This window comes from Musca autumnalis, unplaced genomic scaffold (assembly GCF_047663935.1).
Source record: "Musca autumnalis isolate F117 unplaced genomic scaffold, ASM4766393v1 scaffold_4, whole genome shotgun sequence".
In the NCBI taxonomy this organism is placed as follows: Eukaryota; Metazoa; Arthropoda; class Insecta; order Diptera; family Muscidae; genus Musca; species Musca autumnalis.
The window spans coordinates 235970912-236043000 of record NW_027411977.1 but is presented as its reverse complement, the minus strand read 5'-3'; positions in this window follow the sequence as shown (position 1 = coordinate 236043000).

Genomic DNA, 72089 nt, shown 5'->3' with positions numbered 1-72089 from the left:
GTTTTGAGCACCGCTTATTACAAAAAGGTTGACTAGAAAAATCTTGTCTTATGGAGCGGTGATAAGACCCTTTTTACAGGAAGGTTGCAGAGAAGGAGCATACTTTATTAAGAATATACTTTCTTAAAAAAGTTTTATTTGGAGGACTCGTTTGGAAATATATAGTACTGTCGAGGATCCTTTTTATAGAAAGGTTACTTAGAGAACTCGTTATTTAGGAGGAGAGCTTTGGTCGTGTCTCTCTGTCTTGTAGAAACGGGCAAAGGATATTTTGGAGCTTTCTGACAGAAATAATAAGTTCTTCTATGCTTTTGAGGACATTGACTATAGATGAGGGCCTTAAAGTTCCTCCGCGACACCATTTCTTAAAAAAAACTTCTCTGGAGGAAACTTTCTTACAATAAGGGAACTTTGGACGACACGTTTTACATAGAAAAAATTCTCCGTTGAATCCACTGTAGTATAAAAGTGTTTTCTATAGGAAAGTGTTGTAAAGGCAGGTGCTGCTCAAAACGCTTGCGGTGATCGTGGACAAATTGTTGTAGCTGTTTTTTTATAGGGTCGGCATTTAATTCAATACCTAAAACTGTGTATTTACTTGTTTATATAGGTGGACGGGGTATTCGGTATATAAGTGCGTTAAGGAGTCGGTCCAGAGCTCCAGTGCGAGTCTCTGCTGACATCATAGAGTCTCTGCTGACATCATTTATAACAAGTGAGAGAATGGTGCACAGTATTGAGAGCGTTGGTATACTCTCACAATAATAAAAAAAAAAACAAATAATATTCTTGATATTAACCTAAAATTTCTATTCCAAGGCATATTTCGAATAATCTGATCAAATGATATTGATGTAGCATTTTTAAAATAATTTTTTTCTAACACATTCCATAGCGAGCCAGTTGTTTCCATCTTTCCCTTGGAAATACTTTCAAATTACGTGCAACGAAAAGGATTAATTCTTACCCAAACCCCTAACAACGACTTCATATGCCGCTGGACCAGACATGAAATTAGAAAAAACAACACATCTAAAAATATCCGTTAATGAAGTCATCAAACAGGATGGTAGTTATGTGCCATTAAATATATAAAAAACGCATTAAACCAAAACCAAATAATATCCTTAGTTAATACAATGACAATGTTTGTATAGCATCCGTGACAAATATGAAAGCAGGAAATTGACATTTATCACCTAACGTGTTTCTTTAAACCGGCCAGAAAAAAAAAAACGGTTGTGTGGTAGGTAGCCTTTCAGAATGAAATCAAATGGACTTATGGAAGGAAGTTAAATACTACTACCCTTCACACACAAAGAGCGATACATTTGCCCTGAACTCATTTCTATTGCCTTTGTATTTCGAATTGTGCTACGTGGAGGAATTCGTTCTACCTTTTATGTAAAGCAACATTATCATAATTAATGACACTCTTAATCAAGAAAAATGATAGTCGGGATTTTTTCTTACAACTACTTAAATCAAATCAAGTTATCATAGCTAGGAAATTCCTACGGAGGGTTTTTATTTAACACCTTTGGCTTGGGGTCTTGTTCCAGAATGGGATGAAAGGGTTGTTTTGCAATTTCAGATGTTTTATGTCTCATGTCTGTGGCCATAATAAAGTGGTCAACCACAAACAAAGAAATCTTTGTTACTTGTCTATTTTTAGAAGGATAATAAAATCGTATAAAAAGTCATAAAAGTCATTTGCAGAGAAAAAGGGTTAAAGTTCATGAGAATATCCTTGAAGATGTTTATTTGTTTTGTTTGTGGTTACGGGCAATGTCCAAACGTAAAGGGATGCTCTAGAAAAGATATAAATGTCTTAATTTGAATATGTAATTTAGAGAGAAGAATTTGAGTAATGTTTGGTTGTGTCACATAATTTTTCAAAATATTTGGAACACAAAATAAAGGGGTATAAATGTCTGCAGAGCATAAAGCATTTTAAACTACTTAATTAATATCGAGGGAATAACTATGAGAAAGGATATTAATTGGAGTTCATTTGACCAGCATCTTGGACAAGGATTTTTATTTAGTTATATGATATAAGAATAGATCTTTTTCATCTTCTCTGCATCTCGGATAGCCACAGTTTAACGCCACTTTAAAGTATTTAGAAGGGAGAGAATGTGGGAGAAAATGTCTGAATGTCTGTGATCTCTGCATTGATGAGCAAGTTTTTGGCCGCCCTAAAACATAAAATCTTTGTACATCGCCATTATTCTAAGAAACATAGATCAAGTTCGGTTATGGACTATATCGATCCACTTCTTCAGGTACCTACCTACCCTAAAAAAGTTCAAGATTATTTTGGAATTGTTTTGGATTTTTACCAAAAGTAATGCCTGTGTTTTTGATTATGGCAAGTTCATATACTGAGATAATGGCATAGAAGTACTATAATTCCCAGCCGACCCCAACAAAAATGATTGAAGAACACAATAACTTAACCAAAACTTTGTAAATCGTGATAATAATTGCTTGTATGCTTAATGTTCCATTCTAGTGTCTACATAAAGGACGCTTTTTGTCAGGTTCCATTAGATGAGTCCAGTAAAGGAAAAACTCTTTTCACAGTAACGATAATACCGCTTCAATTCATATCTTTTAGTTTGTGCAACGCTGGCCAAATGCTAGACCGCGTTTTCATTTATTTGGAGTATCTTTTGGTGGTCTCGCCTGATCTTGGTTATTGTTGTTGTTGTAACAGTGTTTTATTATTATGTTTGTATGTTCGTTCTCCTGTTTAATCTGGCTCTGGGTCTTTCTCCAGTTCCAGGAAAGTGGCTACTTCGATGGGATGTAACCACAGATCCACTGGAGTTAGATGAGTAGGTTTGGCGGGGAAGTTGAATAGGTGCTTTGTATCGTGTGGGCCCATGCCACATACTGGGCAGATGTCTTGCACGGTACGATCGATTCCCGCCCAATAGGAATTTAGGCGATTGCAATATCCCAAGCGTAATTGAGCCAAAACTACTCTGGTTTGTCGTGGCAGCTGACGCTCTTCAGCTGCGATAGATGGGGGATGTACTCCGATGACTGCATTCACACAATAATTGCTTATGACCTTAGCAACTGTGTTCGTGTGAATGCTGTTCAAACCTGCCTGATTTGCCTGTTGATCTAGAGGTACTCTCGTATATTATTGGACCGCCGTCTCTAGAGCATGAGTATCCTTCTTGATATGCCTGGGAGTATCGGTGGCCAGCATATGGTGATTGGGATGGCTCTCACGGCAACACCCGAGCAAGTACTGCAACGATAGCATCTCATTATGTTGTCGTACTGGAAGAATCTTTGGCTCCTCATGTAGATGGTCCACTGTAGATTTGAGGAGGCACCCTGTTGCTGTTCTCTGTGCAGCGTTCTGACAAATTTGAATCTTATCCCACTGCGTGTCACATAAATTCGGGGACCAAACTGGCGCCGCATAGCTTACCGCAGACCGACCTATCGCGTTATATGTGGTCAACATGGTTTCTTTATCTGCACCCCAAGTGCTGCCGGCTAGGGACTTGAGGACCTTGTTCCTACATTTCAGTTAAACGCAGATAGCTGTGGCATGCGAGGACGACGTAAAAGTGGTGTCGAATGTGACTCCTAGAATTTTGGGGCAGTTTGTGGTCGGAATTCTGCTACCATCGACCCTGATATTCAACTCTCTTCTATACTGCGCCGTCCATGTGGTGGCCGTCGATTTAGTGGCGGATATCTGTATATTCCTCGAGTGGAAAAAGGTGGTAAGATCGGTTAAATAGGAGTTCAGTCTCTCACAGATGTCATCAGGGTAGGTACCTGACGCCAGGATCGTACAATCATCTGCATACGCTACGATCTTAATGCCGTCTGGAGGGGGCGGAATACAGGAAAGGTTGAGGTTAAACAGTTTCGGAGATATCACCCCTCCTTGGAGAACTCCCTGTTTCACTCTACGGGGCTTGGATTTTTTGTTCCTGAATTCCACATACGACTGGCGTCCACACATATAGTTGATTATCCAACGTTTCAGACTTGGCCGGAGGGTTGTCTGCTCGATCGGTCCTCGAACAGCGTGGAGTGCTTGACAGTATTAAAGGCTTTTGATAAGTCAAGTGCCACAATCACTGTTCTATCACACGGCCGATCCTGGTTGAGTCCTCGACAAATATGTGTGGAGATGGCGTGCAGCGCTGTTGTCGTGATGTGCTGCTTAGGGAATAAATGTGATGATCGGCAACTTGATAGCTATTTCTAATACTGGGGAGGACTAAGGCCTCAAGGGTCTTCGCTACAGGTGACAAAAGCGAAATCGGCCTGTACGATTCACCTTAGCTGGCATCCTTGCCTCGCTTCAGTAGCGGAACCACTCTGCCCATTTTCCAGACTTCGGGAACAATAAGGGTGGCTAGGGACAGGTTGAGAACTTTAGTGAGATACTCCACTACCGGCTCATCCAGCTGTTTCAACATTACCATGGAGATTCCATCAGGGCCCAACACTTCGGATGATTTAGCGTTCCTGATGGCATTCGTAACATCATCCATTGTAAACTGCGGTGGTTCATCCTCGTCAGGAAGAGATCTAATGCGACTTAATACTCTTCCCTTCGCCCTGTCACTCTCGGGGTGCTCGACAAACTGTCGATTAAAGTAACTTGCACACCTCTTCGGGTCAGTCAACGTAACGTCGCCAAACGTGACTGAGGTCCTGTCAGCCCTCCTTCCGGGGTTCGAGAGTGACTTAACCATTGTCCACAAATTACTTATACCGGCTCCAATGTTGCAACTCTTCAGATGATTTAACCACTTGTTCCGCTTATGCTCGCCGACCAGCCTGTTAACTTCCAGTGGCATCACGCTCATTTGCCAATCCCGTCGCCTCTGCTGGGAAATTTGGTCTTACTTCGGGTATTCGACCAACAGGTATATGGCGAGCGGCTGCAGCATTGATGATGTCTCGGAACGTCCTTTCCGCTACCCGACCATCAGAAGGATTGGGCAATTCTCTGAAGCGGTGATTGGTGAACTCTCTAAAACTCGGCCAATCAGCTTTTCCATGATTGACGAATGTGCGGCGTTCAGAGGTGATGAAATCGGTTGGTCTGCTGATGGAGACAATTATGGAGAGATGGTCTGATCCAGGGGAAATTACGGGTTGCCAAGTGACGTCATTTGTCAGACCAGGTAACACGATGGTTATGTCTGGTGAACTGTGACACGCTCCTCTAGTTCTGGTAGGGGCATCCTCATTGACCGAGCAAAACGTAGAGCTATCAATCTGCTCAGCCATCGCTATACCCCTCTGGTCGTTTCCGAGGGCCGAATGCCACATCTCATGATGCGCATTAAAGTCCCCCAGGACCAGACGATTATGACCTTCCAAAAACGTGCTAATGTCAGGCTGAGATACAGCAAATTCTCGGCGGAGACACAGCTATCAATATAGGACAACTACTTCGAGTATCTTCCCTGAAAAAGTTAAAAAATTCCGTTTACGTGCAGTTTAAGGGCTGTTCGTGTATTGTTTTTAAATTATTATCGAAGTTAGTCGTCGCTGTCTTGACTAGCGTAGGTTGTCAGATACACAAAGAAGAAATTCTATCTAATCGGCAACAAATAGTAGTTCATTAGAAAAGGATACCAGCATAGTAGGGGCTCGATCGTTTCAGTCGCATCCTCGTCTTTGCAGAGCCTGAAGTAATCAATGTTGTTGTTATTCCACTTGATTGTCATCTAATGTATACGGGAGTGACCAGTTATAACCCCTACATCAATTCTGATCTCGAGCTGGCTAAGTGAGTCTAGTGATTTATGTTATCCTCAGATTACCGGTCAGATTGACTTATACCATGCATAGAGTTGCGTCATTCCAGAACCTTCCGGTTTTCTCAAAATATAACTTGATAAATTTGTTAAGGGAGAAGCTGTGTGGTGGTTTTGTATAATCCTCCAACCGTAGGTCAGAAGACTGAGTATAGTTTTCCTAGTTCAAAGCCAGTGCAGTGCCCCGGTACCCAACAAAATTTAACAACCCTACTGATGTTCAGATCTTCAGAGAACTTACCAGCTCCCGTTTCTTCTGCCATTTTCGACCTTTCGGTGAATATGGCAAGGCTATACGGGATTAGTCTGCCCAGCACCCACATTTTTCGGTACGGTATGTTGTAACAAAGTTAAGAATATGCGAAATGTAATCGGTATCACCGCCTCTGTCACTTATTCCATACTGGCTAGCTACCCGTTGCAGAACGTCTGCATGTCCAAGCCGTGGGCATTGCCACATATGCTGCTCGCTAAGACTCTGAACACCTCTGGCTGCCTGATGGTACTGATTGCTTACTTAGCTGGCCCATTGCAGAACATTTGTTCCATAGACCGAACTAAGAAAAGATCTCCAATTCTCTCTGTTTAGTGCTTCGCTTTCTGGAATACCATGCCTTGCTGTCTCTTCATCCACTTGTTTGCTCCATCTATTCTTTGGCCGGCCAATTCTGCGTGCACCGCCATGTGGCTCGAATTTATACACCTTTTTATCGGGTTCATCATCGCTCATTGTTATTATATAGCCTAGCCAAAGCAATCGCTGAATCTTGATACGTTTAACTATATTAATGTCGTTGTATAGCAGATACAGCTCGTGGTTCATACGACGTCGATATTCACCGTCAACGCAGATTGGTCCGCAGATATGAGAGAGATATAATAAGTATGTATTTACGGAAAGACAAGGAGAGAAAGTGGAAAGTAGGAACTCAAAGGGAGGTTTACAAGAGTCGGGGATAATTGTGGTATAATGATATATGTGGATAACTATATATATCGCAAGAGTTAGCATAAAGTCCGAATTAATTTGGACAGGCCCTTATAATTTTGTTTTATTTATACAGTTACTGAAAACATTCTTGATGTCTTGATAATGCCACAAACTTCTAATTTACTCCATGTCTCCCTTGGCTTACAAATTAACACTTTTACAATTAGTTTTCTGTTTTTCTCACAGACAATACATAATAACAATAATAACAATTTGTTTATGGTTAAGACAAAAACGTAAACAAAAAGCACACCTTCACACTTTCCCATTGAAACTGGAAAAAGATCACACTAAAAACGGTTATGGGATTATGAAAATCAATATCGGAAGTTTTTTTCCATTCATCTTTATCGGAATTAGGGTGTGTTGTGTATTGCAAGTCAAGCATTACCTATGCTGTTCCTCAATGAATTTGTTTCCCCATAAATACCACACAATATAACACAAAAACCTAAATGTGTTAATTAAACTAACAATCAATTTCCAAGTATTAATTTGAATTTATCAATGAATTTTTGTGATTTTTTTTTTTGGGAATTTTTCGTTTAAAGTTAAGGGTTAAAGACTTTTGGTGGGATTTGTCTCATTTAAAGATCGATTTGACTTCTAGAAATCAGATTATGATGTTTTTGTTATCAGGAGTGCTAAAACTTAAAGGCATTACAAAACAAGTTTCGAATTACATTTTTAACATTTACAAATTTTATACATATGTGGTAAATTTGCAAATAGGTCAAATGTATAATTCCTATGTGTTTCCAATTAGAATTCCCATTAATGTGAGAAAATCGAAGCCAGATTTTTTTATGGTATGTGCACAAGAAATATTCCAATCATAAAATCAGTATTTGTTTGAAATATTTGTACACGTACATAACACATGTAAAATGTTACTCGGAATGTACGTAGAATTGATCAATTATTGAATTTAAGTCAACATTATTCAAAATAAAAGCCTATTTAGCAGTTATAAAACTACATAAAAATTTTTTGTGGATCAAAACTCCACGGCGAATGAAACGAGACTAAAGTCATACAGTTTGGATGTTACAGCCAAAATAAAAACAAGTTTTCATCAAAAAATATTTTTTTTTTTTTTTTTTTTTTTTTTGAAAAATATTTTTTCACCGGAATTATGTAGTTCAAAATATTGGAAAAATCTATAGGATTACTTCTTTCATTTTGCTTAAATCTCCCAATAAAATAGATGGATTTTGTTTTATAGATAATAATTTGTTTGTGCCCAAACAAATATATGTTTGCAACATTTTGTAACATATCTCAATTTTACTTGTTTGGGTACCAACATATTTTTTATGTTAGAACATATTTTTTTATGGGTGGAGAAAGGAGTTTTGTCAAAGAGAGTAACAACAGGGCTCTCGCGACTGCGGAATGCTGTTTTATAATAAAGGGCTGTGTGTTTGTATGGTGTCATAGGAGACGCAGAAGCGTTGGTGGTGTGGTGCGGTGAAGGTCGTGTGTTTCGTGCTTTGTTGTTGTTAACCAACGTAGCAAGCGAATAGGAAAAGAAAAAAAATGGTATTAATTATGTAGTTCTTTTTATACCCTCGCATTTATGCTAACGAAGGGCAAAATGTGCCTCACCGAAATAATGGTTTTAGACCCCAAGTATGTTTGGACGAAATGTGTTTCAGACAATTTGGAGTCGATTGAGCAATGTCCGTCCGTCTGTCTGTCTGTCTGGCTGGAGCGCTCGATAACTCTCGAACGGACGAACCGATTTGGTCCAAAATTTGCACATCGTGAAATTTCTACCAAACTTAGATGAGGTTCCAATATGGACTCAATCGGTCCACGCCTTCGGGTACCCCTCACACAAAATTTCGGAAAAGTTCAGTTTAGGACCTGCTCTCGAATCGTTTTGATTTTTATTGTAACAACTTGAATTCACGGCCCCCATGCGGTGGGACAAGTTTCATCAGGGGCAAAAACATACTTCCTGAGAAAATAGCCTGAAAGATTAAAAAAACTCCTATGACATCGTGTGTAGTGGTTGGAGCGCAAGATAACTCTCGAACGGATCTGCCATTCGATGCAAAATTTGGCCTTCATAATATTTTGTCCAAACTTAGTTTAAGTTCGAAGATAAGCCATATCGGTCCACACCTTCCGGTACCTTCCCCACAAAAGTTCGAAAATGTTCGCAAAATTTGTGCGCACGATAACTCTTGAAGGCAGTAACCCATTTGGTCCATACTTTGCACATCGTCAAATTTCTACCAAACTTAGATGAGGTTCCAATATGGACTCAATCGGTCCACGCCTTCGGGTACCTCTCACACAAAATTTCGGAAAAGTTCAGTTTAGGACCTGCTCTCGAATCGTTTTGATTTTTGTTGTAGCAACTTGTATTCACGGCCTCCCATGCGGTGGGACAAGTTTCATCAGGGGCAAAAACATACTTCCTGAGAAAATAGCCTGAAAGATTAAAAAAAAAAAAAAAACTCCTATGACATTGTGTGTAGTAGTTGGAGCGCAAGATAACTCTCGAACGGATCTGCCATTCGATGCAAAATTTGGCCTTCATAATATTTTGTCCAAACTTAGTTTAAGTTCGAAGATAAGCCATATCGGTCCACACCTTCCGGTACCTTCCCCACAAAAGTTCAGAAATGTTCGGAAAAATTGTGTGCACGATAACTCTTGAAGGGAGTGACCAATTTGGTCCATATTTTACACATCCTAATATATCTACCAGTTATAGATCAGGTTCGAATGTGGACTATATTTGTCCACTCCTTCGGGTACCTCCCATACAAACTTTCGAATAAGTTCACTTTAAGACCTGCTCTCGAATCACTTTGATTTTTGTTGAAGTAACTTGCATTCGCTGCCCCAATTACGACGGTAAATTTTTTTCAGTGGCAAGTCGATACTTCTTGAGAAAATAGCCCGAAAGCTGTAAAAACCCTTATGGCATCATATGTAGTGGCTGAGCACGATAACTCTCGAACTGATCAACCGATTTGGCTCCAAATTTGGCATGCATCATATTTTGTCCAAACTTAATTTCAGTTCTAAGTTGGGCAATACTGGTCCAGAACTTCCGGTACCCACCCAATATTTCAAAAATGTCACTAAAATGGTATGCACGATATCTCTCTAACGGGTCCAAACATTGGATCTTCTAATATTTTGCCCAAATTTAGTTTAACTTCTATAATGGTCCATATTGGTCCTCTCCACAAAAGTTCAACATTTTTTCTAAGTGCAGTTTAGGGTCTGATCAAAGATCCGTTGGAAATGTATTCCGATGCTGTTGGTTGTGGTGATATTATGCTATTCGTGGACAAGTCCATGCTTCCTGACATACTGGTCCAAAAGTTATACGATGACCCACTGAAATGACCAATGGGCGCGATATCTATCGAGAAGGTATGACTTCCAAGATAAGATCCACTTCCATAATGGACTATGTCGATTCATTCCTTTAATTACCTCCTCCGCAACATTTTTGAACTTTAATCTTAATCCACATTTTTGTCGGCAAGTTCAGATGTCCAAAAAGAGCCAAAAATTCTAAAAAAGACCTTCGATCTGTCCGTAGGTGAAAGTTTCAATTTACATAGGCTTTTTTACTTGTATTTTTTTAAAACTTTCCAACCATAAGTTATGCCGAAACGTTTAAACTTGTGTGGGGGAGTTTATGTACCCTCGTTACGGTAGTGACTGAGGGTATTTCATGGACTTCCTTGTAGAAGATCATGAAGCCTTCAGATAATAGACAACAAGGGGGTCTTTTGAAAGACCGCAAGATATTTATTTCAGTAGATCACCAGGTATTCCTATACATAGAGAAGGCAGCACAGTCTTCCCATAGAGGTACACACTGTTTTCTTATAGAAGACCACAAGGTCTTTCCAAAAGAAAGATCTTCAGATCCTTTAGAAAACCACAAGGTCTTCTAACAGAGGAGCACAAGGTCTTCCAACAGAGAATCACAAGGTCTTCCCAATAAAAATGAAAAGGTCTTACTTACTTAACTGGCCCATTACAGAACAGTTGTTCCATAGACCGAACTAAGAAAAGATCTCCAATTCTCTCTGTTTTGTGCTTCGCTTTTTGGAATAACGCGCCTTGTCATCTCATCATCCACTTGTTTACGCCATCTATTCTTTGGCCTGCCAATTCTGAGTGCACAGCCATGTGGCTCGAATTTATACGCATTTTAGCGGGTTCATCATCGCTCGTTCTTATTATATGGCCTAGCCAACGCAATCGCTGCATCTCGTTACGTTTAACTATATTGCTGTCGTTGTATGGCAGATACAGCTCGTGGTTGATACGACGTCGATATTCACCGTCAACGCAGATCGGTCCGTAGATCTTTCGAAGAATTTTTCTCTCAAACACACCTGCCTTGCCAGTTTGCGCAAGTACCCAGGCTTCGGAACCATACACCTATACGGGTAATATCAGTGTTTTGTAAAGTGTTATTTTTGTTTGACGAGTTGTGGCTTTGTTTTTAAAGTGCTTACTTAAGCCAAAGTAGCATCTGTTGGTCAATACAATTCTTCTTGTCGTTTGTTGTGTTTACGGCGGTGACGAGGTAGACGAATTATTTTACCACCTCAAAATTATAGGAACCAACTTCAACATTTGGTCCGAGCTCTATGGACGCTTTGCGCGTCGACACCATAAATTTGGTCTTCTCGCCGTTTACCGCCAGACCCACTTTAGCAGATTCTCCTTTGACCTTCATAAAGGTATCAGTTACTTCTTTTACTGATCGACACATGATGTCTATATAATCAGCATAAGCAAGTAACACGTGGCTATTGGTGTAGATTGTGCCATTTCTTTTAAAGTTGGTCTCTGGTATAACCTTTTCCAGCAGGATGTTGAATAAATCACACGAAAGGCTATCTCCTTGCCTGAAACCTCTTTTGGTACAAAACTCTTCGGAGAGGTTCTTTCCTATTTTAATTGAAGATCTTTTGTCAGTTAAAGTCATTTTACAAAGCCGAATGAGCTTTGCTGCGATACCAAATTCAGACATGGCTTGTAATACCTTTGAACGAAGAGGGCTATCGAAGGCTGCTTTATTATCGATAAAAAGGTGATAGGTGTCAATCTGCATCTCTTGGGTCTTCTCCAGGATTTGCCGTAGGCTAAATATCTTGTCAATGGGGACTTGCGAGGTCTAAAGCCGCATTGGTATGGTCCAATTATTTCGTTGATCATGGGTTTTAGTCGTTCGCACAATATCCCTGACACTATCTTGTAGGCAATAGGGAGAAGACTTATGCCCCTGTAGTTGGAGCATACAGTCTTATCTCCTTTCTTGTGAACGGTACACAAAATGCTCAGATTCCAATCGTCGGGTACGCGTTTTTCCTGCCAGATGGAGCTAACTAGGGTGGTATACATCCAATACCATCTTCTGGGTTTGGAGCTGTGGTATCTTCGTCGACTTCGCTACTGTTGGATACCAACAGTTTGGAACAAATGTTCTTTCCATATCCTTAGCACACTATCTGTATCAATTACCAAACTACCTTGCAGGTCTTTACAGTATAAATAAAGTATATCGTCTGCTCCGTCGGAAAAGGTCGTAAGTCCCTCTTAATGAATTTTTCAGGAGGAGGAAAAAACATTTCAGCGCTTTCTGTATTAAAGATTTTATTATGGTGGTAAAGGCAATATTTTTCGTTTATTTATTCCGCTTCAATACCTGCACTTTGTTTGATAAAATTCCGTCGCGTTTGGGAGATAATTGGATGTCTTTGGACTTACGACCTTTTCCTTGTACAGTTTTGTATTTTTGTAGGGACTTACGACCTTTTCCTACAATTTACGGAAGTTTTTAAAATAAAATATTTATACTTTACAAAACAATGTGGAAAGGGTATTATACGTTTGTTTTGTTCAATATTCATGTAACATCGCGAAGTATTCGTCGTAGACCCCCACCCCTTGCCATTTTTTCATATCTTGACGAGATAAAGCGATCTAGCTATGTGTGTCCGTCCATCCATTAACAATTGTAATCAAACTCCAGGCCTCAATTTTGGACCGATCATCACGAAATTTTGTGGAGAGGTCAGGTTCCGACCAGAAGTGACCCCATTAGATGTTAGTTATGATCGAAAGGTGTGAAATGGACCAAACCCACAATTTTTACCCGACTTTGTAGCTGTCCTGTAGAACGCAGTAATATTCCGATCGGCGCGAATTTTTAAGAATGAATTGAGTTTAAGACAAAGAATAAGCTTGGGCAGGCCCTATTTTTTAAAAAACGCGTTTTTGCAAAAGTTATGAAAGTATCGGTCAGAAAATTAATTTTCGAGGCAACGGTTGTGTAATCTCCGACCCTAAGTACTTATTCCATTTAATTTTCAGATTATGCACAGGGATGTCCCTTGGTGGAAGCAGGCTATATATTTTGTTGAATTTCGGAGGAGCGGGTTACACCTGTGCCCTATTTTTTAAATGCGCTAGATATAAAACTTACGAACGATTCCGTTTACCCAATCCTGTGCACATATTTTAGCAATAAGACCCGACCAAGGTAAAATTCTAAGTCGGTATAACCATGACCGTCTGTCCGTCTTTTGAAATTAAGATACAGCTCGCAATTTTTAAGATAGATCTTCGTGATTCGGTATAGAAGTTTCTATTACTTCTGTGATGTTTGGTATTGACGCCTTCATATAGCCCCCATAGACGGTACCTCCCGATTTTCGGTATTTTGAAGGTGTGGCCTCAATATTCCTCCGAAATGGTTGAAATTTGGTATTTATTCTTCGTTTGGGGTGTAAAACTTTCTCCCATAAATTTGTCTATATAGGTTTACGCCTTCATATAGCCCCATAGAACGGTGCCTCCCGAATTTCGGTATTTTGAAGGTTAGCCACATTGTTTTACCGAAATTACTGAAATTTGGTATTAAGTCTTCTTCATAAACGAAAGGAAACTAATTGAAGTAAAATTCAATACAACTCATGGTGGAGGGTATAACAAGTTCGGCCTGACCGCATTTAACGACGTTCATACTTGTTATTAATAGTCACTTGCGTATTCCAACTAATTTGCGATGCAAAAAATATAATTGACATAAGAAAAGGTAACATAAACTGTTTCAAGGGCCTGCAAAGTGGACCGGTTGGGCTAATATTTAATAAAAAACATGACACGTTGTACTTACGACCTTGTATTTTCGCCTTACGACCTTTTCGTTCAGTTAAATTTCATGATTAATTCCGTTAATGTACGTGATTTCTTAGCTACCTTGTAATCCCAAATAGTGTCCTTTTTTGTCTTCCCAAGTATTTCTGCCCCAACTCACTGCATCTTTTGTTTTTGTCTGCAAACCATGTATAATCTTCAGCATGTAATGTCTTCCTGCGTATAGGAAGTTTATCATCAGAACTTTCAGAATCACCGTGAAAAATATCGTCTAATTCCATTCCAAATTCATACTGCTCTTTGTTAGCAAAAACCATGATGTCTTCTTTGTTTAATAACATTTCAATCAATTATTATTTTAGAAACATTTAATAATATAAACATTGCATTTACCCGTCCGTTAGAAGGGATTACTTTATTAAATTCAGAATACAAACTAATCTCGTTATGTGAATAAATGTCCCTATATTACCAGTTGATAAAGTTAAGTAAGATATACGACAGAAAAAACAGTAAAAATTTAGATTTTTTTACAAATTTTTCAATACATGAGGTATTTGAACACATGCAGCATCCGTATTTGTATCAATGAAAAGGCCAGAAGTCCATCTTTCATAATCAGTTCGCTTGTAGGGGAAAATAGATTTCAAATGTAAATTTTCATTGCAATATAGAAATTATCACATTTCTGTTCAAAAGTTCGGTCCACAGGCTCCGCCAAATATCATCCGATTATCATCCAAAGGTGTAGGCTAGTTCTTTACATTGTACCCCAACCATAGATGACGCTAAACATTATATCTGAACTACATTAGCTGTAGTATTCTTTTAATGTATACATTTTCCTGTGGACTTACGACCTTTTCGTACTCAAATTTGTACGTTTTGTGGACTTACGACCTTTTCCGACAAGGGCAAAACGTATAGAAAAACGTGACATACTACCATTTTCTTTGTATCATACGACGTGTTTTGACTTGTACTATCATCCTGCAACAAAAACGCGATTTCCAAAAAAAGTGGACTAACGACCTTTTCCGACGGAGCAGACGATATATATTCTTGATCAGGGTAAAATTCTGAGTCGATCTGTGCATGTCCGTCCGTCCGTCTGTGGTAATCACTCTGGCATCCACAAAAATGGAGATAGAACGCTGAAATTTTGGGAAAACGTGTCTTTTGTTTGCAGGCAGGTCAAGTTCGATGATGGGCTATATCGGTCCACGTTTTGGTATAGCCCCCATATAACGGTACCCCCCGATTTACGGTATTTTGCCCTTTTTAGCTACATTTTCAGATCGATTTAGCTATAATTTGACATTTAGGGTTCTTAAGTGTCAATAAACTTATATAACAAAAGTTGTGGACATAGGTCCACGTTTTGGTATAGCCCCCATATAACGGTACCCCCCGATTTACGGTATTTTGACGTTTTTAGCTACATTTTCAGACCGTTGTAGCTCTAATTTGACATTTAGGGTTCTTAAGTGTTAATAAACTTATAGAACAAAAGTTGTGGACATAGGTCCACGTTTTGGTATAGCCCCCATATAAGGGTACCCGCCGATTTACAGTATTTTGCCGTTCTTAGCTACATTTTCAGACCGATTTAGCTATAATTTGACACTTAGGGTTCCTAAGTGTCAATAAACTTATATAACAAATGTTGTGGACATAGGTCCACGTTTTGGTATAGCCCCCATATAACGGTACCCCCGACTTACGGTATTTTGACGTTTTTAGCTACATTTTCAGACCGATTTAGCTAAAAATTGACATTTAGGGTTTTTAAGTGTCAATAAACTTATATAACAAAACTAGTGGACATAGATCAATGTTTTGGAATATCCCTGTATAACGTTACCGCCCGATTTCAGGTATTTTGACGATTTAAGTCGCATTTCTAGACCGAATTAGCTATAATTTTATATTTAGGGTTCTTAGTGACCAAAAAACTTATATTCGAAAAAGTTATGAACATAGGTACATGTTTTGGTATAGCCCCATATAACGGTAGCTCCTGATTTTCGGTGTTTTGAGATTTTTACCTACATGTTTTAACCGAATTAGCTGTAATTTGAACATTTGACATTTGAAGTTCTTAGTGGTCACCAGACCTCTCCACCAAAATTGTTTGAGGTTTTTAGCTACATTTTCAGGTCGATTAAGCTATAATTTGACATTTAGGGTTCATAAGTGTAAATAAACTTATATAACAAAAGTTGTGGACATAGGTCCACGTTTTGGTATAGCCCCCATATAACGGTACCCCCGATTTATGGCATTTTGAAATTTTTAGTTACATTTTCAGACCGATTTAGCTATAAATTGACGTTTAGGGTTCTTAAATGTCAATTAACTTACATAACTAGTGGACATAGGTCCATGTTTTGGAATAGCCCCCATATAACGTTACCGCCATATTTCCGGTATGTTGACGTTTAAATTCACATTTCTAGACCGAATTAGCTATAATTTGATATTTAGGGTTCTTAGTGACCAAAAAACTTATATTCGAAATAATTATGAACGTAGGTCCATGTTTTGGTATAGCCCCATATAACGGTACCTCGGTATAACGGATTTCGGTATCCCCATATAACGGATTTTCGGTATTTTGAGAATTTTACCCACAAGTTTTAAACGAATAATCTGTAAGTTGAACATTTGACATTTGAAATTCTTAGTGGTCACCACACCTCTCCACCAAAAATTGTCAAGAAAGGTCGATGTATTTATAAAGCTCCCGTATAAAAGTACCTCCCGATTTTCAGTAATTTGATGATTTTAGCTACAATATTAAACCCAACTAGCAGTAATTGGACATTTGAAGTTCTTAGTGGTCACAGCACCTCTCCATAAAAAATTGTCAATATAGGTCCATGTTCGGATATAGCTCCCATATAACGGTACCTTCCAATTTTCAGTAATTGGCAATTTTAGCTACAATTTTTAACCGAACTAACTGTAATTTGACATTTGAAGGTTGTAGTGGTCACCACACATCTGCATCAACAATTTTCAACATTGCCCCAATATAACGATACTTCCCGATTTTCGGTATTTTGAGGATTTTACTTAAAATGTTTAACCGAACGTAGGTCCATATTTTAGTATAGCCCCAAAACAAACCTCTCGATTTTCAGTACCTTAGCTTTATTTTTGGACGAACTTTCTGTAATTTGAAATTTAAAAGCCAACAAAAATTCTGCAACAAAAATTGTTCATTTACGTTCATATTTTCGTATAGGCCCCACACCTCCGACCTAGCTGTTAATGACATTTGAAGCTCCCACGCTATATACCGATTTTTGGTATTTTGAGGATCCTAGCTATAATTTTTAACCGAATTAGCAGTTATTTGACATTTAAGGCCCCCATCAAAAACTGTCAATATAGGCACCATAAAAAGGGCCTCTCGAATGAAGCATTTTATGTAAATGATCTGACATTTTAACGTACGCACTTAAAGTTGGGGACAGGAATGAAAACTAATTATTCCATTTTAGTTCAGAATATTTTATGGTGGAGGGCCGGCCGAACTTAACGCTTTTTTACTTGTTAACGTTCTTATGGGTGAACGCGCGGCTTATGTTACTCACTTTCTATAACGGGTTTTAAAGGTATCTCCCTAGGTGTCACCACGGGGAGGTCAGTGTCCACATGAGATGAAAGAGGGACCAAGATAGATCCTGGGCTTTGCTGTGCTAAAGCCGGTCAGGACCGTACCTTGGTCACACATTTCCAAATCGCTTTATCTCGTCAAGATATGACTATTGGTATAACACATTGGGGGTATTCGACGAATATTTCGCCATGTTACATGCATTTTTACAAAACAAACTTACCCTTTCCACATAGTGGTGTAGGGTATAACAATAGTTCATTCTATGTTTCCTCATTAGTAAAGCAATAAATTGCAATTTAAAAGATAATTGATAACAAATTTGAAATGCGGGATAAATGCACAAAGAAATATTAAACCCCAAACCAAAAATATTCGGCTGAAACCTATAATGACTTCACATGGCAAATATTACAAATTTTTATTCATGTGAAAATTATAGTTATTTTTTATACAAAAACCGATTTTCAAAATGGAGAAAATTCCAAATATTTCAAATTCAAATGTGACTTCTCACATTAATATAGCAATAAATTGCAATTGATAGATAACTGATAACAAATTTCAAATGCGGGACAAATATACACTCATCCCTATAACAAAAGACTTAAGACACAAACCCATAAAAGTTAGTAACTGGCCACAAAATTTAGGCCTTGTATTATAAATTCGAAAAATGTAACAGACATCCTATTCGATCATGCAATTTTGATGAGTTGTAGAGGCTCGTATCTATAAATTTTATATTTTTATTAAAATTGGTTTCCCAAAACTATAACTACACAAAATTCCCAGTTATCTGCATTTCAAAATCTGTCTAGATTTAAACTACAGTCCCCTCCTCCTATTTTACACATTATGAATACATTGTTATGTTAATTGAATTTAACACTCCCATCAATAAATATTTGTTCAATTGTTTTGAAATTGAGAAAAAAACATGTTATGTTGGTTGATTGTTTGTTTAGACCAAACCCCATAGTTGCTATACAAAAATTCTGCACATATTGTTTTGTATTTGAAGCATTTTGAGCGAGAGATGTTTATCTCGACAATATCTTCCTTTAGTCCAAAAACTAAACAAAAGCAAATCACTTGGTTAGCTCGTTACCCGGCTACACGTTCTTCTAATGACGACGACAGCGAAAACGACAACAGTAGTGACAATAGAATACCAGGAACTAAATGTCAATTATTTGTTATACAACCTCCATTTCCAGCAGCAGCAACTACTGCTGCTGCTATTGTCGAAAAAACGTCGTAGTAGTTCTGGAGGACAAGCAGCAGTAGTTAAGTATTGTACAAACAATTCAGAAGTAGTTATATCTTGATAAATCTTAAATCAATGCCAAAAACCACACAACTGTAATAAATATTGTCTGGATGATGTAGTTAGAGGGGGCACAGAGGTTCGTTCACACACATTCAGCAAAAGGCATAGCACATAGTTCAGTTCAGAGATAAAACACACACGTAGAGTAACAAGAAACAGGACAACAAAACACATTCACCGTGGGCAGACCAACACAACCCAATAGCAATGGCAGACAGACAGACAGAAAATGTGGTAGTTACTGGAAGCCCAGCAGGGCATGTTGACACATTAATTGTCTAAGAGTATCCTTTTTTGTTCCACAAGGGCAAACAACCACAAGGTTGTCCATACAATGAAATATTTTGTGTGTGCCTGCGTTTGCGTGCCAGGATTCCAATCAACAAAACCGATCCTTATCTTGTTTAGCGTTTTATGCCTTTGGCCCAACACCATTTGGTTGGGCCATTGAAAAACGGCACTGAATTAATTCCAAGCTCAACAATTTTTAGTACGAGTGTGTGTCTTATCATGAATTTTGGTGTTGCGTTTTTGGTTTTGTCGATGATTGTCGTAGTTAGTTAGTGATAGTGTGAAATAACATATCGCATTTAGTATGCGGGTTGTGTCCTGATTTGGATTTTCTATTTTTTCGTTGTTAATTTTTTTGAAAACCGTTAAGTTCCGTTTAAGAGATTTGTATGGCACAACAAAAAGGGGAGGGATTTTCGTTAGACATCATGATTATATTTTTTTTTTTTGTTTTTTGTTAGTTTTTCTTTGTGTTCTGGTATCCTTCTTGATAAGCCATTTAGGTGTGAACTGGAGTTGTAGGCATATTTCCGGTGGTCTTAATAAATATGTCAATTGTCAATGGAATTACAAGTAAAATTAAAAAAAACGGATGTTATCCTATTTTGTGGCTTAATTAAATGGGGAAAAGAGAAAGTTAGAGGTTGAAGGAGTAACTGTACATAGTTGAAATTAAATTAATTAGTTTTGAACACTGATAAAGATTGGGTTACAATAGAGGTTCACGAAATAATCAGAATACCTTCAAAAATTCCATCAAAATTCCACGACTATGACTCAAATGATAGGGATAATTAAATAATCGAAATAAATTGTCGGGACGGGACCGAACTGGGCTCGAAAATCGGACAGTGGTAACTACGTTATATGGTAAATTTTTATTTTTAAATATACAACAAGTAAAAAGTCGTTAAGTTCGGCCGGGCCGAACCTTTTATACCCTCCACCATAAAATAGTCTTAATTAAAATGGAATAATTAGGGTCCTTTTACAATTTTAGGTGGAACAACTTTTCGACAATGGTTAGACTCCTACTGCCTCCCACTATTGCTTAAATTACACTGTGAACACAAATGTTGGGACAGAGATAATTCCTTTTGGAGATGAAAGCCTTTGGTGTGTGTATATTAAAACCCCGAAGGACAGATGCGCCGTGATTCGAACTTCCGCGTTATGGCGTGATGAAGTTTTTGCAAGAGACCCTGTAGCCATCATGAATTAGCATTATATCTTAGTTTGTTGTTTTTGTAGAGCACTTAAGCAACAGTGAACAAAGATATAACGCTAATTCCTGATGGCCCACAGGGTCTCTAACAAAAATTTCATCACGCCATAACGCAGAACGCAGTTATCTTATCTAATCTAAAAAAATGTGTTCAGCTAGGTGAAAGGTACCACCTACGGGGCTATGTGAAAGAGTCAACCTATCTTTAATTTTTTTGGCGGAAAAGTTTTATAGCTGCAGGGAACTTCAAGAGTCAAATTGAGGGTAGTTTCATCAAAACAATGTAGACTCTCAAAAATGGACCCATGTTGACGAATTTTAGTGAAGAAATTTCGTGACCACTGAAAATTCCCGAAAATCGGGATGTACAGTTATATGGGGGGATATACCAAAACATGGACCTATATTGACGATTATTTTTGAAAAGACATAATTGTAGCTAAAATTCTCAAAATACCGATCATTACAGCTAGTTCGGTTAAAAATTGCAGCTAAAGTTCTCAAAATACCGAAAATCGGGAGATACCGTTATGGGGGTGACGATGTTTCGTTGGAGATGTTTTATGACCACTGAGAACTTCAAATGTCAAATTACACCTATTTCGGTTAAAAAACACAAAAAAACATTGTTCCACAACATCCCATACGGGGCAAGGGAGACTGTAGCTAAAATTCTCAAAATACCGAAAATTGGGAGGTACCGTTATATGGGGGCTATACCAAAACATGGACCTATGTTGACGATGTTTGGTGGAGATGTTTTATGACCACTGAGAACCTCAAATGTCAAATTGCAGATATTTCGGTTACAAATTGTGGCTAAAATTCTCAAAATACCGAAAATCGGGAGGTACCGTTATATGGGGGCTATACCAAAACATGGACCTATGTTGACGATGTTTCGTGGAGATGTTTCATGACCACTGAGAACCTCAAATGTCAAATTGCAGATAGTTCGGTTAAAAAGTGTGGCTAAAATTCTCAAAATACCGAAAATCGGGAGGTACCGTTATATGGAGACTATACCAAAACATGGACCTATGTTGACGATGTTTCGTGGAGATGTTTCGTGACCACTGAGAACCTCCAATGTCAAATTGCAGATAGTTCGGTTAAAAATTGTGGCTAAAATTCTCAAAATACCGAAAATCGGGAGGTACCGTTATATGGGGACTATACCAAAACATGGGCCTATGCCCATATCCTTTGGGATATAAGTTTGTTGATCACTAGGAACACTAAGTGTCAAATTATAGCTAATTCGGTATGCAAATGTGGCGAAGAACGTCAAAATACCTCAAATCCGGAGGTACCGTTATATGGGGGCTATACCAAAAACTGGACCGATATAGCCCATCTTCGAACTTGACCTGCCTATGGAAAAAAGACCCTCGGGTGCAAAATTTCAGCACTCTATCTCAATTATTGCGGACGCTAGAGTGATTACAACAGACGGACAGACGGACATGGCTAGATCGTCTTAGAATTTTATCCTGATCAAGAATATATATACTTTATAGGGTCGCAAATGATTAGTTAGATATGTTACAAACAGAATGACAAACTTAATATACCCTCCATACTATGGTGGAGGGTATAAAAAAAACGAGCTGAAACGTTGTATGCATACTGTCATACTTAAACGTGGACCAATATGACATTTTAAGGGAAGGTGTTGTCTACCATCTCGGAACACTAAATGCAAATTTGATGACTATTAATTTGAAAAAATATGACTTTACATATACACTAGCGGTCATCTGAATAGGTTTGAATTTTTTTCTTTTTATATGTTAAGTTATCTTCTGATGTGTTCGTATTACAGATCCATACTATTTAGTTTTTGAGAGTCCTATCCTACGCCAACATTCCCAAGAAAATACTTGACGGTGTTGCCATATTTTCGGAAAATATCCCAATTATAATAAAAAATGTACAAAAAAGTGTCCAATTTTTGCGATAATCAAAATAGGTTTGAATCAAATAAAATTGAAAAATTGTACTACCCATGCAAATATTGCGCTATTTTTTGGTTTAGTTTAGTAAAATGGAACATTCTGATAAATCCTACAACAAATTTGACCCGCTTTATTAGGAACGTGGGTTCAATTCTCAACATGGAAAAGTTACCAAGAACTTTCAGATATAATCAAGAAATATTCAAACAAAAACGTTTTATAAACTTGCTTTAAATGACTTTTTGATTTCGTAAGATCTCTTCTGAGCTTCGAAAATTGTCTGAGAGCAAATACCAAGTGTAGCCATATTATAAGGATCGATAAAATAGAAAGGTCATTGAAAATAGTTGGTATTTTAGTTCAAGTTTCATTTTTTAACTATCCTTGCAGTACAAATTTATGTGTTATCATGCTCACAAATCCACCATAGTTGACCACATGTATCATAAATGTTCGAAAATTGGTCTGGAAGAATGTTTCATCGACGACAATAAAGTAGAAAATTGTAAAATTGATATAGTGCTGTAATACCTATATAGTCAGGTCAAAAAGTTTTTATCTGTTCACAAGTCATAAAACAAACACGAATAAGTACAAAAGAATGGACTACTGAGGTTATACAGCACTATAAAAGTCGGCGATATCACGCCCCTTTAAGTTAAATTTGTATTACAATTTTCTACTTTATTGTCGTCGATGAAACATTCTTCCAGACCAATTTTCGAACATTTATGATACATGTGGTCAACTATGGTGGATTTGTGAGCATGATAACACATAAATTTGTACTGCAAGGATAGTTAAAAAATGAAACTTGAACTAAAATACCAACTATTTTCAATGACCTTTCTATTTTATCGATCCTAATAATATGACTACACTTGGTATTTGCTTTCAGACAATTTTCGAAGCTCAGAAGACATCTAACGAAATCAAAAAGTCATTTAAAGCAACTTTTTATAAAACGTTTTGGTTTGAATATTTCTTGATTTTATCTGAAAGTTCTTGGTAACTTTTCAATGTTGAGAATTGAACCCACGTTCCAAATAAAGCGGGTCAAATTTGTTGTAGGATTTATCAGAATGTTCCATTTTACTAAACTAAACTAAAAAACTGCGCAATATTTGCTTGGATAGAACAATTTTTCAATTTCATTTGATTCAAACCTATTCTGATGATCGCAAAAATTGGTCACTTTTTTGTACATTTTTTATTATAATTGTTATATTTTCCGAAAATATGGCAACACCGTCAAGTTTTTTCTTGGGAATGTTGGCATAGTAGAGGACTCTCAAAAACTAAATAGTATGGATCTGCAATACGAACACATCAGAAAATACCTTAACATATAAAAAGAAAAAAATTCAAACCTATTCAAATGACCGCTAGTGTATGAGTATTTTGAGCATATTCGGTCTCATCGAAATCGTACAATCAGTCTTTTATATACACACTTTACTTAGAGTCCCTGGCGTCGATGTATTCTAAAGGGGGATTTACTGGACAAAACTATACGTATTTTTATTTATGGGATCATAACCATATACGGACACCACGTCGTGATAAACTACAATTAGCCCAAATACTTTAAGAAGCCCAAGTACTTTGGGTGACGTAGGGGATAGAAGATACCAAGGAACGGTCCTGACCGGTTTTAACATGGCAAAGCCCAGGATTTATCTTGGTCCCTCTTTCATCTCAAGTGGACACTGACCTCCCCGTGGTGTCACCTGCCTTTAACACCCGTTAAAGGTAGTGAGCTAACATGTGCCGCGCGTTCACCCATAAGAACGTTAAAAAACTTGGGTTTGGGCGTCGGGTTAGTAACCCTCCCCTAGAAAAAAACAGCCTACTATGAAAAAACGAAAGAAAAGAAAAACAAACCCCTCTAAAGTTGACGAACCCCGCAAACGTTTTAAGGACCATGATCTGCGAATCTGTACCTGGAATGTTCGCACTCTTTATAGAGAAGGTGCAGTCTTCGCATTGGCAGACGTACTTGGAAAGTACAAAGCCGATATTACTGCCATACAGGAAATACGATGGACTGGGAAAGATGTCACAACAACACCTAAAGGTGACGCACTGTATTATAGCTGCCATGACACAAAGCATGAGTTTGGTTGCGGTTTTGTAGTTGGTCGGAGGTTAAAACATCTGGTCTCCAGCTTCACCCCAGTGAATGAAAGACTCGCTACAATTCGATTTAAAGCAAAATTCTTCAACATCAGCTTTATCTGCGCTCATGCCCCAACCGAAGACAAGGACGAACAGACCAAAGATATATTCTACGAGAGCTTAGAAGAAACATATGACCGTTGTCCTGCCCATGACATTAAAATTGTTCTAGGCGATTTTAATGCCAAAATTGGAAAGGAGAATATCTTTGGACAAACAGTTGGGAAATTCAGTCTACATAGTGAAACATCAGACAATGGAATGAGGCTGATAGACTTCGCAGCGGCAAAAAACATGGTAGTTAGCAGTACCAGATTTAAGCATCTCGATATTCATAAGGGCACTTGGCTGTCTCCAGACCAAAGAACAATAAATCAAATTGATCACGTTGTGATAGATGGAAGACATTCATCGAGCGTGTTGGATGTACGATCGTTCCGACGAGCAAACATAGATTCGGACCATTACCTCGTTGCAGCAAAGGTACGTACCCGTCTAAACGTTGCAAATAAAGCACGGACAGACACAACACGAAAGTTGGACATCGCCAAGCTGCAAACACAACAGATAGCCACAGCATATTCCACTCAACTGACCCAATTGCTTAATGATAGCGCTTCTCGTCCCGATAACATATCAGCACAATGGCAAAATATTGCCCACTCCATGCAAACAGCCGCAAAATCAGTACTTGGATACCAGAGACCTCCACCAAAGAATCCGTGTTATGACCAGGAGTGCCGTGCTGCTACCGAAGAAAAAAATGCGGCATATAGGGCTACTTTACAATCAGTAGCAACGCGTAGCGCACGAGAGAGGTATCGGGAGAAAAGGAGAGAGGAGAAACGTCTTTTCCGCAGGAAAAAGAGAGAAATGGAAAAAAGGGAGTGTGAACAAATGGAGATGTACAGAAGACAGAACGAAGTCCGAAAATTCTACCAAAGAGTGAAGCATCAAACTGATGGCTTTGGTACAGGAATATCCTCCTGTAGAGATCAACAAGGTAATTTGGTAACTGATACAGATAGTGTGCTCAGGATATGGAAAGAACATTTTTCCAAACTGTTGGTATCCGATAGCAGTGAAGACGGCGAAGATACCACAGATCCAATCCCAGATGATGGTATTGAATGTATACCGCCCAGCCAAGATGAGGTAAGGACAGCAATAAACCGGCTGAAGAATAATAAGGCGGCAGGAGCAGATGGCCTACCAGCCGAGCTGTTCAAAACCGGAGGCGACACGCTGATAAGGTGTATGCATCAGCTAGTTAGCACCATCTGGCAGGAAGAACGCGTACCCGACGATTGGAACGTGAGCATCCTATGTCCAGTCCACAAGAAGGGTGATAAGACTGTGTGCTCCAATTATAGGGGCATAAGTCTGCTCCCTATTGCATATAAGATAGTATCTGGCATATTGTGTGAGAGACTAAAGCCTATGATCAATGAAATTATTGGACCCTATCAGTGCGGCTTTAGACCTGGCAAATCCACCATTGACCAGATATTTACCTTGAGACAAATCCTGGAAAAGACCCAAGAAATGCAGATCGACACCGTCCATCTTTTCGTCGATTATAAAGCAGCATTCGACAGCCCTATACGTTCAAAGGTGTTCCAAGCCATGTCAGATTTTGGTATTCCTGCAAAGCTCATTCGACTTTGTAGAATGACATTAACTGAGACGAGATCCTCAGTTAAAATTGGAAAGAACCTCTCCGAAGAGTTTACTACCAAAAGAGGTTTCAGACAAGGAGACGGCCTGTCGTGTGATCTATTCAACATCCTGCTGGAAAAGGTCATACGAGACGCGAAGGTCAAAAGAAATGGAACGATATACACGAACAGCCACATGTTACTGGCTTATGCCGACGACATTGACATCATGGGTCGATCGGTAAAGGAAGTAACTGACACCTTTGCAAAAGTCGAAAGAGAATCTGCTAAAGTTGGTCTGGCAGTAAGAGGCGTAAAAACCAAGTTGATGGTATCGACGCGTAATATGTCCATAAACACAGCACCATCTGTGAATGTTGGTACCTATAATTTTGAGGTAGTAAAGGACTTCGTCTACCTCGGCACCGCCATAAACACAACAAATAACATCAGTTGTGAAATACGAAGAAGAATAGTGTTGGCTAACAGATGCTACTTTGGGCTGAGTAAGCAGTTTAGGAATAAAGCCACCTCTCGTCAAACAAAAATAACCCTGTACAAAACACTGACACTACCCGTGCTAATGTATGGTTCCGAAGCATGGGTACTTGCTCAAGCAGATAAGGCAGTGCTTTGTGTGTTTGAGAGAAAAATTCTTCGAAAGATCTACGGGCCAATCTGTGTTGACGGTGAATATCGGCGTCGTATGAACATCGAGCTGTATCAACTATACAATGACGTCAATATAGTTGAACGAATCGAGATACAACGATTGCGATGGCTAGGCCATGTTATATGAATGAGTGATGATGAACCCGCTAAAAAGGCGTATAAATACGGGCCGCATGGAGGTTCTCGCAGATCTGGAAGGCCAAAGCTTCGTTGGAGCGAACAAGTGAAACGAGATATCACAAAGCTACATATCACAGATTGGGAAAATACAGCAGCAAACAGAGAGGATTGGAAATTTTTTCTTAGTTCGGCTTATGGAACAAATGTTCTGTAAAAGGCCAGCTAAGTAAGTAAGTAAGTACTTTAAGAAGATCCCCATAGATTTTTGCTCATATTAATATATTTATTTAAAAAATTCAAATCTCTGGGCCGCAACAGAGTGCCTCATTTCGGGCAAACATGGTTGGCAGCAACCTTTTTAGAGTTGTTTATATCACGTAGAGCAGTTTGTATGTGGTTACATTTTATCTTGTAATTTTTAAGCGGTGTACCGTTCATCATTTGAATGTAAGTTATAAGCGAAAAGCTTCACTCTATAAATTATGACCGACGAGCACCAGACTGGTACATTTTGTACTGAAAATGGTACTGCACTTATAAATTTGAGACCAGATGAACTACCTATAGACAATCAAAGTGAAATCCTAAGTAAGACACTAATATATTCCTTTAATGGTCCAGGGATGTTACTAAAGACGCATGAATGCATTTCTTAGAGAGGCCCAGAAGATGTGCCTATAAAAGGTCAAAGGGTTTTCCTTTAAAAGACCACCAGAACTTTCTCAGGAAGAGAAAAAATCCTCGCACAGAGAAGCAAAAGTAACGTTAAGGAAAGGCCATAAACATAATGACATTAATGTAGAAAACCTGAAGGCATTTTCATATAAGAACAAATAAATTTCTTAGGAAAGACTGCAATGTCTTCTTTCACAGCTTACATCATCTTGGCCACAATGTCTTTTTTAAAAAGACCACAAAGTATTTTCTTCTTATAGAGGAATATAACAGAAGCCTTGTGAACGAAAAATACGACAAATTCTTTCATAAGGTTTTCTTATAAAAGCCCTTTTAAATATAACCACAAGGCATACGAATAATATAAGGTGCACTTTAACAAGACTACAAGTCTAACTTCCTATAAGAAATAAATTACCAACAGTTTTTCATAGATAAGTTTTTTTGAAAATTTTGAAAAATGATTACAAGATCTTCCTTTAGAAGATCATAATTCATTTTTATAGCACACACCAAGACCACAAGGCCGTTTTGTAGAATATCCTCCGTACAGAACATATTGTCTTCTTATGAAAGACCATACAGGCTTCTTATAGAAGACTACAAGGTTTTTTATGGAAGGCCAAAATGTCTTTTTATAGAAATCCACAAGGCCTTCTTTTAGAAGAGCATGAAATATTTACTAGAATAACACATGGTCTTCTTATAGAATACCACGATGACTTCTTATAGAAGACCCCAAAGTTTTCTTATAGAAACCACAAAGTCTTACTAGAGACGCACACAACGTCTTGTAATAGAATACCACAAGGTTTTCTTATAGAAGACAACACTTTTTTTAGAAGACCAAAAGTCTTTATAAAGAAAGTTTTTGTATAGAATACCATAAGGTCTTCTTATAGAAGACTATAAGGACTATATACAAGATCGAAAAATCTTCTTATAGATGACCGCAAAGCATAGGTATTTTTGTAAATGTTTAAAGGCCATGTCATAGAAGATCACAAGACCGTCTTCGAGAAGGTCACAAAATCTTCTTATAGAAGACCCTAAGTCTTCTTATTGAAGAACACATGGTCTTCTTATAGATGAACATAGCGCTCATTTATTAAAAGAGTGTCACAACTTAAAAACAAGTAAAAAAGCATTAAGTTCGGCCGGGCCGAACTTTTCATACCCTCCACCATAAAATATTCTGAACTAAAATGGAATAATTACTTTTCATTCCTGTCCCCAACTTTAAGTGGGTACGTTAAAATGTCAGATAATGTTTATGTACATTTATGCTTCATTCGGGAGGCCCTTTTTTATGGTGCCTATATCTAACTATGTATGTTGACAATTTTTGGTGGGCTAGAAATTGGGAGGTACTGTTATATAGGGGTTATAATAAAACATGGGCCTATGTTGACAGTTTTTGATGGGAGCCTTTAATGTCAAATAACTCCTAATTCGGTTAAAAAATTTAGCTAGAATCTTCAAAATATCGAAAATCGGTACATAACGTGTCATTAATAGCTAGTTCGGAGGTATCTGGGCTATACGAAAACATGAACTTAAATAAGTTTATTGACATTTATGAATTTTAAATGTCAAATTATAGCTACATCGGTTTGAAAATGAACCTACAAACGTCAAAACACCGCAAATCGGGGGTTCCGCTATATGTGGGCTATACCGAAACGTGGACCTATGTCCACAACTTTTGTTATATAAGTTTATTGACACTTAAGAACCCTAAATGTCAAATTATAGCTACATCGGTCTGAAAATGTAGCTAAAATCGTCAAAATACCGCAAATCGGAGGGTACCGTTATATGGGGGCTATACCAAAACGTGGACCTATGTCCACAACTTTTGTTATATAAGTTTATTGACACTTAAGAACCCTAAATGTCAAATTATAGCTATATCGGTCTGAAAATGTAGCTAGAAACATCAAAACACCGTAAATCGGGGGGCACCGTTATATGGGGGCTATACCAAAACGGGGACCTATGTCCACAACTTTTGTTATATAAGTTTATTGACACATAAGAACCCTAAATGTTAAATTATAGCTACATCGGTCTGAAAATGTAGCTAAAAACGTCAAAATACCGCAAATCGGGGGGTACCGTTATATGGGGGCTATACCAAAACGTGGACCGATGTCCACAACTTTTGTTATATAAGTTTATTGATACTTAAGAACCCTAAATGTCAAGTTATAGCTAAATCGGTCTGAAAATGTAGCTAAAAACGTCAAAATACCGCAAATCGGGGGGTAGCGTTATATGGGGGCTATACCAAAACATGGACCTATGTCCACAAGTTTTGTTATATATGTTTATTGACACTTAAGATCCCTAAATGTCAAATTATAGCCAAATCGGTCTGAAAATGTAGCTGAAAACGTCAAAATACCGTAAATCTGGGGGTACCGTTATATGGGGGCTATACCAAAACGTGGACCGATATATCCCATCTTCGAACTTGATCTTCCGACGGCTAAAAAAATGGTATTCCCCAATTTTCAGCGAAATCGGTCAACAAATGCGACCTGTATGTTGCGAACGGACGGACGGACGGACGGACATGCATAAATAGACTCAGAAAGTGATTCTATGTATATCCCTAGAAGGAACTTGGGTCTATCTCGCTTCCTTTTGTATGTTACATACAAATGCACTAACACATAATACCCCTAACCACATAGTGGTGTAGGGTATAAACACAGCCTCGAGAAAAACGCGTTTTAAGTTGCGATTGAAATTTGACTTCTTAACTTAAAAAGATTATTACAAAAAAGAAATAAATAAATAAAAATAACTACTTGGACCGCCATTTTTTGTAAACAGCTAGCCTGCGTTATGATTCTGTGCAACCCCAAGGTTGAATTGAACTCTTTTAGTGCATCATAAACTCAAACAATTTCATTGTTGATTAATGTGAATCTCTTAGTAAATTGGCAGTAACTGTTGAGTTTTAGAGATATCAACATGAAAATTTGAAATGCGTACTCAGAGAACGCATTTTGTGAGTTATGTCACTCTTTGAGTAAATGTGCGATATGGTATTTTATACCCTCCACCATATGGAGGGTATAATTAAATTTGTCATTCCGTTTGTAACACATCGAAATATTCGTCGGAGACCCTATAAAGTATATATATTATTGATCAGCATAAAATTCTATGTCGATTTGACCATGTCCGTCTGTCCGTCCGTCCGTCCGTCCGTCAGTCCGTCCGTCTGTCTGTCTGTTGAAATCAAGATACAGCTCGCAATTTTAAAGATAGAGAGTCAAAATTTGGTACTGAAGTTTTTATTACTTGCAGGATGGTTGGTATTGAAAATGGGATATATCGGTCCACGTTTTGATATAGCCCCCATACAACGGTACCTCCCGATTTTCGGTATTTTTAAGGTTTTAGCTTCATTTTCCTACCAAAATGGCTGAAATTTGGTACGTCGTCTTCTTTAGGGGTATAAAACTTTCCCCCAGAATTTTGTCGGTATCGGTCAACACCTTCATATAGCCCCCATAGAACAGTACCTCCCGATTTTCGGTATTTTTAAGGTTTTAGCTTCATTATCCTACCAAAATGGCTGAAATTTGGTAGGTAGTCTTCTTTAGGGGTATAAAACTTTCCCCCAGCATTTTGTCGGTATCGGTCCACACCTTCATATAGCCCCCATATAACGGTACCTCCCGATTTTCGGTATTTTGAAGATTTTAGCTTCATTATCCTACCAAAATAGCTGAAATTTGGTACGTAGTCTTCTTTAGGGGTATAAAAATTTCCCCCAGAATTTTGTCGTTATCGGTCCACACCTTCATATAGCCCCATATAACGGTACCTCCCGATTTTCGGTATGTTGAAGATTTTAGCTTCATTATTCTACCAAAATGGCTGAAATTTGGTACGTAGTCTTCTTTAGGGGTATACAAATTTCTCCCAGAATTTTGTCGGTATCGGTCCACACCTTCATATAACCCCCACAGAACTGTACTTCCCGATTTTCGGTATTTTGAAGGTTTTTGCTTCATTATCACACCGAAATGGCTGAAATTTGGTACTTAGTCTACGTTAATGGTATAAAACTCTCCCCCAGAACTTTGTCGGTATCGGTCCATGCCTTTATATAGCCCCCATAGAACGGTACCTCCCGATTTTCGGTATTTTGAACGTTGTGGCCTCAATATTCCACCGAAATGGCTGAAATTTGGTATTTACACTTCGTTGGGGGTACTCAAACTTCCCCTTTAAATTTGTCGGTATAGGTCCACGCCTTCATATAGCCCCCATGGAAAAGTACCTCCCGAGTTTTCGTATTTTGAAGGTTGTGTCTTCAATACTCCACCAAAATGGCTGAAAGTTGGTATTTAGTCTTCAATGTGATATAAAACTGTTCGCCAGAAATATGTCTGTACAGTTCCACGCTTTCATATTGCCCCATTTCTGACTAAAATTCGTCGGTATAGGTTCGCGTTTCGATATATCCCCCATAGAACGGTACCTCCGGATTTTCGTAATACTGAAGATTGTGACGTCAATATCCAACCGAAATGGCTGAAATTCGTTATTTCGTCTTCCAAGAGTTATAAAATATTCCAGAAGAGTATTATCAGTATAGGTCCACGTCTTCCTATATCCCCATAGAAGCTTACTTCTTGATTTTCGGTATTTTTTTAGTTTTAGCCACATTCTCTTACCGAAATATAGGAAATTTGGTATTTAGTCTTCTTTAAGCCTAAAAACTTTCCGTCAGAAATTTGTTCGTATAGATCGACGTTTTGAAATAGCCCACATAGAATGGTGCCTCACATTGTTTAACCGAAATTGCTGAAATTTAGTATTAAGTCTTCTTCATACACGAAAGGAAACTAATTATTCCATTTTACTTCAATACAACTAGTGGTGGAGGGTATAACAAGTTCGGCCCGGCCGAACTTAACGCCGTGTTTACTTGTTTTTTTTTTTGAAGACCAAAAGTCTTCTTATAGCGGATCACAAGGTTTACTTATAGAAAACGTATAAAAGACCACACTACTATAGAAGATCAGAAGATCTTAGAACATCACAAGGTTCTTCCTTTAGAGGCCTTCCTTACCACAGGCCTTCTAAAGAAGACAAAAAATATTCTTATAGAAGACTACAAGGTCTTCTTAGGGAAGACCAGTAGGTATTCGTAGAAGAGGTTTTCGCATAGAAAGCTACAAGGTCTCCGTAGTGAACACCAATAGTTCTTCTTAGTGAAGACCACAAGACCTTACTACTGAAGACCGCATGGTCTTCCTGTAGAATACGAGAAGAGTCGTCTATAAGAGGTCTCGGGAAAGGGTATTAAGAAGCACCCTTTCCTCTGGAAGTGGTCATAAGAGGAAAGGGCCTTGAGCACCCTTTCCACTGGAACGAGTCTTGAGCACCCTTTCCACTGGAACGAGTCTTAAGAAGCACCCTTGAATCTGAAAGGGTAGTCCTTAAGTACCCTTGCCTCTGCAATGGTCTTAAGAAACACCTTTTAGCCTGAAAGGGGTCTTAAGAAGCAAACTTTTCTCTGGAAAGGGGTCTTAAGAAGCACCCTTTTCTCTGGAAAGGGGTCTTAAGAATCACCCTTTTCTCTGGAAAGGGTCTAAAGAAGCGCCATTTCCTCTGGAGAGGGTCTTAAAAAGCACGCTTGTCTTTGAAAGGTACTTAAGAAGCACCCTTGCCTTTGGGACTGGCAAGGAGCACCCTTCCTCTGAAAAGGGTCTTAAGAAGCACCATTTTCTCTGGAGAGGGTCTTAAGGATCACCCTTTCCTCTGGAAGGGCTCTTAAGAAGCACTATTTCTTCTGGAGAGGTCCTTAAGAATCACCCTTTCTTATGGAAGGGGTCTTAAGAATCACCCTTGTCCCTGAAAGGCTCTTAAGAAATACCCTTGCCTCTGAAAGGGTCTTAAGAAGCACACTTTTATCTGAAAAGCGTCTTAAGAAGCACCCGTTCCTCTGAAAAGAAAAAAATATTCTGAATTATTTTCTATGCGAAAAAAATTGTCCCATTTATTATCTTCGCGAAAAAAAATTAATCCAATTTTTCCTATACGAGAAAAGTAGTTCGATTTTTTTCAATATGAAAACATTAGTCTGTTTTTGTTTCTATAGGAAATGTACAAAATAAACGAATTACAGAAACAAACAAAAACCCTAATAATTCAATTAATTTGTCGGAAGATTGATAATAATATTGCTTGAAATGATAACAGATGCATAATAGATGGATTTTTTAAACAGTGACTGAGTATTTCAGCCTTGTAAAACTTCTATACAAGTGGTGTTTTAGGACACGCAGTTCGGACTCGGCAATAAACAGTAGGTCCCATATCATTGAGCTAATATGAATCGGGGTGCACTCATTAATATGAGAGAAGTCTCTCTTGCCCCATCTGGGATGTTTGTGGAACAATTATTACAATTACAAAATCGAAATAAATTAGTCCCAATATTTTTTTATAGGAACAAAATTAGTCCACATGTATATTTCTATAAGAAAAAAATCTATACGAAAAAATAGTTCCTAAGTTTATTCTATGTGAAAAAAATTGTACTGCATTTTTTTCTATCCGAAAAAAATAGTTCCGATTTTTTTTCTATGCGAAAAAAATTGCTCCGAATTTTTTTACCCTAAACAATTTTTAGTCCGGTCAAAATAGACATGCGTATAAGGGGGAAATAGCAAAAATTCCCACAAAGCTTAATTTTGGTGGAGAGCTAGGGTTGGCTATTAGAAGCAACGTCCTAAAAGTCCCCATCGATCCCATGTGTGCAAAATAAGTTATTCGGGGTCAAAGGTCATTTTTGGAGGCATTATTCAGTTTTTTTTTTAATTTTTCTCAATAACGGTAAGACTTAGCAAAAGCCGGCTAAAATAAAAGTTGTAGATTTAATATTTGTCTACAAGAGTGGTCATCATGACTTTTAAAAAAGACTTACCATTTTCGAGATATCGCGATCTAAAGGTCAAATAAAAAGTTAGTCGCGTAAGTACATTATGAGGCGAACCGGTTAAAGTAATGACACTATGTGTTACATATTTTAATAAGCTTTCAAACGATATCCACTTTGCAGTAATCGGTTCAGTAAAACCGGATCTAACCCGGTTTTTAAATTTGGCCTTTCGGGTCGAATAACCGGCGAACCGGATCCGCAACCGTTGAAAATTATACATTTTCGTAATCAGCGCAACAAACCCTACCTTCTGACAAAACTTGAAAAAAATCGAGAGTTTTCGTTGGGGTCGTTCCCGTTGGGCTTACAATTACATGTGGGTTAAACGGGCTATTTTTGCATAAAATGACTCTAACATTGATTCGCTCTACTAAACACGCTCCGATTTTGTTGGAATTTTTTTTTAAATATAGCTATAATTTCGCTCTTCAAGAAAATATATATCTTTTGGGGGACAGACCCGGTTACTTCGCTTATTTTAGCCGGTTCGTATGAATATGTGCATATTTCCCTTATAAGTGCATAAAAATCATGTGTTTTTTAGAACAGCTATATCTCAAGAATGGTTCCTTCTAGGGAAAAAATTATATAGATCAAACTTGTAGATAATTTTTCTGTCTGCAATATTTACTTTAGTCACTTTTTGATTAGATCAACCGTTTTCAAAAAATAAATCCGAAAACCTAAAAACCATTAAAATTTGACCTTTGACCCCGAATAACTTGTTTTGCACACATGGAATCGATGGGGACTAATGGCAAACCCTAGCTCTCCACCAAAATTCAGCCCTGTGGGAATTTTTCCTATTTCAATGTCTGTTTTGACCGGACTATTTTCCGAATTTGTTTCTATGTAAAAAAATTTGTTCTGATTTTTTTCTATCCGAAAGAAAATTGTTCCGATGTTTTTTCAATGCGAAAAAATTTGTTAGGACTTTTTTCTATGTGAAAAATAAGAGAAAAAAATAGTTACTAATTTTATTCTATTTGAAAAAATTGTTCCGAATTTTTATCTATGCGAAAAAAATAGTTTCGATTTTTTTTCTTCTATGCGAAAATAATAGTGGGTGACGTAGGGGATGGAAGATACCAAGGAACGGTCCTGACCGGTTTTAACATGGCAAAGCCCAGGATTTATCTTGGTCCCTCTTTCATCTCAAGTGGACACTGACCTCCCCGTGGTGTCACCTGGGGAACTGCCTTTAACACCCGTTAAAGGTAGTGAGCTAACATGTGCCGCGCGTTCACCCATAAGAACGTTAAAAACTTGGGTTTGGGCGTCGGGTTAGTAACCCTCCCCTAGAAAAAAACAGCCTACTATGAAAAAACGAAAGAAAAGAAAAACAAACCCCTCTAAAGTTGACGAACCCCGCAAACGTTTTAAGGACCATGATCTGCGAATCTGCACCTGGAATGTTCGCACTCTTTATAGAGAAGGTGCAGTCTTCGCATTGGCAGACGTACTTGAAAAGTACAAGGCCGATATTAATGCCATACAGGAAATACGATGGATTGGGAAAGGCGACACCTAAAGGTGACGCACTGTATTATAGCTGCCATGACGTAAAGCATGAGTTTGGTTGCGGATTCGTAGTTAGTCGGAGGCTAAAACATCTGGTATCCAGCTTCACCCCAGTGAATGAAAGACTTGCTGCAATTCGAATAAAAGCTAAATTCTTCAACATCAGCTTTATTTGCGCTCATGCTCCCACTGAAGAAAAGGACGAACAGACCAAAGATATATTTTACGAGCGCTTAGAAGAAACATATGACCGTTGCCCTGCCCATGACATTAAAATCATTCTAGGCGATTTTAATGCCAAAATTGGAAAGGAGAATATCTTTGGCCCAACAGTCGGGAAATTCAGTCTCCACAGTGAAACATCTGACAATGGTATGAGGCTGATAGACTTTGCAGCTGCAAAAAACATGGTAGTTAGCAGTACCAGATTTAATCATCTCGATATTCATAAGGGCACCTGGCTGTCCCCAGATCAAAGAACAAGTAATCAAATTGATCATGTTGTGATAGATGGAAGACATTCATCCAGCGTGTTGGATGTACGATCGTTCCGAGGCGCAAACATTGATTCGGACCACTATCTTGTTGCAGCAAAGGTACGTACCCGTCTAAACGTTGCAAATAAAGCACGAACAGATACAACGCGGAAGTTGGACATCGATAGGCTGCAAACACAACAGATAGCCACAGCATATTCCACTCAACTAGCCCAATTGCTTAACGCGAGCACTCCTTGTCCCGATAACATAACAACACAATGGCAAAATATTGCCCACTCCATGCAAACAGCCGCAAAATCCATACTTGGATTCCAGAGACCTCCACAAAGGAATTCATGGTATGACCAGGAGTGTCGTGCTGCTACCGAAGATAAAAATGCGGCATATAGAGCTACTTTACAATCAGTAGCAACGCGTAGCGCACGAGAGAGATATCGGGAGAAAAGGAGAGAAGAGAAACGTCTTTTCCGCAAGAAAAAGGGAGAAATGGAAAAGCGGGAGTGTGAAAAAATCGAGATGTACAGAAGCCAGAATGAAGTCCGAAAATTCTACCAAAGAGTGAAACATCAAACAGATGGCTTTGGTACAGGCACATCCTCCTGTAGAGACCAGCAAGGTAATCTGGTAACAGATACAGATAGCGTGCTCAGGATATGGAAGGAACATTTCTCCAATCTGCTGGTAGCCAATAGTGGCGAAGACGATGATACCGCAGATCCAATCCCAGAAGATGGTATAGAATGTATACCACCCGGCCAAGATGAGGTAAAAACAGCAATCAACCGGCTGAAGAATAATAAAGCAGCAGGAGCCGATGGCTTACCAGCCGAGCTGTTTAAAACCGGAGGCGACGCGCTGATAAGGTGTATGCATCAGCTAGTTAGCACCATCTGGCAGGAAGAACGCGTACCCGACGATTGGAACCTGAGCATCCTATGTCCCGTCCACAAAAAAGGAGATAAGACTGTATGCTCCAACTATAGGGGCATAAGTCTACTCCCTATTGCCTATAAGATAGTGTCAGGGATACTGTGCGAACGAATAAAGCCTATGGTCAACGAGATAATTGGACCATACCAATGTGGCTTTAGACCTGGCAAGTCCACCATTGACCAGATATTTACCCTGCGGCAAATCCTAGAGAAGACCCAAGAGATGCAGACCGACACATTTCACCTTTTTGTCGATTATAAAGCAGCATTCGACAGTCTCCTCCGATCAAAGGTATTCCATGCAATGTCTGAATTTGGTATTCCCGCAAAGCTCATCCGGCTTTGTAAGATGACTCTAACTGATACTAGGTCCTCAGTTAAAATTGGAAAGAACCTCTCCGAAGAATTTTGTACCAAAAGAGGTTTCAGACAAGGAGACAGCCTTTCGTGTGACCTATTCAACATTTTGGTAATACGAGATGCAAATGTCAAAAGAAATGGCACAATTTACACCAATAGCCACATGTTACTTGCCTATGCTGATGACATAGACATCATGGGACGATCAGTAAAGGAAGTAACTGATACCTTTAGGAAGGTCGAAGCAGAATCTGCGAAAGTGGGTCTGGCGGTAAACGGCGAAAAGACCAAATTGATGGTGTCGACGCGCAAAGCGTCCATAGAGCTCGGACCAACCGTAGAAGTTGGTACCTACAATTTTGAGGTAGTTAAAGACTTCGTCTACCTCGGCACTGCCATAAACACAACAAACAACATCAGTTGTGAAATAAGAAGAAGAATTGTATTGGCCAACAGATGCTACTATGGATTAAGTAAGCAATTTAAAAACAAAGCCACATCTCGTCAAACAAAAATAACACTATACAAAACGCTGATACTACCCGTGCTAATGTATGGCTCCGAAGCATGGGTACTTGCGCAAGCAGAAAAGGCAGTGCTTGGTGTGTTTGAGAGGAAAATTCTTCGAAAGATCTACGGGCCGATTTGCGTTGACGGTGAATATCGACGTCGTATGAACCACGAGCTATATAAGCTATACAAAGACATGCATATAGTTAAACGTATCGAGATGCAACGATTGCGTTGGCTAGGCCATATCATGAGAATGAGCGATGATGAACCCGCTAAAAAGGCGTATGAATACATGCCACATGGCGGTGCACGCAGAATCGGCAGGCCTAAGCTTCGATGGAGCACACAAGTGGATGAAGAAATGGAAAGGCGCGGTATTCCAAAAAGTCAAGCGAAAAACAGAGAGGAATGGAGATCTTTTCTTAGTTCGGTCTATGGAACAAATGTTCTGTAATGGGCCAACTAAGTAAGTAAGTAAGCGAAAAAAATAGTTCCGCATTTTTTTATGCTAAGCAATTATTCCGAATTTGTTTCTATGTTAAAAAAATTGTTCTAATTTTTTCTATTCCGATGTTTTTTCTATGCGAAAAAAAAATTTGTTAGGACTTTTTTGTATGTGAAAAATGATAGATTTCGAATTTTATTTCTATAAAAAACTATTCCGATTTTTATACCCTATACCGCAATGTGGGAAGGGTATTATAAGTTTATTTTTCGAAAAATTCATGTAACACCGCGAAATATTCGTCGTAGACCCCCCATGTGGTATACCAAAGATCATATCTCGACGAAATAAAACGATTTTGAAATGTGTGTCCGTCCGTCCATTAAAAATTCTAATCACGCTACAGGTCGCAATCTTCACGAAATTTTGTATGGAGGTCGAGTTCATAACAGAATAGACCCCTATAGTAGTATCATCGCCAAGATCACAAAATATTTAGGGGGTGAAATGGACAAAAACAATTTTTATCCAATTTTGTAGCGGTTGTGTAGGTCGCATTTGTAGTTTGATCGGCGCGAAATTTTATGCAAGGTTTGGGTTTACGACAGAGAAGTAGCTTGCAACTTTTGAATGGAAATTGGTAAAATTTTTAGCATAATGATTAATATTTTTTCCTGGAAGATACATAGAAAAACACTTTTCCGATAAACAGCTTTATTAAATTTTTATACCCTCAGCCTTTAGGCTAAGGAGGGTATATGGCGAAAAACAAAAATTTTTTACAATCGATGAATCCGAGTTTCACCCTTTCAGAATTCGCGAACTGTTAACATATTCTATATAGTATGATATACATTCTTTAAACTGAAGTGTTTTAGGAGGAATCCCATAAGGTCGACCATTAAAATTAATTTACGTGGAAGCTGTGTTGGCATCAATGTAGAAAAATAGGTAAAAATGGGTTGAAGCCAACAAGTTTTTTTATGCTCCCTTCCGATTTTAGGCTTAACCTTACATTTTATAGACATATGCCCAAAGAAAGACTCAAAGAATACTTCATGGGCAATATGATACTAGTGTATCATTTTTCGATATATCCGCTGCATCCACCTAAAATTGATGCTGACATTTTGAAGCCGGAATTTCGGGGTTTTTTGAATGGTTTTAATAATTCGGACGCGCAACAAGATAATATTCAAAACTCACATTAGGATTATAAAACTCGTGATTCTACGTCGTTTAATGCATATCTCATGAGTGTGCTCCTTACAGCATCCTAGTAATTGGAGTCTAAAGGCCAATATTTGATGCGTGATTTTTTTTAAAAAACTTATTTTTTGCGTTTGAAATTTACAAGTGCCATTCAATTTCCTTTGTACCCCGCGTGAATTTAGTTTTTTTACGCGACGGATCTAATGAGACCTTCCGCGATCGAATCCATCCACTAAAACCGCGGATATAATTACCCTGAAAATAGGAAAAGCAGCAAAAAATTATTTCGACAAATCCGCGTACTAAACCGCGATTTTCTTGAAATTTTTTTACGCAAATGGAATCCTTTATACGCGGTTATAATATTTGCGAAAACGCGTGTCATAAATTACAGAGATTCGCGTGTAATATGGGTTTTTCGCCAAAAATAGAATGTGGAGGCACATCCGCGGTTCTTGAAGAATCTAATTAAAATTGGTATATTTGGACGTATTTTTGATAGGCGCTGACGAAACCGGATGCGCATCAAAATCGTATGCACATTGCGCGACTTTTACCAACTTTAAGGTTTTTTGCAGTGTATGATGCAACTGGTGGCACATAATGGCCCCTAAGTGAAACATCGAAATATGCATAAATTTTGAAAGAGATTGATTCGCTGTATCCAAAAACGGATGCGCATCAACCGACTTTAACTAATTCGCGAATAACAGGCTTTTTAATTATAATATTAATTGAATGATTGTAATTTCAATATTACTCTTAATTTCCTACCCTTATAAGTTATCACAGTAATCAGTTAAACTCTCGCGATGGTAAACCATATGTTTTGATGAAGTTTTAACTGTATACATTCATTATTCTATGGGATTTTAGCAAAATAGTTGGAGAACTCCCAAATATTTTTTTCTAATTTTTAGAATCAAACCAAAAAAATATTTGCAACAATATTTTCCAACAATAAGTTTTTCTCGTTTGTTGTTGCTATAATATGCAATTTATGTACCCAATCTCTATAAATTTGGTATCATATTTTTCTACGCATTGTCTAGATTCCGCATATATTCTTTAATTTATTTTTTGAGGGTTTGTACGGATTCTGGGACAGGATAATTTGGATTTACTTCAAAATTTTTTTATTATTTGTTGACTTTCCGCGAAAATAATAATAAATTTAATAACTATTTAAACATCTACGAATAGATATGGACTGCTGTTAACGATTTATGCATACATTTTCTCATAACAACAAAAAAGATATTTTTAAATATTTTTTCTTTATATGAGAATAAAAACCGCTATAACTTTTGCGCGCATTGGCCAATTTCGTGAACGCGAGCAGATTTGAAAGCGGATTTTTTTCCTTTACCTCTGTACCAAAAATCGTAGATGTGCTCGTAAAAAAAATTTTTAATTTTTTTCAAATGGAATTGTAAAGGAATTTTGTTATTCGCCATATACACTTTGATACGATGAAAATGTGCCTCATCGAAATAATGGTTTTAGACCCCAAGTATGTTTGGACGAAATGTGTTTCAGACAATTTGGAGTCGATCTAGCCATGTCCGTCCGTCTGTCTGTCTGTCTGTCCTGCTGGCTGGAGCGCACGATAACTCTCGAACGGATGAACCGATTCGATTCAAATTTTGGCTTTCGTAATATTTTGCCCAAGCTTAGTTTAAGTTCGAAGATGGGCCATATAGGTCCACTCCTTCAGGTACCTCCCCCACAAATGTTCAAAAACTGTCGCTAAACACGGTGCTCTTGAAACAATTTTAAATGGAAGGTGCTTACACCTCGGAAGTTTTTGCGGATTCTGAAACTACAATGTTCATAGATGAGAACAATCAAAAAACAAAAAAAAAATCGCCGGAGCGCTTTTTAAATAAATCGCGATTTAAGTTGACATTTTTAGGGGTTGTTTAGGTTTTCGCGATTTTGCTTAGAAACCGCATTTCCTATCAAAATGGGACTAAAACAAATATTGTAGCTATGAAAATTCTCTACAAGAATGACCTTTACGATATTATCGTCGGTTTTACCGTTTTTGAGATATAAAAGTTCAACTTGGGACAATGCACTGACTGTATCGCCCCCTTATAAAACAATGCCATGTAGGGTGAGCCTTAACTAACTTTTGATGAAAACCGCTTACACAGGGAAAGTTTTTGTGAATTCTGAATCAGCAGTGTTCATAGATGAGAAAAATCCAAAAACAAGAAAGAATCGCTGTACGGATTTTTAAATAAATCGCGGTCAAAATTCACATTTTTAGGTGTTTTTTAGGTTTTTACGATTTTGCTTGAAAACCGCAAGTCCAATCGAAATGGAGCTGAAGAAACTGTTGTAGCTGTCAAAATTCTCTAGAGGATTGACTTTATCATTTGTTCCCAGCTTGTATCATTTTTGAGATAAGGAAGCTCAGTTTACATTTTTAGTTTTTTTTGTTAGGGTTTCGCGAATTTCCTTGAATACGGTAAGTCGTATTGACATGTGACCTGAGGAAATCTTAAAGCTGTGAAAATTCTCTACAAGACTGGCTTAAGTAACTTATCCTTAGTTGTAACATTTTTTTAGATATATAAGTTTAAGTTGGGAATTTGCAGTCATGACATTGTTTTATAAGGGGGCGAAACAGAATTGAATTGAATTTGAATTGTCCCAATTTGAACTTCTATATCTCAAAAACGGTAAAACCGACGAGAATATCATAAAGGTCAATCTTGTAGAGAATTTTCATATCTACAACATTTGTTTTAGTCCCATTTTGATAGGAAATGTGGTTTCTAAGCAAAATCGCGAAAACCTAAACAACCCCTAAAAATGTCAACTTAAATCGCGATTTATTTAAAAAGCGCACCGGCGATTTTTTTTGTTTTTTGATTGTTCTCATCTATAAACATTGTAGTTTCAGAATACGCAAAAATTTCCGAGGGGTAAGCACCTTCCATTTAAAATTGTTTCAAGAGCACCGTGTAAACTTGTGCGCACGATAACTCTTGTAGGGAATAACCGATTTGCTCCATACTTCGCACATCGTGTAATTTCTACCAAACTTAGATGAGGTTCCAATATGAACTCAATCGGTCCACTCCTTCGGGTACCTCCCACACAAAATTTCGGAAAAGTTCAGTTTAGGACCTGGTCGCGAATCGGTTTGATTTTTGTTTACGCAAGTTGTATTCGCTGTCCTCTATACGACGTTGTAAGTTTCATTAGGGGCAAGTCCATACTTCCTGAGAAAAAAGCCTGAAAGTTACAAAAAACCCTATGACACCGTGTGTAGTGGTTGGAGCGCAAGATAACTCTCGAACGGATCTGCCGATTCGGTCCAAAATTTGGCTTTTGGAATATTTTGTCCAAACTTAGTTCAAGTTCAAAGATGGATTATATCGGTCCACTCCTTCCGGTACCTCCCCACAAAAGTTCGAAAATGTTCGGAAAATTTGTGCGTACGATAACTCTTGAAGGGGTAACCGATTTGGTCCATACTTTGCACATTATGAAATTTCTACCAGACTTAGATGAGTTTCCAATATGGACTCAATCGTAAATTCCTTCGAGTACCTCCCACACCAAATTTTGGAAAAGTTCAGTTTAGGACCTGCTCTCGAATCGCCTTGGTTTTTGTTGTTACATCTTGTACTCACTGTCCGCTATAGGAAGGTACAAGTTTCCTCAAGGGCAAGTCCATACTTCCTGAAAAAATAGCCTAAAAGTTGAAAAACAAACCCTATGACACCATGTTTATGGGTGGAAGCGCAAGATAATTCTCGAACGGAAATGCCGATTCCGGCCAAAATTTGGCCTTCGTAATATTGTTTCCAAACTTACTTTAAGTTCGTAGATAAGCCATATCGGTCCACTCTTTCAGGTACCTACCCCACAAAAGTTCAAAAATATTCGGAAAAATTATGCGCACGATAACTATTGATGGGAGAGACCGATTGGTCCATACTTTACACATTCTCATAATATCTACCAGATATAGATCAGGTTCGAATATGGACTATATTTGTCCACTCCATCCCGTACCTCCCACACAAAATTTTGGATAAGTTCACTTTAAGACCTGCCATTGAATCACTTTTTTTTTGTTGAAGCAACTTACATTCGCTGCCTCAATTACGATGGTAAAAGTTGTTTCAGGGGCAAGTCCATACTTCTTGAGAAACCATCCCGAAGGGTGTAAAAACCCCCTATGGCTCTCCATGGTCTATGTCGGTCCATTCCTTTAAGTACGTTTTCCGCAAAATTTTTGAACTTTAATCCTAATCAACATTTTTGTCGGTTCATACGACCAAAATTTTTAGACCCCCTAAATACATAAGTTTTTGGTGAAAAAAGGGTTTTAATTTGCACAGGCTGAGGGTATATCTCTGTCGGCAAAGCCGACTTATACTTTTTTACTTGTTCATTTTGTAATTCACTAAAATTTTTGAAACTTTTTGAAAAACGATGAAACGTTAATTGTATATTTGAATTTGTTTATCAAATCGTTATCAATTCTTTTCTGTTCACCTGACAAATACTGACCAATTTTTGCACGAGGTAAAAATTTTGGTCAAGGAAAATGCCAATAATTTTGGATAATGATGAGATAGTTTTTAGCGGGTGATATTGACCATAATTTTTGTGGGAAAAATTAACAAGTTTAATTGTTGGTCCATATGCATGGTAGAGCAAACAAGGTAAAGAAAATACTAAGTAAATACTAAATACAAATACAACTCAACAACAACCACATAGAAATATGTTTTTGTTTGTAATGTTAGTGTCATCGGTAGATGTAAACAAAACAAGGAAATGTCTATAAATTATTGGAATTAAAAAAAACTAATATTTTGTTCTTTTGATTGAGTATTTTGAAAACCATGAATAAAAATTCGTTCCGTTTTCAATTTGCATGTTTCCATATCATTCCACTAAATGGATAATTTTTCGCAGAAAGTAGAATTCTTGTAAAAATGTTTGGGGTTGCTGGAAAATCATTGAAAAGGAGAAGGTGTTTGAATCTTTTGTTTTTGAATTCAAAAAAGTCCATGTTTATTAGTTTAGTTTTTTCGAAATTTAACAGAATACCACCCATACTAAAAAATGTTTTCCCGTCTCCATTAGCGCTGTTTTAGTGTGTGAAACGACGTTCAGACTTGGAGGTTACATGTCATTAATATGAAGAAGTCTTTATGGGAACTCGTTTTTTTTTCTGAATGATGTATTTTTCCTCAAAAAAATATATCCCTAATATATGTATATCGAAAATAGAAATAAAAATATAAAATGTCGTACTGAATTTGACACTAACATTACAGCCCAGTTCAATCAGCTGGGTATTTCTCTTACCTTATATTGTTCTACCATGGCCCAAATGATTTTATAACAGGAAAGTTAGAGTGTATGTTTGTGGTTCAATATAACTAGGGATTATTCTGCTCTTGGTCTTTAAAAATATATGTACATATTTGAAAATCCATAACAACCGCTCTAATGTCATTTAGAATATTCATATAATCCAGAATTATCTTCAATTATAAGAAAAATTTCATCGACAACATCTCTCCCTTGTATTGGTTAATTCATTTACATTTCCAACTCCTTTTTCTAGGAACAATGACCTGTTCTAATGGTCATCGTATATTTTATCCAATTCAAATGATTTATTTCTTTATGCACCTATGGTGATTCATTTCAAAATCAAGTGTGTTAAAATTGTGGTGCTATGCTATTTAGACTAGTTTCTCACAAGGCATAACAAATTCACAGTTCACAATAAAGATGAAAAAACAAAAACGAAAAATTTTAAACTCGAACCCATAAATCATGTTGTAAATTATACTAACCGAATGTGTTACAATTTCGTCTTTTGTTTCGAAAATATTTATAACATTAAGGAAAATAATGAAATCGAACCATTCCACAGCAGATCATTAATTAATAAAACCGAAGCGAAACATGGGGACGACGGACTCTTCTCGATGGCAAAAAGGAATTCCAAGATTTCTCCACACAAACACAATGAATTTATAATCAAAGTGGCTTTTATTCTTCAAGGAAAGCCGTGTTAAAAAAATGTTATAAAATTTTGGATTTTTTATGTTTAACAGTCCCAAAGGTGCTCCACAGAGACAGACGGCTGGATGATGCCTGCTGTTGTGCAGCAGCCAGGGGACATCCTTTTAAGAGCCTCAATCAATAAACGATGATGAAGGAATTCATCTGCTTTTCATTTCTTTAAGCGAGTGTTGTGTGTTCTTCTTCGTTTTTGTTTTTGTTTTTTGTTGCTCGATAACAATATCAAAATTTGTTGAGCATTTGTTTAATGGCCATTCTAGAGCTCATTGTCATTGTTAGCACTCTAAGAGACAGCGAGAACAAGGAGGGGGGAAATCAATGATCCTGTAGAACACAGTTTTCTGCTCAATCTCTGCCATGCCTTGTTACCAACGATGATTAATTGCTTTGACAGCCCAACAAAAAGGCGGCTGTTAAGGCGTTGGTTCTGTTGCAAGTTTTGAAAACAGTTACGGCTGCTTTCGGCTGGCCAAGAACAACAAACAATCGAAACAACATTAACATCCTTAACAACATTTTCACAGCATCATTTGCCATTCGCCAGAACAAAATGTGTGTGTCTTGCTTTGTCTTGAATCTGAAAAAAACGAATTTGATTTATTACATTTTTCTCGGTTGAGAGAGAGAGCGTTTTTTGCTTATTTGTTTGGTTTGTTTCTCAATATCTTGAGATGACAATATGTTTGATTTCGATTTTTTTTAAATTTAACAATTGTGGCTGTTATGAAATTAGATTGATAGGATTTTAATGGTCAACTTTAACCGGGGGGAAGCAGCAAATGTTTGATTTTCGTTGGTTTTTTGTTGAATTTTTTTTAAAAGGAAGTAGTGGATTTGTCTGGAATTATTTTATTTGTAGTATTAACAAACCATATCTTGATTGATATGACATAATTTGTGACATCCGCTTTTGAACTATATTTCCGATAATAGAAATGTAAAAAATAAAAGAATTACAGAAACAAACAAAAACCCTAACAATTCAATTAATTTGTCGGAAGATTGATAATAATCCTGCTTTAAATGATAACAGATGCATAATAGATGGATTTTTTAGTACAGTGGCTCTAAAGAATTTCAGAATGAAAGTCTATCTAAGAAATATATTTATATACATATAACAAGACCACCAAAAATCCAGAATAAGTATTATGTTGCTCTTCAAAAAAATCTTAACCCCTGGGTGCCACGGTGCGGCATACGGCTGTGATATCGAAAGGAGTGACAAGTTAAATTTAAAAGGCAATTACAAAATCGAAGGAGTTGTATTTTTACTCTGTATCGGGCCACCGGAGTAATGAAGTAAAGCCTTATAACTCGCCTTTGTACGAGATATCAGTCTGTCAAGGCATCTAACTAATCTAAGGAAGACCACCATCAGGCTATACCAAAAAGCCAACAAATCAAAGTTCACTAATTGAGAGAACTATAAAGCGCCTTTCAACACGTAAAACGGCGAGACAATGGGAGGAGTTAATGATATAGCCAAATTCCGTAGAGTATTTTCAAAGGAATCTTAAACCATCGGCAGCAGCAAATGTGAATATGGCACATGAACAAACTCTGGCCTAGAAAATCTGAATCTCCAGATCAACTAAGGGATCAATCATACGAAACCATGCCACCAGAGAAGTGAGTGATATCGATAAGATCAGACAGAAGTCGTCCGAAAATAGCATGGGCGTTAAACACATTCTTACCTTTTTAATCACCCGGAATGCAATGATGAAACATGAATCATAGGTAACACTCTGTGTCATTTTTTGAGTCATGGTTTATTAATCATATTTTGACATCGCAGCGTGATAGAAGACCAAAAATAAGAAGACACGTGTCCCGGCGATTTTTCCTATCACTTCAACTTTCGCGGTTATGGGCCGACAAAGCTTACTTAGCTGGCCCATTACAGAACATTTGTTCCATAGACCGAACTAAGAAAAGATCTCCAATTCTCTCTGTTTAGTGCTTCCCTTTCTAGAATACCGCGCCTTGTAATCTCTTCATCCACGTGTTTGCATCATGTATTCTTCGGCCTGCCAATTCTGCGTACACCGCCATTTGGATCGAATCTATACGCCTTTTTAGCGGGTTCATCATTGCTCATTCTTATTATATAGCCTAGCCAATGCAATCGCTGCATCTCGATACGTTTAACTATATTGATGTTGTTGTATAGCAGATACAGCTCGTGGTTCATACGACGTCGATATTCACCGTCAACGCAGGTTGGTCCGTAGATCTTTCGAAGAATTTTTCTCTCAAACACGCCAATCACTGCCTTATCTGCTTGCTCAAGTACCCATGCTTCGGAACCATATATCAGCGCGGGTAGTATTAATGTTTTGTAAAGCTCTATTTTTGTTAAGCGAGTTGTGGCTTTGTTTTTGAAGTGCTTACTTAAGCCAAAGTAGCATCTGTTGGCCAATACAATTCTTCTTTTTATTTCACAACTGATGTGTTTACGGAGGTGGCGAGGTATACGAAGTCTTTTACTACCTCAAAATTATAGGAACCAAATTCAACAGTTGGTCCGATCTCAATGGACGCATTGCGCGTCGACACCATCAACTTGTTCTTGTCGCCGTTTACCGCCAGACCCACTTTAGCAGATTCTCCTTCGACCTTCATAAAGGTATCGGTAACTTCTTTTACTGATCGTCCCATGATGTCTATATCATCAGCATAAGCAAGTAACATGTGGCTATTGGTGTAGATTGTGCCACTTCTTTTGACGTTTGCCTCTCGTATAACGTTTTCTAGCAGGATCTTGAAAAGATCACACAAAAGGCTATCTCCTTGCCTGAAACCTCTTTTGGTACAAAACTCTTCGCAGAGGTTCTTTCCTATTTTAACTGAAGATCTTGTGTCAGTTATCACCACGGGTAGTATCAGTGTTTTGTAAAGCGTTATTTTTGTTTGACGAGTTGTGGCTTTGTTTTTGAAGTGCTTACTTAAGGCAAAGTAGCATCTGTTGATCAATACAATTCTTCTTTTTATTTCACCACTGATGACGTTTGTTGTGTTTACGGCAGTGCCGAGGTATACGAAGTCTTTTACTACCTCAAAATTATAGGAACCAACTTCAACAGTTGGTCCGATTTCAATGGACGCATTGCGCGTCGACACCATCAGCTTGGTCTTCTCACCGTTTACCGCCGAACCCCACTTTAGCAGATTCTCCTTCGTCCTTCATAAAGGTATCGGTTACTTCATTAACTTATCGTCCCATGATGTCTATATCATCAGCATAGGCAAGTAACATGTGGCTTTTGGTGTAGATTGTGCCACTTCTTTTGACGTTTGCCTCTCGTATAACCTTTTCTACAAGGATGTTGAAAAGATCACACAAAAGGCTGTCTCCTTGCCTGAAACCTCTTTTGGTACAAAACTCTTCGGAGAGGTTCTTTTCTATTTTAACTGAAGATCTTGTGTCAGTTAGAGTAATTTTACAAAGCCAAGTGAGCTTTGCGGGGATACCAAATTCAGACATGGCTTGGAATACCTTTGAACGCAGCGGGCTGTCGAAAGCTCCTTTATAATCGACAAAAAGGTGGTAAGTGTCGATCTGCATCTCTTGGGTCTTCTCCAGGATTTGCCGCAGGGTAAATATCTGGTCAATGGTGGACTTGCCAGGTCTAAAGCCGCATTGGTATGGTCCAATTATTTCTTTGGCCATGGGCTTTAGTCGTTCGCACAAGGCGATAAGGAGAAGACTTATGTCCCTATAATTGGAGCACACAGTCTTGTCTCCCTTCTTGTGGACTGGACATAGGATGCTCACGTTCCAATCGTCGGGAACGCGTTCTTCTGCCAGATGGTGCTAACTAGCCGATGCATGCACCATATCAGCCTGTCGCCTTCGGTTTTGAACAGCTCGGCTGTCAAGCCATCGGCTCCTGCTGGCTTATTATTCTTCAGCCGGTTTATTGATGTCTTTACCTCATTCGGACTGGGCGGTATAAATTCAATACCATCTTCTGGGATTGGATCTGTGATATCTTCGCCGTCATCGCTACTATCGGATACCAACAGTTTGGACAAATGTTCTTTCCATAACCTGAACACACTATCTGTATCAGTTACCAAATTACCGTGCTGGTCTCTACAGGAGGATGTGCCTGTACCAAAGCCATCAGTTTGATGGTTAACTCTTTGTGTAGAGCTTTCGGACTCCATTCTTACCATTTTTCACTTTTTCCTGCGAAAAAAAACGTTTCTCCTCTCTCCTTTTCTCCCTGTATCTCTCTCGTGCGCTACGCGTTGCTACGGATTGTAAAGTAGCCTTATATGCCGCATTTTTCTCTTCGGTGGCAGCACGACACTCCTCATCATACCATGGATTCCTTGGTGGAGGTCTCTGGTATCCAAGTATGGATTTTGCGGCTGTTTGCATGGAGTGGGCAATGCTTTGCCATTGCGCTGATATGTTATCGGGATAAGGAGGGCTTTGATTAAGCAATTGGGCTAGTTGAGTGGAATATGCTGTGGCTATCTGTTGTGATTGCAGCTTACCGATGTCTAACTTTCGTGTTGTGTCTGTTCGTACTTTGTTTGCTACGTTTAAGCGGGTGCGTACCTTTGCTGCAACAAGGTAGTGGTCCGAATCAATGTTTGCGCCTCGGAACGATCGTACATCCAACACGCTCGATGAATGTCTTCCATCTATCACAACATGATCAATTTGGTTTCTTGTTTTCTGATCTGGAGACAGCCAGGTGCCCTTATGAATATCGAGATGATTAAATCTGGTACTGCTAACTACCATGTTTTTTGCAGCTGCAAAGTCTATCAGTCTCATACCATTGTCAGATGTTTCACTGTGGAGACTGAATTTCCCGACTGTTGGGCCAAAGATATTCTCCTTTCCAATTTTGGCATTAAAATCGCCTAGAATGATTTTAATGTCATGGGCAGGGCAACGGTCATATGTTTCTTCTAAGCGCTCGTAAAATATATCTTTGGTCTGTTCGTCCTTTTCTTCAGTGGGAGCATGAGCGCAAATAAAGCTGATGTTGAAGAATTTAGCTTTTATTCGAATTGTAGCAAGTCTTTCATTCACTGGAGTGAAGCTGGATACAAGATGTTTTAGTCTCCGACTAACTACGAATCCACAACCAAACTCATGCTTTACGTCATGGCAGCTATAATACAGTGCGTCACCTTTAGGTGTTGTTGTGACGCCTTTCCCAATCCATCGTATTTCCTGTATGGCAGTAATATCGGTCTTGTACTTTTCAAGTACGTCTGCCAATGCGAAGACTGCACCTTCTCTATAAAGAGTGCGAACATTCCAGGTGCAGATTCGCAGATCATGGTCCTTAAAACGTTTGCGGGGTTCGTCAACTTTAGAGGGGTTTGTTTTTCTTTTCTTTCGTTTTTTCATAGTAGGCTGTTTTTTCTAGGGGAGGGTTACTAACCCGAATCAGAGGTATTAATACTAAATCTGGAAAATATGTTCATGGCATATCTGTGTTCATTCCGGCTCTATGGAGGGAAGTCACGTTACACACATCCAAACGACTAGAGACCGATCAGTCTATCTTCCTTCCTATTAAAAATCTTAGAAGGGTTACCGGACTTCAAAATAAGGGCCAAGCTTTCAGTTATTGCTTTAAGACCTGTGCAACATACCTACATCAATGTAAATTGGAAGAAACAAATTAAATAAAATTAAATTAAAAATAGAAGAAGTATGGGATGTTTGTGGAACAATTATTATAGTCGGTTTTATTGACAGAAAGATGGAAGACTCGTAATAAACGCTAGCAGACTTTCCCTTCCATAATTCCCTCAAAACCATAGGTGTTTCCTCTACACTGATCAATTGTATTGGCACACCCACCACACCACAAGGTGGCATCTTATCACCATTCCTGTGGCTTCTGATTATAAGAATTCGATCAATTACTTGTTAAAACCGCTACATAGGCTGACGACGCAGTCCTCATGATTAGCGAGAAGTTCCCACAAACTCTTTTCGAACTTCTGGAAGCAGCTTTAGTCAAACAAAATGGATAAACAACAATGGTCTTGGGGTGAACCTATCAGAGACAGAGCTGGTTCTGTTCAACAACAAAAAGAAAAATCAAATCATTTACACTAGAGCTCCCTTTAGAATCCATGTACCTCAGAATCATTCTAGACAACCATATGACGTGGAAATTAAATATCGTAGAACATCACATGAGGCGTCTAATAGCTCTGTATTCCTGCTAGAACCCCAACGGCAAAAGCTGGAAACTGAGACCGCCGATCCTCCATTCAATTTTTACGACCATCGTACTCTCAAAATATCATATGTTATGTAAATTGGATAAGGTCCAAAGAGCGGCATCAATCCTTATCACCGATACAACGAAGAACACTCCACTGGCGTGTAAAAGCTCCCTTCGCCTCAACGAGCTAAATTAATGACACAGATCCGATTATGCTGCGAGTCTACGTAGAACAGAAACAGTAAGTGATTATATGACAACTCAAATGGACTTCGATTCAAGAAATTTACATGTACCTCAAAAGATTGGCCTAGATTTTTAACTCCCCTAAATAAATAATTAATTAATTATTATTTTAAATTAAATTTTAATTTAAATTTTTTGGCACATTTGTATGAAGCTTCGTTCTAGGAGTATACCGTGACACTTTTTGGCAAAAATTGTATATGCACCAACTGTCGGGTCCATTGTACAACTCTTTATACCCTCAGCCTTTAGGCTAGATGGGTATATACACTTTGATACGAAAAATGTCTGTCTGGTCTGTGCGCTAGATAACTCTCGAAATTTGGGTATCGTATTATTTTGTCCAAACTTAGTTTAAGTTCGAAGATGGGCCATATCGGTCCTCTCCTTCTGGTACCTCCCCCACAAAAGTTCAAAATCTTTCTGTACAATGTTCAGACCATAACTCTCGAAGGGAACAATCGATTTGGTCAAAACTTTGCACATCGTATTATTCCTTCCAGATATAGATCTGGTTCGAATATGAACTATATCTGCCCACTCCTTCGGGTACCTCCCACACAAAATTCGGATAAAGTGAAGTTTAAGGGCTCCTCTCGGATAGTTTTGCAATTTTTTTCAGTAAGTTTTCCTTGCGGCTCCCTTTATGACGGTACGATTTTTTCTTGTGGAAGTCCATACTTCCTGATATATTGGCCTAAAAGCACCAAGAAACCCTGACGGCACCAACCAAAATGGCAAATCCGCAAGATAATCCTCGCAAGGAATTTCTGATTAGTGCAGGCTTTGCACATTGTGTATTATTTCATCCAGTCCAGTATGGGATTGAAATATAGACAAAATCGGTCCACTCCTACGGGTACCTCCCACACAAAATTCAGATAAAGTGAAGTTTAAGAGATCCTCTCGCATCGTTTTGACTCTTTTTCATAGATTGTTGGAGCGGCCTCATTTACCATGGTACATTTTGTTCCGGAGTAAGTCAATACTTTCTAAGATAATGGCCCAAAAGCTTCAAAGCCCTGTCGGATATTGTGCAAGATATCTCTAAATTTTTTTTTTTTAAATTTCCTTCAAACTTATTTTAACATAATTTAAAATTTTGAGCCCTTTATGAGGAAGATTGGTTGCCAAAAATTGTTGGTATATGTGATATAAAATCAATATATTTTATATACGGCATAATTATTGTGTTTGGTTTGGTTTTGTTGTTTTTTTTTTTCTTCTTGATCAGTAGCTGAGGGTATTTCTCCGTCAGCACAGCTGAATGATACGTATCTACTTGTTTTATTCAAAATAAAATCTTTTTAGAAAATTAACAGCGAAACCATTGTTAAATAGAGAGATTTTAGTTTAGTGTTTGTAAAGATTAGTAGTGATTTTGGTCAGATTCCGATTAAAAAGATGAACGCAGGAAATGGTTTCCACAGTTTTGAGGGAAAAAGTAAAAATCCAGAAAATTGGTGGGGTATTTGAAAAATCTAGAGCTCGAAGGTAATACAACTTACGATGTCGTATATAATTTGACAATGTCTAGGTCCTGTCATGTTACTAAAAAATTATATTCCCACTGAAAAGGAGTATGAATTCAATCAGTTTAGATCCCGTAGAGCTGGAACGCAATTGCAAATGGTCAAATACAAACATATGTATGTATATCGAACAAGTAAAAAAGTATCCATCGGCTTTGCCGACAGAGATATACCCTCAGCCTATGTGAATTGAAACTTTCATCTATGGTATGATCGAATGTATTTAGAGTCTTTTCTGCATTTTATGGCCTTTGTGGACATTCGAACTTGCCGACGAAAATATGTATTAGGATTAAAGTTCAAAAGTGTATCAGAGGAGGCACTTAAAGGAATGGACCGACATATATTTTCGATAAATATCGCGCACACTAGTCATTTCATTGCGTCATCGTATCGGATCTTCGAACAGACCATAAACTTCACTTTGAGACAAATATTGAACTTTTTTAGAGGAAGTACCCTAAGTACCTCCATTTTAGAAGTTAAACTAAATTTGAACAAAATATTATGAGATCCAAAGTTAGGACCAAATTTGTTCAATAGATATCGTGCATACCATTTAAGTGACATTTGTTAAATATTTGACGAAGGTCAAATTTTGGACCAAATCGGTTGATCTGTTCGAGAGTTATCGTGTTCTCCGATCACCACACTTGATGTCATAAGGGTTATTTTACAACTTCTGGTTATTTTCTCAGGAAGTATGGACTTGTCCCTGATAAAACATGTACTGCCGTAATGGGGGCAGCAAATACAAGTTGTTACAACAAAAATCGAAGCGATTCGAGAGCAGCTCCTAAACTGAACTTTTTCCAAATGGTGTGCAAAGTATGGATCAAATCGGTTACTACCTTTAAGAGTTACTGTGCGAACAATTTTTCCGAACATTTTTGAACTTTTCTGAGAGAGGTACCTGAAGTAGTGGACCGATATGGCTCATCTTCGAACTTAAACTATGTTTGGCCAAAATATTACGAAGGTCAAATGTTGGACCAAATCGATTGATCCGTTCGAGAGATATATTGCGCACCAACCACTACACCCGGTGTCATAGGGATTTTTTGCAACTTTCAGACTTTTTTCTCAGGAAGTATGGACTTGCCCCTGATGAAACTTGTACCATCGTATGGGGAGAAGTGAATACAAGTTGTTACAACAAAAATCAAAGAGATCCGAGAGCAGCTCCTAAGCTGATTTTTTTCCGAAATTTTGTGTGGTACCCGTAGGTGTGGGCCGATTGAATCCATACTATAACCTCATCTAAATCTGGTAGAAATTTCACGATGAGCAAAGTATGAACTAAATCGGTTATTCCCTTCAAGAGTTATCGTGCGCACAAATGTTCCGAACATTTTCGAACTTTTGTGGGGGAGGTACCGGAAGGAGTGGACCGATATAACCCATCTTCGAACTTAAACTAAGCTTGGACAAAATATTACGAAAGCCAAATTTTGGACCAATTCGAGAGTTATCGTGCGCACCAGCCAGCCAGACAGACAGACGGACATTGCTAAATCGACTCCAAATTGTCTGAAACACATTTCGTCCAAACATACTTGGGGTCCAAAACCATTATTTCGATGAAGCACATTTTGCCCGTATGAAAGTGTATATACCCTTGTTAGCATAAATGCTGAGGGTATAAAGATTGATATTCAAAATTGGAAAGAAACAAGTAAGAAAGTACCCTCAGCATTTGACCAAAAACAAAAAAGAAGCAAACACAAGTTTAAACAGCGAGTTTAAACCAAGTTTGAAAAAAAGAGTTATCCTTCATACTAGCAGTTTTAGTATGTGCCGGCATGGTGTCATGGACTTACTGCGGAAAAAAATTATACCGTTGTAATAGGAATCGTGAAAACAACCTTCTGCGAAAAAATCAAATAGATCCCAGACGAGTCCTCAAAGTCCACTCTTCCCATATTTTGTGTGGGAGGTACCCGAAGGACTGGACCGACAGGACTGGATGAAATAATACGATGTGCAGAGTTTGGACAAATCAGAAACTCACTGCGAGAATTATCTTCAGGATTTGGTATTTTAGATGGTGCCGTCAGGGTTTCTTGGAGTTTTTAGTCCAGTATCTCAGGACTTTCCCCCGAAAAAAATGTACCTTGGTAAAGGGGCCGCAAGGAAAATCTGCTGAAAAAAATTTAAAACTATCCGAGAGAAGCTCCTAAACTTCATTTTTTACGAATTTTGTGTGGTAGGTTCACGAAGGAGTAGATTGATATGGTCCATATTCAAACCCGATCTATATCCGGAAGCAGTAATACGATTTGCAAAGTTTGGACCAAATCGATTACAGAAAATTTTTGAACTTTTGTGGGGGAGGTACCCGAAGAAGTGGGCCGATATGCGTCAACTTCGAACTTAAACTAAGTTTGGGCAAGGTATTACGAAGTTGAAAATTTGGTTCGGTTGTTCAGTTCGAGAGTTATGGTGCACACCAGCCAGACAGACGGGCGGACAGGACTAAATCGACTCCAAATTGTCTGAAAGAACTTCGTCCAAACAATCTTGGGGTCTCAAACTATTATTTCGATGAGACACATTTAGCATAAAGGCTGAGGGTATATAAAGCAAGAAATTAGAGGTACTGAAGATGTTTTGATCGAATTATGAACAAATATTCTGTATCGAGCGACATATTAATTTGTGATATTGATACAATTACCGCAGTTGTGAACAAGAAGAGTGCGCCGCTATAATTTAAATTAGGATTCTGCATACAAATGCACTCTCCGTGTTCACCTATATTTTTATTCCGAACTTTCGAATTCGGGAGATCATTTTAAACAGAGAAGTCAGATGGTTAATTTTATCAAGTATCGGAATAATCGGATCCCTCTGTTCGAAATAGGTTAATTGATTAAAACGCAAATTTAAATGTGCTCTTATAAACCAATAGGGGCGTTACGATACTACTTTGTTTCAACTGTGCGTCGCCAAATGTGTTATATGCTTAACAAATATATCTTAGTCCCGATTTACAGTTGCCCAATTGTCAGGTTATGGGACAGAGATTCAAGGAAAATAGAAACACTTTGCCTCTCAGTACCCTCTTTCTTCGACAAACTGACATCGAAAATATAATTGTCTAATGTGTATCTGCGTCATAGATCGTCCTAAATACTTCAAAACAAAGAAACATTTGCAATTGAACTCGACAACGAGATAGCAATAATAGTATAATAGGTTTGAACCAGTATCTAACAGACTGCGAGACGAAGTTCGCCGGGTCCTCTCCGTTTATCCGTCCAAGAGTAATGGAGGCAGACAGACGGACGTCCAAACATACAAACTGGACTGACTGCGTCCATAAATAATCGGGATATAGGTAAGTGCATTTCGTCGGGAAGTTAAAGAGATGAAGCGCATAGTATGGTCATTACCTTGGCATTTGTATGTACATATTAGAATTTTAAAGATTTGTATGTATTACAAATTTTCACTAAACCATTAACTAATTTTTTTTTTTATAAAACAGCTGACTGTGCCCTGCTCTGTTTTTCATGAGCTGTAATAGAATTTTTCAAAATTAACACCTTTTTTCCTTACGAAAAATCCAAACTTCACTGTGATAAAACGTTGTGATTAATGAATGCTAGTGCATTTTTTGTACTGTCACATGACCAGAAGCAAATGTCAAGAAAATGTTAAGCATTTCAAAATATTCTATTGTTTTGTCAAATAGAAGAAACTAAAACTCAACTGACACTTTTGTCAAATTCACAATTAACAATATTGGCAAAACATTTGGCATATGGAAAAGTCAAAACATGGAAAATTGTCTTTAGTTTAAAATAATTAATCATTTGAATATTTAGTAAATGACTTTCATGTTTTTCTGTTTTGTGAATTTTCCTCAAAGTCATTTGGATGACATTGAATTTTATTTCAAGGGGTAAAACAACCAGCGATTTCTACTTCCCTGCACTTCAAAAGTGTCAATAGCTACCTTTTGTTTTATGCTTTGTTTGGTAGCCCAAAAATCATTAACCCTTCAATGTCATTTGACAGATAAGAAGATAGGAATTCAAGAGTTTTGTTTGCTGTGGTGTTTGTTAATTTTTCCGGTCCACATTCTTAAGTGTCACCGTTTTTCACCATTGTTGATCCCTTTGTCCTTTTGCATGTTTGCTAAATATTTGTGAGACCTTTTCAAAAAGAAAGATAGAAGCCTTGCTTCTGTTGGGTTGCTGCTGTTTTTGCCTTTTATTTTCTAATTTTCATTTATCATTGCTTTGTGTAGGGTTGTTGTTGTTGAGGGGTTTCTTTGCTGGCTTGTTTGATCTTATAACTATCCTTTTTAGTTCACCTAGTTTTTGTTTAGTTGTTTCTGCCTTGAGATCCTTGTATTGTGTTTGTTGTTCTCTTTTTGCAAAAAGGGTGTTTTCTGTTTATCGCTATTTTATTGTTTCTGTTTTGTTTATCCCATTGTTGTGATTTATGTTTATTTGTATTTAATGAAACATCATTAATCATGGCAAAAAAAAAATGGTTTATTGAAAAATATTCGATATTGATTTGATGTTAAAGGTGTAAGGATAAGACTTGCTTGAAGAAAAGGATTCGATTTTCTTTTTTTTCATAAATGATTTCTAAAGGCCAATAAAATCATTTTACGTGACTGAATATTCCTATAAAGATTATAACAATTTTTTGAAGGATCATCGAAGTATTTTTTGAGGATTTTAAGGAACGACTATGCTAATCATGATGTTTTCGGTATTTTGAAGGTTGCAGCTTCATTATCACACCGAAATGGCTGAAATTTGGTACTTAATCTACGTTGGTGCTATAAAACTTTCACCCAGAACTTTGTCGGTATCGGTCCATGCCTTCATATAGCACCCATAGAACTGTACCTCCCGATTTTCGGTATTTTGAACGTTGTGGCCTCAATATTCCACCGAAATGGCTGAAATTTGGTATTTAGACTCGTTGGGTGTACTCAAACTTCCCCTTTAAATTTATCGGTATAGGTCCACGTCTTCATATAGCCCCCATGGAAAGGTACCTCACATTGTTTTACCGAAATTGCTGAAATTCAGTATTAAGTCTTCTTCATACACGAAAGGAAACTAATTATTCCATTATACTTCAATACAACTTGTGGTGGAGGGTATAACAAGTTCGGCCCGGCCGAACTTAACGCCGTTCTTACTTGTTATTACCTCAGCCTTTGTACTAACGAGGGTATGAACCCTTTAATACGATCAAGCATGTGCCCCATTGAAATAATGGTTTCAGACCCACAGTATGTTGTGATGAAATCCGTTTCTGACAAATTGGAGTCGATTTAATCCTGACCGTTCATCCGTCTGTTTGCCCTTCCGGTTAGCAGACTATATCGCTGCACTCTTTCGCGAAACGCTATAAGGACATGTCTCGGAATGTTTTGAATTCTTGTTTGGTTGTTGTCCTAGCTGTCCTACTACAACAGTAAATTTTTTGTCGGGGACAAGTCCACAATTCCTGACACCAACTGCAATGAAAGATTAGCATGTAAACTTACGAAATTACTATTTAATTTGGCTGAAACTTTTCACATTGTAAAATTTCTTCCCTATCTATATCATGTTCCAAGAATGTCCTCTGAACGCCCTACTTTTTTGAATTTTGGAAAAGCAGATTGGCAGGTTTTATAGAATATACAAATCACCACTTCAAATCACCACGATAGTTGTTTGTGGCATCTGCGGCTGAATCTCTGTAAATGCTATATAAAAGTTCTGATAGGCTTGTTGACGTAGGGGTTGTCCCTTTTAACGTTAAACTTCTCTTTCTAGATCATGAAGATCCATCCTGACATGTCCGGAATGGGGGTTCTATCCACCATATGGTGATTAGGATGGCTCTCACGCTAACACCCGAGCAAAAACTGCAACGAAAGCATAACATTGTGTGTTGATGTGTTGGAAGATTTTTTTGCCGCCTCGTGTAGATGGTCCACTGAAGACATGAGGAGTCACCCTGTTGCAGTTCTCAGGTCGGCATTCTGGCAATTTTAAATATTTTTCCATCGCGTTGCATATATATTCGCATACCACACTGGCTTATCGCGTTATATGTTGTCAATAAAGTATCTTTATCTGCACCACAAGTACTGACTTCTAGGGACTTGAGCACTTTGTTCCTAACCCCCTGTTTTTGTAACTTTTTTTTTGTTCGTTCGTCTATATTCGTAATAATTTGGGCATCCATAGCTCAGCCCCTAGATGACATACAGATTTAATTCCTCGTAGACACGTTCTACATATAGTTAAGAATACCTCATTCAAAAATCAGCGTTCCACATTTGCGCTAATGCGAGTAAATCGATCTAAAAAATTTGACAATTCGTGTGAGAACATAATTTTTTTTTACAAAAACTGGGGGTTAATCTCAGCTTGTCGCTGGCAATGTGGTATGCGCGGACGACATGAACATGCTATTGGCTGATACCCCTGAAATCTGGGGTGTTTGGTGGTCAGAATTGTTGTTGTTGTTGTTGTCGGGCTGTGCTGCTTTCGGAACCTATGCTGATGGTCGCAACTGCATAGCTATTTTTGACGCATAGGAGGATTAATGCCTCAATGATCTTTGCTATTGACGACAAAAGCGAAATCGGTCTATACGATTCACCTTTGCTGGCTTCAGTTGCGGGACCACACTGCCCATATTCCAGTCTTGGGGAAAGATATGGGTGGCTAGCGACAGGTTGATAAGTTTACTGAGATACTTAACTCCCGGCTCATCCCATGACGATTTCATCAGGGCCAAACGCATTGGATGATTTAGCGTTCCTGATGACATTCGCAACATTATCCATTGTAAATTGTGGTGATTCATCCTTGGCAGGATGAGATCTAATGCGTAGTACTCTTCACTTCGTCCTGTCACCCAATGTTTCTCGACAAACTAGCAATTAAATTAATTAAAAAAACTTTCGCACCTTTTCGGGTCGGTCAGCGTAACGTTGCCAAACGTGACTTAGGTCCTATCTTCCTTCTTTTCTGGTCTCGAGAGTGACTTAACCGTTGCCCACTATTCGCTTATTCCGGTTATAATGTTGCAACACTACAGAAGATTTAGCCACTTTTTCCGCTTATCCTCACGGACTAACCTGTTATCTTCAAGTATCAGCTCCCTGACACTGGAGTCACTGGGGTTGGCACGACGAAGCTCATCACGATCATGCGGAAAGCCTGTTCTGCGCCCCAAACATCAGACGGGTTAAACACATCTCTGAAGCGGTGATTAGTGAAGTATCTGAAACTGGGCCAATTAGCTTTCCCATGATTGATGAAAGTGTGATGTTCAAACGTGATGAAATTGGGCGGTATGCTGATGGAGACGATAACGGGGATTTTATCAGGGACCAACACTTTGAGACGATTATGTGGATTCCATCAGGGACCAACACTTTGAATGATTTAGCGTTCCTCATGACATTCGCAAAATCATCCATTTTAAATTGTGGTGGTTCATCCTCGGCAGGAAGAGTTCTAATGCCACTTAGCATTCTTCTTTTCGCCCTGTCATCACCCGAGATCAGTCAGCGTAACACCGAAAAATGTGACCGAGGTTGTAGCATCCTTCTTTTCAGGGTTCGAGAGTGACTTAACCTTTGCCCTCAAATCACATATAGAATTTGTTAGGCATACCTGCTGATGGAATTCTCGAAATTAGACCAAGATTTTCAGCAGAAGCGACGGACCAAGCAGATGAGCATGATAAGCTTTGACGTATGAACCCGAAAAATACACAAGTTAGGGAACTTACTTAAGAAGCCAACAGGCTAGTAGGCGATATAGGATGGAGTAAATTTTGTGTAACGGCTAAATAACTCTCGAATTCGGGAACGAAAGATGATAGAGCGACTGTTACTTTCAGTGGAGCGACAGTGACAGATATGAAATGGTGCGCATGGTGATCAGGCTTTAAAACGTTATTTTTTTATACAGAATACTTTTGACTGATGGCCAGACCTTAAAACGTGGATTTCTCAAAGAATATATTTGACTGTTGGTCAGGCCTTAACACGTGGAGTTTATATTTTTGACTGATGGCGAACTTAAAAAGTGGATTTTTAAAGAACAATTTTTTTTGAGAATAGACAGACCTTGAAACGTAGACTTATTAACGAATATTTTTGACTGATGGATTTTTTAAAGAATATTTTTTTTGTCTGATGGTCAGACCTTAAAAAGGGGATTTTTTAAAGAACATTTTTTTGTCTGATGGTCAACCTAAAAACGTGGATTTTTTAAAGAATATTTTTTTGTCTGATGGTCAGATCTTAAAACGTGGATTTTTTAAAGAATATTTTTTTTTTTTTGACTGATGGTCAGACCTTAAAACGTGGATTTTTTAAATAATATTTCTTTTTGACTGATGGTCAGACCTTAAAACGTGGATTTTTTAAAGAGTATTTCTTTTTGACTGATGGTCAGACCTTAAAAAGTGGATTTTTTAAAGAATATTTTTTTTTGTCTGATGGTCAGACCTTAAAACGTGGATTTTTTAAAGAATATTTTTTTTTGACTGATGGTCAGACCTTAAAACGTGGATTTTTTAAAGAATATTTTTTTTTGTCTGATGGTCAGACCTTAAAACGTGGATTTTTTAAAGAATATTTTTTTTGTGACTGATGGTCAGACCTTAAAACGTGGATTTTTTAAAGAATATTTTTTTTTGTCTGATGGTCAGACCTTAAAACGTGGATTTTTTAAAGAATATTTTTTTTTGTCTGATGGTCAGACCTTAAAACGTGGATTTTTTAAAGAATAATTTTTGTGGATAGTCTAACATCACCAGGGGAACTGCCTTTAACACCCGTTAAAGGTAGTGAGCTAACTAAATGTGTCGCGCGTCACCCATAAGAACGTTAAAAACTTGGGTTTGGGCATCGGGTTAGTAACCCTCCCATAGAAAAAACAGCCTACTATGAAAAAACGAAAGAAAAGAAAAAGAAACCCTCTAAAGTTGTCGAACCCCGCAAACGTTTTAAGGGCCATGATCTGCGAATCTGCACCTGGAATGTTCGCACTCTTTATAGAGAAAGTGCAGTTTACGCATTGGTAGATGTACTTGAAAAGTACAAGGCCGACATTACTGCCATACAGGAAATTCGATGGAACGGGAAAGACGTCACAACAACACCTAAAGGTGACGCACTGTATTATAGCTGCCATGACACAAAGCATGAGTTTCGTTGCGGATTTGTAGTTAGTCGGAGTTTAAAACATCTGGTCTCCAGCTTCACCACATTGAATGAAAGACTCGCTGCAATTCGATTAAAAGCAAAATTCTTCAACATCAGCTTTATTTGCGCCCATGCTCCCACTGAAGACAAGGACGAACAAACCAAGAAAATATTTTACGAGCGCTTAGAAGAAACTTATGACCGTTGCCCTGCCCATGACATTAAAATTATACTAGGCGATTTTAATGTCAAAATTGGAAAGGCAAATATCGTTGGCCAAACAGTCGGACAATTCAGTCTCCACAGTGAAACATCTGACAATGCTATGAGACTGATAGACTTTGCAGCTGCAAAAAACATGGTGGTTGGCAGTACCAGATTTAAGCATCTCGACATTCATAAGGGCACCTGGCTGTCTGCAGATCAGAAAACAAGAAATCAAATTGATCATGTTGTGATAGATGGAAGACATTCATCGAGCGTGTTGGATGAACGATCGTTCCGAGGCGCAAACATTGATTCGGATGACTACCTTGTTGCAGCAAAGGTACGCACCCGCTTAAACGTAGCAAACAAGGTACAAACAGACACAACACGAAAGTTAGACATCGGTAAGCTGCAATCACAACCACCCAATTTCTTAATCAAAGCACTCCTCATCCCGATAACATATCAGCGCAATGGCAAAGTATTCCCCACTCCGTGCAAACAGCCGCAAAATCCATACTTGGATACCAGAGACCTCCACCAAGGAATCCATGGTATGACCAGCACTCTCGTGCTGCTACCGAAGAGAAAAATGCGGCATATACGGCTACTTTACAATCAGTAGCAACGCGTAGCGCACGAGAGAGGTATCGGGATAAAAGGAGAGAGGAGAAACGTCTTTTCCGCTGGAAAAAGAGAGAGACGGAAAAGCGGGAGTGTGAAAAAATCGAGATGTACAGGAGACAGAATGAAGTCCGAAAATTCTACCAAAGTCTGAGACATCAAACTGATAGCATTGGTACTGGCACATCTTCCTGTAGAGACCAGCTAGGTAATCTGGTAACTGATACAGATAGTATGCTAAGGATATGGAACGAGCATTTTTCCAAACTGTTGTTATCCAATAGTAGCGAAGTCGACGAAGATACCACAGATCCAATATCAGAAGATGGTATTGAATGTATAACACCAAGCCAAGATGAGGTAAAGACAGAAATAACCCGGCTGAAGAATAATAAACCCCGGGGCGACTCGCTGATAAGGTGTATGCATCAGCTAGTTAGCTCCACCTGGCAGGAAGAACGCGTGCCCGACGATTGGAACCTGAGCATCCTGTGTCCCGTCCATAAGAAAGGAGATAAGACTTTATGCTCCAACTATAGGGGCATAAGTCTTCCCCCTATCGCCTACAAGATAGTATCAAGGATATTGTGCTAACGACTAAAGCCCATGGTCAACGAAATAATTGAACCATACCAATGCGGCTTTAGACCTGGCAAGTCCACCATTCTCCAGATATTTACCATGCGGCAAATCCTGGAGAAGGCTCAAGAGATGCAGATGGACCACGTACCACCTTTCTGTCGATTATAAAGCAGCCTTCGACAGCCCGCTACGTTCAAAGGTATTCCAAGCCTGAATGCCTGTCTGAATTTGGTATCCCCGCAAAGCTCATCTGGCTTTGTAAAATGACTTTAGGTGACACGAGGTCCTCAGTTAAAATAGGGAAGAACCTCTCCGAAGAGCGGTTTCAGGCAAGGAGACAGCCTTTTGTGTGATCTTTTCAACATCCTGCTAGAAAAGGTTATACGAGAGGCAGATGTTAAAAGAAGTGGCACCATCTACACCAATAGCCACATGTTACTTGCTTATGCTGATGATATAGACATCATGGGACGATCAGTAAAAGAAGTAACTGATACCTTTATGAAGGTTGAAGGAGAATCTGCTAAAGTGGGTCTAGCAGTAAACGGCGAAAAGACCCAGTTGTCCATTGAGATCGGCCCAACTGTTGAAGTTGGTTCCTATAATTTTGAGGTAGTAAAAGACTTCGTATATCTCGGCACCGCCATAAACACAACAAACGACATCAGTTGTGAAATAAAAAGAAGAATTGAATTGGCCAACAGATGCTACTTTGGTTTAAGTAAGCTGTTTAAAAGCAAAGCCACATCTCGTCAAACAAAAATAACGCTCTACAAAACACTGATTCTACCCGTGCTGATGTATGGCTCCGAAGCCTGGGTACGTGCGCAAGCAGACATGGCAGTGCTTGGTGTGTTTGAGAGAAAAATTCTTCGAAAGATCTACGGACCAATCTGCGTTGACCGTGAATATCGACGTCGTATGAACCACGAGCTGTATCTGCTATACCACGACATCAATATAGTTAAACGAGATGCAGCGGTTGCGTTGGCTTGGCCATATCATAAGAATGAGCGAATATGAACCCGCTAAAAAGGCGTATAAATACGGACCGCTTGGCGGTGCACGCAGAATTGGCAGGCCAAGGAATAGATGGCGCAAACAAGTGGATGAAGAGATGAAAAGGTGCGGTATTCCAAAAAGAGAAGCAATAGACAGAGAGAAATGGAGATCTTTTCTTAGTTCGGCCTATAGATATTTTTATGCTATTTTTTATATTTTACTAACAGAATTTCAAGTTTACCCATTGGGCCACCTTGGAAAAAAGTCTAGATGTATTTCTGATTACATCCCTGCACCAACAAACATATTTTGAGTTGCTACAAAGACACAACCTTTAAAAGCAGCAGATAAGATTGAATATTGGCCCTAAACTTATCACTTCATTTCATTATTCCGATCAAAATGCTTTGTGTGTTTTGTATTCCACAGCTAACCATCACCGCCTTGACATAACAAATCTAAGTTATTTTGTGATTTATTTCGATTGTATTGAAATGAATTGAAACTTCAAATAAATATCAGTAGAAACAAAAATTCGATTGATCTCCTAGATAAGGATGGCCGGAAAAGTGTCAAACAAAAACGGTTATGGGGCAACAATGTAAACAAACCCCATATGAAACGAAACGGTTGTTGACAGCAATGTTGATATAAATAAATTTTGTTGCTGTTTCAAATAACATGTCAGAAACGTGCCATAGATGATAACTTATTATGCCATGATTTTTCAAAACCACCACAACAAAACTAAAGGTCTTTCAAAAGCGCATGCCAACGAATGTCAATGCACTGATTTATAAATGCAATGGAATACTTTAATAAAAATGTCCATAAATAATCAAACAATGAATGAATGAATGAAAATAAAACTCCTACATACACACATACATGTGGATATATTCTCGATCTAAGACAATCCTCCTAGCGATAAACTCTTCAAAAACCAAAAAAAAAAAAAGAATAAAAATTCTAAATCCCTCAATAAATCTAGACAAAAGCAACAAATTGAACAAAATTATTATGCGAACTGCATTCATTGCTGCTTGCAAGCAAACCCGGCTAGCCAGGCCACAGCAACAAAGTCCGTACGAATTTTCTTTACTTTAAAGGTATGACAGAACAAATAAAAATTTGTTGAACTATACGAATAAATTACGAGTGAGCGGGCAGCAATACCCCAAAGAGGAGCATTAGAACCACCACAAGAATAGAACAAAACAGCAAAAAAACAAGAGTCAACTGAATGAATTTGTTTTTTTTAGCCCATATGTATGCCAACAACAACAACTAGCCTTTAACTTAAACGGATCACCACCGAGTGAAGAACAGTAGCAACCCGGCCAAATGTTGGTGGCATTCATAAATTTCGTTAAACATGAGATTTTTATGGTTATAAAACGTGATTAAATCAAACCAAAATAAAATACAAATACACAACAAACAAACAGAAAAGAAAAAATAATTTATTTTAGTGAAATATTTAATTTAAAGAAACAACAATAACAACTACAAGTACAACATACAAAACTGTACACTTATCTCCATAAATTGTTTTGTTTGCTACTGTTTCGCTAGTTGGCCAGCTCGCATTATTATTTTGTATGTTGCTGATGTCGTTTACGGTTTGGGAAGATATGTGACTTCCTGTGGAAATTTTAATGCTTGTTATGTTATTTTTTACAAATTCATTCATGAAAAGATTCTGAAAGCCATAAAAATACTAAAAAATTGTTGGCCTCAACTTTATGAGAGATATTTCGATAAATTATGTCCCAAAAAGAAAGAAATTATGAATGAAAATGAAGAAAAGCAGAGACTTGGATTGCCTCATATTAAAGCCCAATTGTCAGAGGGAACACATTTTTCGAATTTTTATATTTATTAAAAAAACTCCATGATTAATATTTAAAACATGGAAACTCAAGATTTAAAAACAATATTTTGGACTCATTTTGAGGCCTTAAAACGTGGATTTTTTAAACAATATTTTTGATTGGCAATCAGGCCCTGGAACGTGGATTTTTTTCAAAGAATATTTTTGACTGTTAATCAGGCCTTGAAACGTGAATTTTTAAAGAATAAGTTTGACCGATAATAAGGTCTTAAAACGTGGATTCTTTAAATAATATTATTGACTGATAATCAGGCCTTAAAGCGTGGATTTTTTTAAAAATATTTGGGTCTTAAAACGTAGATTAAAAAATATTTTTGACTGATGTTGAGGCCTCAAAACGTGGATTTTTTACAAAACAAAAAATTTGATTGATGTTGAGGCCTTAAAAGGTGGATTTGTTAAAAAATATTTTTTACTGATGTTGAGGCCTTAAAACGTGGATTTTTTAAAAAATATTTTTGACTGATGTTGAGGCAATAAATCGTGGATTTTTAAAGAATATTTTTGGCTGCTAATCAGGAATTTTTAAACAATATTTTTGACTGATTATCAGGCCTTAAAACGTGGATTTTTTATGAGATTGTTGATTGTAAATCAGTCCTTAAAACGTTGATTTAAAAAAAAATATTTTTGGCTGATAATCAGGCCTTAAAACGTAAATTTTTTAAAGAATATTTTTGACTGACAATCATACCTTAAAAGGTGGATTTTTTAATGAATACCCTTAACACGAGGATTTTTAAAAAAGTATTTTTGACTGATGTTGAGGCCTCAAAACGTGAATTTTTTAAACGATATTTTTAACTGATAAAAAGGTAGTTTTTTTTAAAGAATATTTTTAACTGATAAAAAGGCTGTAAAACGTAGATTTTTTAAAGAATATGTTTTAACCGATAATCAGGCCTTAAAACGTGGCATTTTTAAAGAAACTTATAGCTTTTCACTTTGCACTTATCAAGAAGTAGTTATTTTGAAAGGTTATATTTTTTTTTGTCCCACAAAATAACTTTTCAATTTATCTTTGCACTTAGCATATTTTTGTAAAACCGTTCTCTTTAGCAAAGTAGTTGCGATCTCTTGCTTAATTTTTCCGCCATCTTGCTAAGTCTCTCAGTTCTCTTGCAAAGTGTGGTCTCTATTTGTTCCACAGAACATTTTATCATCTTTGCATTATATTCTACTTAGCAATGATAAATTATAAATAAAAAAATAAAATAAAATAAAATGAAGTGAAATAAAATAAACAAAACAAAGCAAAATAAATTGAAACATATAAAATAAAATGAAATAAGATAAAATAAAGTGAAAAAAATAAATAAAATGAAGTGAAGTGAAATAAAATAAATTAAAACAAAATAAAATAAAATGAAACAAAAAATAAAATAAAATAAAATGAAGTGAAAAAGAAGAAAAATTAAATAGAATAACATAAAATGAAATAAAATAAATTGAAATAAAATAAAATAAAATAAAATAAAATAAAATAAAATAAAATAAAATAAAATAAAATAAAATAAAATAAAATAAAATAAAATAAAATAAAATAAAATAAAATAAAATAAAATAAAATAAAATAAAATAAAATAAAATAAAATAAAATAAAATAAAATAAAATAAAATAAAATAAAATAAAATAAAATAAAATAAAATAAAATAAAATAAAATAAAATAAAATAAAATAAAATAAAATAAAATAAAATAAAATAAAATAAAATAAAATAAAATAAAATAAAATAAAATAAAATAAAATAAAATAAAATAAAATAAAATAAAATAAAATAAAATAAAATAAAATAAAATAAAATAAAATAAAATAAAATAAAATAAAATAAAATAAAATAAAATAAAATAAAATAAAAATAAAATAAATAAAATAAAAAAAATAAAATAAAATAAAATAAAATAAGATAAAATGAAATAAAATAAATTGAAATAAAATAAAATAAAACAAAATAAAATAACAATAAAATTAAATAAAAAATAATATAAAATAAAATAAAATAAAATACAAAAAATAAAATAAAATAAAGTGAAATGAAATGAAGTAAAAAAGTATCAGTCGACATTGCCGACAGAGATATACCCTCAGTTTGTGTGGATTGAAATACTTTTTCCAAAAACCTTACGTATTTAGGTGCCACCGTGGTGCAATGGTATGCACACCCGCCTTGCACGCTAAAGGTCGTGGGTTCGATTCCCCGGCCAGTCAACATCAAACATTTTTCAACGGTGGCAAAATACCCCTCAGTAATGTTGGCGACATTTTCTGAGTATTTCAGCCTTGTACAACTTCTCTACAAGTGGTGTCTTAGACACGCCGTTCGGACTCGGCGATAAACAGTAGGTCCCATATCATTGAGCTAATATGAATCGGGGTGCACTCATTGATATGAGAGAAGTCTCCCCTGTCCCGCTTGGGATGTTTGTGGAACAATTATTATTATTATTACGTATTTAGGGGGTTTTCAAAACAATATGGATAGGATTAAAGCGCAAAAATTTTCTGGGATATCGATAGTAGGGCTTTTTTTAAACTGAGTTTCGGCAATATTTAGAGTACCATTTTAGCGAATATTTTCGAACTTTTGTGGGGGAGGTATCGGAAGGTCCGGTCCACTCCTTCCACCTTTGAATTTCATCTAATATTCGAAGAAATATTACGATATCCAAAGTGTGGACGAACGCAGTATTCGGTTCGAGCTCTCCAGTCACTACATATGGTGCCATAGGGGGTTTTTACAACTTTCGGGTTTTTTTTTCTCAAGAAGCATGGACTTGCCCTTGGAAGAACTTTTACTCTCGTAATCGAGGCAGCGAATGCAAGTTGCTTTAAAAGTATAGACCAACTTGGTCACTCCCATCAAGGGTTATCGTGCGCACAATTTTTCCGAACATTTAAAAACAACCACTCCTATTGTCCTCTTTGGTTGCCTCTAAAAATCTTTAAAAAACCCACGCCTATTGTCCTTTTTGGTAACTCCTAAAAATCTTTAAAAACACGCCTATTGTCTTCATTGGTTGTCCTTAAAAATCTTTAAATAATCCATGCCTATTGTCCTTTTTGGTAACTCCTAAAAATCTTTAAAAAATCCACGCCTATTGTCATTTTTGGTTACTATAAAAATTCACGCTTTTTCTTCTTTGGTTTGAAGGGTGAAAGTTCGGAAAAAAGTAATTCGATCATTATAATTTCTTGTCATTACCGCGTTTTTCCCTATTTCCCAAAAAAATCTCCCATCGAAACGTTTAAAAAAAATATGCCAATTATCAAAAATCTTGCTAAGTGCAAAATGAAAAGTTGATAAGTTGTTTCGTGGAATAGGGCCCAGGCATTAAAGAATATTTTTTACTGTTAATAAGGCCTTAAAACGTAGATTTTTTAGAGAATATTTTTGACTGATAATCAGGCATTAAAACGTGAATTTTTTGAAGAATATTTTTGATTCTGATCACGCCCAAAAACATTGATTTTTTAACAATATTTTTGACCGATAATCAGGTCTTAAAACGTGGATTTTTTAAACAATATTTTTGCTGATGTTGAGGTCTTATCCCTCACCCATAATTTTTCTCCTAACGGTGTTTCAAGACGAAGCCGCCATATTTTCAGGTTGTGAAACAAATCAGAAATTCAGGTTATTGCCGGACGTCTGGATCGCACTCTGTTTTCGATTTCCTCTATTTCTACATTTGAAAATAGATCTGAGTCACACTTACAGTTAAGATATCATCAGTCGAGTAAACCAAGATGCGTGGCTGGCTATTAGCTAATTGATATCATAAACTGTTTCTAGTCTGGCTTTGTCAGTTTCAATTTTATCTCCAAATCAATAAAAAGTCATAAATGATACAATTTCAATCAGAGATCAGTTGCACTTCCTTCCTTAGCTTAATCGTCTCTTCGAAAAAAAGAGAACACCCACTCAGTTTGAAGGCAAAATCTAGCCACAGAAACTGATAAGTGTGGATTATCATTGGCATGTGGATGTGGTTATGTAAACCTAGTTTAAATTTCATAGCTTTTAAAGCTATTAAAAAATCATATTCCATGTGACGCCAGTAATCTTAGATTTTCAAAATAATGCAGCTAATGAACACTATTGTCGTCATTAATTTGGAAATTATTGAAATGCATATTTTCCTCTGTCTCTTAAAGCTGTCTGTATGTAATTTAAAACAATTTCCAATACGTTTTTTGTTTCTTTCATTTATGAAATATATTTAGTTCCTCCTTTAAGACCTGGCATCATGTCTTGCCTTAGCCGAATGTGTGTGCTGGTGTTGGGCTCCTAACTTTGTGTGGCATTTAAATTGTGGGTTTCAATTTTCCTCTGATTAAAACTACATTGGCTTATGAAATTTAAGATTTTTA